The 64,005-nt window shown below is 44.2% G+C and overlaps 3 protein-coding genes across 3 annotated transcripts in view; 2 read left to right on the top strand and 1 right to left on the bottom strand.

Moving 5' to 3' along the window:
• Positions 1-18,580: 18,580 nt before the first annotated feature.
• LOC306937315 (glycerophosphodiester phosphodiesterase 1-like) lies at positions 18,581-23,935 on the top strand (the record flags this gene model as incomplete). The annotated part of the gene is made up of 6 exons (XM_079520991.1): positions 18,581-18,841; positions 19,622-19,797; positions 21,113-21,218; positions 21,585-21,677; positions 22,163-22,374; positions 23,788-23,935. The coding sequence occupies 6 exons, from the start codon at positions 18,581-18,583 to the stop codon at positions 23,933-23,935; spliced, it is 996 nt and encodes a 331-aa protein (XP_079377117.1).
• Positions 23,936-26,255: 2,320 nt separating this feature from the next.
• LOC306937316 (MAPK regulated corepressor interacting protein 2-like) lies at positions 26,256-39,479 on the top strand. The gene is made up of 5 exons (XM_079520992.1): positions 26,256-26,787; positions 26,981-27,050; positions 28,894-29,036; positions 36,346-36,453; positions 39,025-39,479. Exons 1-5 carry the CDS (start codon positions 26,733-26,735, stop codon positions 39,093-39,095), a joined length of 447 nt encoding a protein of 148 aa, XP_079377118.1. The 5' UTR covers positions 26,256-26,732; the 3' UTR covers positions 39,096-39,479.
• A 21,191-nt stretch (positions 39,480-60,670) lies between these two features.
• Positions 60,671-64,005, bottom strand: part of trap1 (TNF receptor-associated protein 1) — a 14,016-nt gene continuing 10,681 nt past the window's right edge. The window contains exons 14-18 of the mRNA XM_079520989.1: positions 63,959-64,005; positions 63,741-63,826; positions 62,759-62,904; positions 62,218-62,290; positions 60,671-61,432 (exon numbers count right to left, since the gene is read on the bottom strand). The exon at positions 63,959-64,005 is cut by the window's right edge and continues 92 nt beyond it. Of these exons, the coding sequence (XP_079377115.1) occupies positions 61,331-61,432; positions 62,218-62,290; positions 62,759-62,904; positions 63,741-63,826; positions 63,959-64,005 (454 nt within the window). The 3' untranslated portion in view covers positions 60,671-61,330. The remainder of the gene's footprint in view (positions 61,433-62,217; positions 62,291-62,758; positions 62,905-63,740; positions 63,827-63,958) is intronic.

The raw sequence follows: 64,005 nt of genomic DNA, 5'->3' as shown, positions 1-64,005 counted from the left end.
GGGATCAAGGCCTTGTCCTGCCACCCCGTGGCTAACAGTGCTGAGTGGGAGTGTTTGAATCTACACTTTCTGTGATTTCAGGCCTTCGACCGAGAGGATTGTAAACAGCACTGTGCTTTATTTGGCTCACAGCTTCCTTTCTCATCTGGCCCCGCACCTACTCCATCTGTGGCTGGAATCAGCAGGGAAACCCTTATGTTCATTTAATATAAAGCCGATATCAATGATTTAAATGTTATTTTGGCCAATCTGTACACCAGAGTATCTTAAAGCAATATAACTAGTACATCTGTAGTTGTCCCTATAACACTTACATCGAGAAATTGAAACTGTGATGTCAAATAGGACACTTACTGGTCTAGAATGACTGCCTATGAAGCCAATCAAGCCATTACTGCCTGAAGTTGCAATATGTGGATGGATCTTGGAAGAATTCTACAAATGTGGGCTCCCACACATGGGAGACCCATGGTTAAAATCCCAAGAAGGACATGTCAAAAATGTCACTTAAGGATTATACTATTCAGCCCGAGAGGAGTGAACACAACAACACAGAGATGAAAGAAAGCCTTCTTCTTATTCTGCTCCCACGCACTGTTGTTTCTCACCATGTTGTAGGACTGAGACACACACTGACATGCACTGGCCATCCATCCATCCATCTTCAACCGCTTATCCGTAGTCGGGTCGCGGGGGCAACAGCTCCACCAGAGTGCTCCAGACTTCCCTCTCCACAGCAACATTAGTGACTTCCTCCTGGGGGATTCCGAGACGTTCCAAGGCCAGTGAGTCGATGTATTTCCTCCAACTGCGCCTTGGTCTCCTCCCAGTGGGACGTGCGTCGAGGACCTCCCTAGGGAGGCGCCCGCGAGGCATCCTAACCAGATGCCCGAACCACCTCAGCTGACTCCTTTCCAGGCGAAGGAGCAGTGGTTCTACTCCGAGTCTCTCTCGTGTGACTGAACTTCTCACCCTATCTCTAAGGGAGATGCCAGCCACCCGTCGAAGAAAACTCATTTCGGCCGCTTGTATTCGCGACCTTATTCTTTCGGTCATGACCCACACTTCATGACCATAGGTGAGAGTAGGAACGAAGATTGCTCGGTAGACAGAGAGCTTTGCCTTCTGGCTCAACTCTCTTTTCGTCACAACAGTGCGATACAGCGACTGCAATACCGCCCCTGCCGCTCCGATTCTCCGGCTGATCTCCTTCTCCGTCCTCCCCTCACTCGTGAACAAGACCCCGAGATACTTGAACTCCTTCACCTGGGGTAATGCCTCATTCCCTACCCGGACTGCACAATCCACCGGTTTCCTGCTGAGAACCATGGCCTCAGATTTGGAGACGCTGATCCTCATCCCAGCCGCCGTACACTCGGCTGCGAACCGGTCCAGTGAGAGCTGAAGGTCTTGGACCGATGGTGCCATCAGGACCAAATCATCTGCAAAAAGCAGTGATTCAACCCTTAGGTCACCGAGCCGAATACCCTCTCCGCCACGACTTCGTCTCGAGATCCTGTCCATGAAAATCACAAACAGGATAGGTGACAATGCGCAGCCCTGGCGGAGGCCAACCCCCACCGGAAACGAATCCGACTTACTCCCGAGCACACGGACACAGCTCTCGCTTTGGGTGTACAGAGATTGGATGGACCTCAATAAGGTCCCCCTCACCCCATACTCCCGCAGCACCTCCCACAGGACCTCCCGGGGGACCCGGTCATATGCCTTCTCCAAATCCACAAAACACATGTAGACCGGACATGCATACTCCCAGGCCTTCTCCAGGATTCCTGCAAGAGTATAGATCTGGTCAGTTGTTCCACGGCCAGGACGGAATCCACATTGCTCCTCCTGAATCTGAGGTTCGACTATCGGCCGGACCCTCCTTTCGAGCACCTTGGCGTAGACTTTCCCAGGGAGGCTGAGTAATGTGATACCTCTGTAATTGGCACACACCCTCTGATCCCCCTTTTTAAATAGTGGGACCACCACCCCGGTCTGCCATTCCCTCGGCGCTGACCCAGACTTCCACGCAATGTTGATAAGGCGTATCAACCAAGACAGCCCCTCAACACCCAGGGCCTTCAGCATTTCTGGACGAATCTCATCAACCCCCGGAGCTTTGCCACTGTGGAGCTGCTTAACTACCTCAGTGACTTCCTTCCGGGAGATTGACGACGATCCCCCATCATCCTCAGGCTCTGCTCCTGTCAGGGAGGGTGGGTCTGATGTTATTGGGTTTAGGAGTTCCTCAAAGTGTTCCTTCCAGCGCCCTACGACCTCCTCATTTGAAGTCAGCAGAGTCCCATCCTTACCGTACACGGCTTGGATGGTTCCCCGCTTTCCCCTCCTGAGGTGTCGTACGGTCCTCCAGAACAACTTTGGTGCCGCCCGAAAGTCCTTCTCCATGGATTCCCCAAACTCCTCCCACACCCGCTGCTTTGCCTCAGTCACAGCCGCGGCTGCTGCCCTTCGAGCCTGTCGGTACCCTGCAACTGCGTCCGGAGTCCCCCGGGATAACATATCCCGGTAGGCCTCCTTCTTCAGTCGAACGGCTTCCCTGACCTCCGCTGTCCACCAGGGAGTTCGAGGGTTACCGCCCCTTGAGGCACCTATGACCTTCTGGCCACAGCTCACAGCTGCAGCTTCAGCAATAGAGGCTTTGAACCTTGCCCATTCCTGTTCAATGTCCCCAACCTCCACAGGGATGCCAGAGAAGTCCCGCCGGAGGTGGGAGTTGAAGTCCTTCCGGACAGAGGTCTCCTCCAGACGTTCCCAGTTCACCCGCACTACCCGCTTGGGTTTGCCAGGTCTGTCCAGAGGTTTCCCCTGCCATCTGAACCAACTCACCACCAGATGGTGATCAGTTGACAGTTCAGCCCCTCTCTTCACCCGAGTGTCCAAAACATACGGCCTCAGATCAGCTGACACGATTACAAAATCGATCATTGATCTTTGGCCTAAGGTGCTCTGGTACCAAGTACACTTATGAGCATCCTTATGCTTGAACATGGTGTTCGTTATGGTCAGTCCATGACTAGCACAGAAGTCCAATAACAACTCACCACTCGGGTTTAGATCCGGGAGACCGTTCCTCCCAATCACGCCAGCCCAAGTATCTCCGTCATTGCCCACGTGTGCGTTGAAATCCCCCAGTAAGACAATGGAATCCCCCACAGGTGCCACATCCAGGACCCTCTGTAGGGTATCCATGAAGGCCGGGTACTCTGAACTCTTGTTCGGTGCGTACGCACAAACAACAGTCAGAGTATTCCCCCCTCCCACCCTAAGGCGGAGGGAAGCGACCCTCTTGTCCACCGGGGTAAACTCCAACGTACTGGCACTCAACCGGGGGCTTGTGAGTATCCCCACACCCGCCTGAGCCCTCACACCCTGGGCAACTCCAGAAAAGAACAAGGTGTACCCCTTGTCCAAGAGTTTGGTTCCAGAATCCTTACTGTGTGTGGAGGTGAGCCCCACCAGGTCTAACCTGTAGCGCTCAGCCTCCCGCACCAGGTCCGGTTCTTTCCCCACCAGTGTAGTGACGTTCCACGTCCCCAAAGTCAGCCTCTGCTGCCCGGGTCTGGATGCACTGGCCACTGGGAAATAAATAAAATAGAAGGAAAAGGACGAAAGAATAAAGCAAATTAGACTATTAGGCCATCCATAACCTCGCCCCCCCATACCTGTCTGACCTTGTCCACGTCAACATCCCCACCCGGTCTCTTAGGTCTGCCTCCTCCATCACCCTGAAAGTCCTCACAGCCCGTCTCTCCACCATGGGGTCAAGAGCCTTCAGCCGCTCTGCCCCCCACCTCTGGAACTCCCTCCCCCCCATGACATCAGAAACATGGACTCTATCACCATATTCCAATCTCACCTCAAAACCCACCTGTTTAGGCAGGCATATGGCTGACCTCTGCTGCAAGCTGTGCCCTAGTTTTGTTTTGCTTTTAACTTTGTGTTTGTATCAACTGTTTTAACCTGTACGGCGACCTTGAGTGCCCTGAAAGGCGCCTTATAAATAAAATGTATTATTATTATTATTATTATTTAAAATGGGGGTAGCTTTCCTGTATAGTACTCCAGTGTGTCTAGATGAGTTGTTGCTGCATTTGGTGTGTCTGTAGCATAATGATACGGTCATACATCTGCATCACAAGCGCTGTAGAGTGTAGACAACGCATTCCAAGACATCGAATGTGTCAATTTTCCGGCAGCATCAATTTTCTGTTGTGTCGTTTGTTTGACTTGCTAGAACAGTGGAACGAGTGGTTCTCGAGTTAGGTAGATGACAGACATACAGAGACGTGGAGCATTTAGATACACTAGAACGGTGCCCGTTGGGCACTGGCCTAATTGGAATGATGCAAGTTGGAAATGCAGGGGCGAACGTTCTCGAGTTAGGTAGATGTAGATGTTGGAGTTAGTTGGCTTATTAATAGAAGACTACAAGCAAAATGCAACAGCGCTTCTTTCCTATCGGCTGATGCCTGCCGCTTGGTCAAAGTTCACCACGCTTCAGACACGTCCAAACGCCATGTCAAAACGCTGCAAACGGACGCTCCAAATATAGCAGCTACGACATGTTGTGAGTTGTATCTCTATCTACTGTAGCTATACCTTCTGCATTGAGAGAGTGAACTGTCTTCACCAAACAGAAATGACCTCAGTCCATTCTGATACTTATAGCCTACTATTCAACTGCACTTTGTCTTCAGTCTATTGGTCACTGTCAGTCATTTCCACCTAGATCATCTATATGGAATGGAAATTGACTGTCAAATTTCACAGTCTCCACGAGTCTATGACGTTTTCCCTGACATGTCTCAATACCGCGTCCCCTTCTCTAGTTCTCCAGTTGTTGGGAAGGAATGCCTCTCCTGTAGATGTATAGAGGCTGTCCGGATGATTGATCAGGTGACAAAGACACTAGAGCCATGTCTACCCTGTGTGTGCGTGCGTGTGCGTGCGTGCGTGCGTCCATGCGTGCGTGCGTGCGTACAGTATGTGCATGTGTGTGAGAAAGTGTTGTTTTTCTATGTGTAGTGTATGTGCAGGCCATGTATATGCGTGTGTGCACGCCTTACCCGTGTGTGAGTGTGCGTGCGTGTGTGTGTCTGCGTGCACATGCCTGGTGCATGCATACTGTACATGTGTGTGTCAGTGTGACATACAGCTATGGAGACACTTGGCACCACACTGACATGACCCAACAGGGCAGCCAGTGACATATGAACACAACAATCTACCTCAAGCACTACTGCTGCAAAGGTTCATCCAACTAATCACTTCATATATCAGTTCAATAAAAAAGTAATTTCTAATAATAGATTTTTGATAGCTTTTTGATAGATTGATAGATTTTGGGAGTGAAAACTGAACTTTCAGTAGAAATCAACAATAGTTAAGCATCTGTAGCATCTACAAGCTCACATACATTGTGAGTGGTTGTACTATATACCGGTATGTTGTCATGAAATATAAAATAGGACTAATGTACGGTAGTCAAACTAATTGATTGACATTTTTAAAATGTGCTTCTCGATTATTTGATTGATCAAGAGGAATAAATAATTGCTAAGAAAAGAAACCAAAACAAATCCAAATCAATGTCTCAATGATAATAAATGATTGAATCTTGAAGCTAGCTAACAAACACAGCCCACTCCTCAAGTTCCACTCAGTGGACCTGCTGTGTCTAAGCTGCGTCTGCTTCATCTTTTCTGTGCGATAATGATACGGTAGACCGACCGACATGTCAGGTAACACCCCTGCGTCTGACATTTTCATTTCTCCACCGTTTCTGAGGCGTACAGGTGTGTTGACGATTCACCACAGCGACCTCTTTGAACCTCCACAGCTTTCCTACCATAGGGAGGGCGGTAGGGAGGGAGGGAGTGAGGAAAAGGGTGGTGAAAATAAGAGCTAAAACACAATTTCAGGCGCTTGTGTAACAAACTGCAAGAAGAAACATGATATCTGTGTGCATTTTCCTCTTGGGAGACGTCCAATGTTGAGGCGTTTTGATGCTCGTGTCCTTATTGGTTGTGATATGCTTCTGTGTATACATAGCTCGTCTCCATTGGCAGACCTCCCCTCTCCGTCTGCACTTTTTTCTTTCTCTCAAAGAAATATTTGTTCGAGGGGTTGAATTAGAGCTCGAATAAGCATCAATAGGCCTGGGGTTTTGGCACTATGCCACTGAACTCATCTAGTCCTGGCATTTAACCCCCTCTGTAGAAGCGCGGACCACAGTGGCCTGTGTCACAAGACCTCCCTTCGGATGTAATTACGTTTTAACAGGAAAATAATCACGTTCGAGCAGCAGGGGTGAAATTGTCACAGGGAAAATAGATTCCCTTTTAACGCTCCGTCTCGTAACACCCTGATGAAGACTGAAACCAGTTGGTGGCACCATATAGTGCAATGAATATTTCTTGGGCGAGAGGGAAGTCTGTGGTCTTCACATCTTTTATTCCATGCTGCGACTTGTGAAAAGAACCCAGAATTAGAAATAAGTGCTTCCTTTTCCTCTCTTGCTGATGATCAGTGTCCAGACTTCAGGGACTACAGTATGGGTTTAAACCACTTAAAGCCCATATGGTTGAACGGAGTCCCTCAGGGCTCTAGACTTGCATAAAACACATTGTTTCTGTCACAACAGAAACACAAAGATATGCTACAAATGAACGTGTAAACAAAACAAAACAAAACAAAGAATAACATTACTTCAAAGCCGTGCAGAGAAAGTGTACACAGTCAACATACCAACCAACAGCATTTATAAAAACATGCAAGCGCTGCTTGAAGCAGTCGGCTGCTTCAGCAGATCTGACTGATTGCGGGAGAAGGCTCCAGAGTGAGGGGGCTGAAATAGTGAAAGCATGGATAGAACATTTAGGACGGATAAAATTAAATGCAGAAAGGTACACAGGTGTGTAGCCTATGTGTGTGTGTGTGTGTGTGTGTGTGTGTGTGTGTGTGTGTGTGTGTGTGTGTGTGTGTGTGTGTGTGTGTGTGTTTGGGGGGGGGGGGGGGGGCAGTGCTATGATCAATGTCCTGCCTCGCTCCATCTCTTTCTCATTCTTCTGTCCCTCAGTCTATGCCGGCATGCAGCCCTGCTATTTCCCTGACGGGCTCAGGTCCACTCCATCCCACCCACAAACACACCATGTCCTGGACACGTTGGTGGGCCTGTCGGAATGAAAACTATCCTGGGACTTCAGGCTAATCTATACATGGTCGAATGACAACATGTCATATGATACATAAGTGTCGATGCAATGCAATGCTTCTTTACTGGCAAGACGGAGCCGCCGAAGTCAAGGGGAAAGGGAGCGTGGACACTATGGAGGTAACATTATTAAAGTTTGAGGCTGGTTGAGTATAACATGAAGTGACTTCTATCATAATATAGTGCACATATACCCGGAACACTCCCTATATCCTCTGGGGTTTCCTGTCAGAGTGTTCTTGAAGAGCTTCAAACCAGTAAAACTGAGAATGGAAAAATAATTCCTGCCGTCCTGAATGGCTCCCATTCAGCCTGTCGGGAGATACCGCTGGTTAAGCGCCGCTTTGTGTATTGCTGCTGGAAATGGTGGTGGAAATCACATTGCTGATTAGGTGATTTCCAGCACAATGTCCAGCATGGCCAGGCAGGTATAGAAAGATAAGTCTCAGAGGTAAATAAAATCATGTAAAAGGACATACAATGAGTGCTGGCATTCTTCATCTCTACTTATATCTTCGAGCCTTGCACCTATAAGGATTTTGCTTGAACCTGGAGTGCTGCGGGTTGTCTGCTACGGCAGTGCTATTCTCATAGGAAGATAAACCAGCAACACAATACCAAGGAGCGTACAACAAATCGTCACTGTCGGGTGAAAACCTTGAATGTCCAAAAACCTTTTGTAGGAAATGGAAAAAAAGAATCTGTGTTCCAATGGATCCAATGTAGGCCTATATTATTTAGTCAGAAGAACCCAGAAGCTCTTGTTACTACGAGGGTATGTGCGTGACATCATCATCAAACCCGGAAGTTATGCAGGAATGCCTACTGAGTGGCAAAAAACTACTTTCTGGCCTTGACAGCCCATGCATCCAAACAGAAAAGTCCTATCTGATTGCATTAAACAACGTTAAACAATGTTAAACTCACTTTGCCTGTTGCTTTGCCACTCGATTTGCCATTAACTTTATGCATGCGCATACCCTCTATTGATGTCAATGTCAAACAATGAATTATTGTTTATGTTGCAGAGAATGAGATTTGTTGGACTATATCTTGTGTATATGTATATTGTGTGGTGCTTGATTGATTGATTGTTGACTCCATTGTAGGGAGCAACTACCAGCTGTGGGTTTGTGTAGGGGACATGCCAACATTGGTTTTGGTAGAGTACTCTGGTTATTATTAATTATATTATATGTGGATAATTTATAGTACTATGTGACACTACTATGTGACACTTTAAATGTGTGTATTGAGAAATGTAATGTCTTTGGACATAGTGAATTTAACTGGTGTAATTGTGGATTCAATTCAGGTTTGGTATGGTCCAGTGGGAGGGGCTTAGCCTATATAAGTAGGGAGACCCTCCATTGCAAATCCGTCAAATAGAGGTGGAGATTAATATAAGTAAAGCAGAGGCTAAATCAGTGATATGGAAGAAGGTGATGGAAGAATGTCAGCAAAGATGGGATGGAGAAGTAAAAGGAAGGCATTATTGCAATAGTCAAAGTAAAGTGGGTGGAAGTAGAAAGAACAGTAATGGATGTAGAAGAGAGGAAGTAATAATAACATGGCTAAAGTTGGGACACTAAATTAAATAAAACATTGAAGGTGATGGGCAAACATCCTACAGGCCTATGTGAACACTGCCAGGAGGAGTCGGTGGAGCATGCCATTATGGACTGTAGACAGTATCAGTGGGTGGAAGAGCTGAGGGGGGTGGGAGTTGAAGAAATCACTTTTAATAAGTTAATTGGTGCAGCAGAGGATAACACGGGGAGAGGCACGGTGATCAGATTTATTAAAGAAACGGGTTTATGGGATAGACTGTAAGTAAGAAAAGTGAGAGTAACAGAAGGGGGCGGTAATGCAACTATTTATATGCCAACCGCCGTAAAACCCCACGAAGAAGAAGAAGATTGCAAATCAGTCAATGTAGGACTGTGGAGGTGAAGTGTGACACTGTCACAAGTGTGACACTGTCACATTTCATCTTCCCGTTGTCTCTCTCTCTCTCTCCTTGACTCTCTGAAGTAAAGGGCAGCATAGAAGCTTAAGCTGTGGCCAAGGCGCAGCTAGAAGGGGAAAGAGGCACACCGTCTACATATAGAGACACTGCGGTGTGACAGGAGAGCTACTGTTGCAGAGCTCAAGAAAGCCCCTGACGCTATAGACACGAGGGAGTGGAGGGCAGCGACCAGGGAGTCCTTAGGTTGGTGTTGGCTTTTTCAGCACGATTACTGCATCGTAGAAGCTGAATCAGTCATGGAACCAGGAGGAGAGTGAGAGTCCCACTGAAGCCAGCTACCCAGCCACTCAGAAAGACAGACTTCACCTCTGCCAACTCCTGATTTATAGTTGCGTGTGGGTGTCGCACAACGGAAATAGCCAATCAAAAAGCTCACAATGTGTCAGGTGACATGTTGTGAGCTTGTAACTAACTAGCTTATAAATCAGGCTTTACACTGCTTTCACGTATTTGGCCATGCTAACGCTCTCTCTGTATCAACTCCATCTTTATCTGCCGCTTCAGCCATAGACAAACACTGCCACATGTAGAGCTTTCATTTGTTTATGTGAGGTGGCAGTTTCTGTTAGGCCAAACACTACAGCATCTGACATCAATGTGTGTGTGTGTGTGTGTGTGTGTGTGTGTGTGTGGCTATTACTGGACGGGAAAAGGGTCAGTGTTTATCCTCATCGTGAGTCAACTTCCCCCACAGACTGTAATGGGTGCAACACACTTCCTGACTTCCACACTTGCACTGCAATGAACTGACACACAGGGGTCCAAGGAATGGCACATTCTCTGTTCAAAGATTATGTCATCACCAGCCCAATGACAACTCCAGTCCAGTGGCCAGGATTCGACGCCCACCCAGACACAGATGTGTGCACTGATGTGCGCGCAAATAAATACAATGACAGACAGCAGTAAGTAGCAACAGTAGCAGCAGCACACACCACTGTTTTTTTGTTGCAGGAACAATACTTTAACCTTGAGTATCTGGCGCCATCTGTAGGCCATAAAAAGATAAGTCAGGCACTATTACTGAGTTTTAATAACAGTGGACTTACAGTACATTAAACCTACTCTAAACCAGTCTAAATCTGTCTGAATACGGAACTCTTCATCACAGTAGTACTCTTGAGTGAAATAAATGGACACAGACACACTGTGGCCGCACCAGCACGTACTTAAAGAAGTGTGTGTGTGTGTGTGTGTGTGTGTGTGTGTGTGTGTGTGTGTGTGTGTGTGTGTGTGTGTGTGTGTGTGTGTGTGTGTGTGTGTGTGTTTGTGTGTCTACTTGCTTGCTTGCTTGGCTGCCTGTCTGAGAGTGTGTGTGTCTGTGTCACAGTGTGTGCGCATGTGAGTCACCCCATTCACCATGGGTCTCCCTGTCCTTTGCACCAGTCCCCTCCCTGTGTAACGTGTATAGTGAACAGCCTTGCAGCAAGCTTACATTTTCCTAAAACATTTAAACTGGCGATTGGAAAGTTTTAAATGAACCCAAACACAGGTTTGCATTTAGAACAGGGTTGTCTCTCACAGGGTTGTCTTTTGTGTATTATATCCAAATGGCAAGGTTCCATGTGCCTGCATTTATGTTTTCTTACCATGAATAGGTTTGGATTCATTTTCAGTGGGGATGGAGTGACATGAGAGCGGGAGGAGAAAAGGTCAGAGGATTAATGGAGTTAAATATTTTTGCTTTGAAAGTACATTTCGGCCTCAATTTATGTTACTTCTTTTAACTACTTATAGTACTTACGTCTTATTTTATTGCGACCAAATGTCGCAGTTAACTATGGAATTGTTGGGGAAAGCCCCCATATATTGTTCCACTATGACATCATCAGGCCGCTGTTTTTCCCCTTTTGACTGATACCTGTCCATTTAAACTCTAGAACGGACCTGCCCCAAAGTTATTTGTGCAGCCGCGCATGGCAGCCGGCGAGAACTAGAGTTCTCAACAGGCCCGAAAATGAAGGCCCGGCCCTACCTGGGCCCTCATCAAACCCTGTACACTGAAGACACTGCCCCCGCTACCACCCTTAGATCTCCATATATGGAGCTGACCTGTTCTGACATTCCATATGTTGATCTGACCTCATCACACCCTGTACACTCAAGTCACGCTCCATATATGGCCAGTGCACGCAACCTCGCCCTCAGGCAGATTACTGGTACTAAATACTTTAATAGCGAATATAGCTACAAGCTCACAAGGCGCCAGATTGCGACAGAGGAGGACAACTTTATAAAGACATTACTTACTCCATTACATTGGAGTCTCCAATTGTCATTAACCATCATTAGTCCACATAAAATAAGAGTCACAACTCACAAGAACAAGAGTCACATTGGTCATTTGACCACGGAGTGGGCGAGACACCATGATGGAGCTGGAGCGAGCATTGTACAGCTTCTTGGCTACCGGTGGCCGTGGAAGGGTGAAACTGAATGATACGCTTCAGGTACTCAGCTGCCCTATTTCCATCTGTAGGAGGTGGGTGGGGTGGTGCTGTTGTTCCCTGCATTGTACAATCACATTCACTCATTTACCCCCAATCCCCAAGAGCTCTCAAGTTCAACTTGATTCCCAACCCAGCACCAAAGCACCTTGACCACCCTCCTGTGTCATTACTCAATCAATTTCACCCTTTTGACAGATGTTGGACAGACTGACCTGTTCCAGAACCCCTGTAACCAGAGGTCAAGCAGGAATCAATCAAGTGACCTCTTCACTCAGTAACAGGGCTGGACTGGCCACAGGTCGTACCGGGCATATTCCCGGTGGGCCGCGACCGTAGGGGGCCGCATGATTAAAAAACAGGCAGGCAGGCCAATAGGCGGCAGGCCACCAGGAAAGGTCCGGGCGTGCTGCCATTCTGCCAGTGCCATCATGATAATTTCACTGTACCTGTATCAGTGAGTGGCAAATAAACCCTCTACAAAGGGTTGTGTAGTTGTCTGTTGGTTTGTATCATTTATGTTGTTCTGTAAAAGTGGTGGTATTAGGGCTTGTTTGTTTGTGTGTGCCTCGACGGAGTGGGCGGTAGAGTTTCTGCTATCTGCGCGCTGGTTGTGGTGGGCCGGTCTGGGCCAAATTCACGCGAAAATGACCGGGCCGAAATTTTGTCCAAGTCCAGCCCTGCTCAGTAATCATGTGTGTATTGAGTTTTATTTCTTCCTATATCGCTACTTAAAAAGAAATTACAAGCATGTTGCATGACCCTGACGAAGGCTTGACAGTCGAAACACGTTGGTCGTTTTTTTAATGCTCTTTTCTTGATGTAATTTAAATAAAGACCTTTTTTACCTGAATGCAACAGTGTGCCCTGGACCTCCTTTTATGTTGCATGATGCTTCTGCTTGCTACTTTCAGCTGGTGCTGCCCGCTAGCCCTCTTTTTAAAGATGATCTTTTCTGCCTGGAGATTGACATCAGTGCCCCCAACTAGCCCTCTTTAAAGGGGGTGAAAAGAGGAGCAGCAGGCTTACTCATTGTGCTGGTATAGCCCGGTACACAGCCTCTCCACCACAAGACTCCTGCAGTTTGCAGTCCCAAGCTAAACTGTTGCGCATCTCGATAGTAGTGGGCCTCAGAGTCAAGGTGTGTAAGCCCACCGGTATGTGGGAAAATAGTGCAGATGATCATGGGCACAGCCTTGAATGGCAACCCAAGGACAACTTCACGCTGAACAACTCCCTCCAGGAGAGTTGCTGCATTCACCCAGAGGACTCATATTCTGTCTTGCGCACTACCCAGGTGCACAGCCTCGACATGAGGAAGAAGGAACCCTTACAAAGTAAATGGATATCTATTGATATCTATGGATATATATTGGACTCGGTTCTGACTTCTGACCCATGCACTGACTTATTAGCCTGGCCCAGCCTGTATGATTTCTGTTCTAGAGGGGCAGGTGCCGGTCGAAAACAGGCGGTGGATGCTATTGGTTCATAGATCTTAGCACGAGGGACGGACACCACAAAAAGACCACCCCCAAAACTCGGTGCGCTATGCACATGCACACACATGTGCTCTTTTCTTGGGTTTTGCACCTGCCCCCTCAGTGCTCTCCTGCTTATTAGCTAAAGATAAAGAGCTGGGGTGACACGAGGAGATGGAGATTTCTGAAAGGAGATGATGACTTTCAAGACTGTACTGGTTGAATCCGCCAGCAGCACTCACAACATAGAATGGAATCCATCACATAAATCTATAGTCTCTCTCACACACACACGCACGCACGCACGCACGCACGCACGCACGCACGCACGCACGCACGCACGCACGCACGCACGCACGCACGCACTCACACACACACACACACACGCAGACCTCTTTCTCTCACCCACACTCAGACAGGCAGCCAAGCAAGCAAGCAGACACGCACACACACACACACACACACACACACACACACACACACACACACACACACACACACACACACACACACACACACACACACACACACACACACACACACACACACACACACACACACACACACAAATGTGTTACGTTTGCATGTCATGTGTTCTAAATAAAAAAAGCGCAATCAATTGTGTTCTTTTCCATGTCTGGTGTTGGTAGGGAACCCTATCCTCCCCAACTGCACCTGTTCCTCCCACCCTGCTTCCCGTCACACTCTCATGAGCACAGCTACAAATTTAAATTCCTCCTAGACAGATTTAGGGAAATCAAACACCAAGCATCGGCACAAGAAAAGGGAAAACGGGGGAAAAAGGATGAGGAATTGGAGGCATGGAAGATGAAGATGGGATTAAACCCTTTGCTTATTGGATGGTTGTAGATCACTGGTGTCAGCGTGCGTTTAGGAACAACTGAAGCACAGGAAGGGGAGGGTGTGAGGCTTGGCTTCCTGCTGCTATGAAAACAACCTTTTCTCCTGCAAGCCTCCACTGGCAATCGTGTCGGAAGTGTGAGAAAGAATAAAGGCAGATAAATCACAGGCGTTTAATGCAATGTAGGATTAGAACTCACACGCCCCGTCAAATACAGCATCTATCGTCGTAAACCTTGCTATAAATGTAATCCAGCAAATTCATATTTAGTTTGTGTGCGCCTGTGTGTGTCGAGATTTTGTGCTTTTGAGAGCCGGTGAGAAAATCTCACTGTGTGGCAGCAGGCGTACAGAGGTGCGTTAACAAGTTGTTCCAGAAGGCTTCCACGTGAATGACATGGTGGTGCAGAGCCACACACGTATAGCCATGCTGGTATGTGTGGAGATCACAGGTGTTAAAAGAGGAGATGGTAGTCATCTCAGCCGTGCTGGGTGGCATATAAATACTTTATTGTATGACCATACAATAGCTATAATTAAACAAAACTGTTATTTTAGCCAACAACAGGGTTGAATGATGACCGGAGGCGCCTGAATTATCAGTGTCACAGAGGATGCATATCAGAAATCTACTACTGGAAATATTGAAAAGTTATGAGATTCCTCCCATGTGTTCCATTTGTGTGGCTCCTTTTCTGAGAAAGGATATTCTAGGCACATAAATACTGTAGGCTATATCAGAAGGGATGACTGTGTCATCCTATACGGAAAGGCAGGTAATGTATTCATGGTGAGGTGTTTACAGTATGGAAGTACTGTTTGTGTTTATGGTGAGGCTGGGGGCAGCCAGTGGTACCAGGATGTGGAATGTGGGCTGAGGGAGGGAAAGAGAGATTGATGTGGACCCAGGGATGGAGAAGAGGGATGGAATGAATGAAGGCGTATAGAGAGAGGGAAAGGGGACTTTGTTCATTTCTTAGAATCCTGCAGAGTACGGGAGAGCTGCTGTTTGTGTGTGTGCTAAAGTGTGTGCATTTTACTTGCCTTCACACGCTTTTCCAACAAGAGGAATATGGGTTGTCAGCAGCTGCATGGCACTCAACTCCTGTAACCATGCCCAGGCAGTCATATATTCAACTGTATAATTAAATAGACAAAAGGGGAGGTTCAGTTGAGGTCAGGCAGGGTGGCAGTCTTTTGACATAAAGGTTGTTCTCAATATTTCAACTTTTCATGTTTTTTTCGTCTTTTCTTTTCTTTTTTGAAAATTACTGCACTACTTAATTTGTCAAACAATGTGTCGCACAAGTAGTGAAAATAGCATATCAGATATACGATACGATACATCCTCACATGCACCCCTTAAAAGTGAGGATGAAATACTTCACAGCCGTGGATCCTGTCCGGTATCTCTCTTCTTTTTTGTATAGTGGCCTACTAGTGGCCTATACTCGTCGACTTTTCTCGACTGATTCTTGTAGCTTGTGGTCACCTCTTAAGAATTCAAGAGGGTGCCCAGTGATGTCCCTTGAGCATTTTTGAGTGGTGCAGCTATGTGTGTGGCTGTGTCCAGTGTTGTAGTGGTACTTTTAGTACTGCATGTGCGTGCGTGCACAACCCGCGCAGACACACTATTTAGAAACAGGGTTTACCATGCTTAATCGTATCCATAAAAGTAAATGACACGTCAAAAAACATATTTTTCATGCCCCCCCCACACCCTGGGGGGGGGGGCATGTGTCCGAGCATGAAAATAGCGTTATAGCGTTTGTTGACCACCAAGTGTCACTGTTACACAGCCTAACACACAGACACACACAGGCCAGGGAGGAGGGCTTGTACAGTACAGTACAGTACAGTACAGTACAGTACAGTACAGTACAGTACAGTACAGTACAGTACAGTACAGTACAGTACAGTACAGTACAGTACAGTACAGTACAGTACAGTACCACTCACTTCAGACGGGTCTGATTTTAGTTATTAACCCCTTAATGCCCGGAACACTAACACATCCCTGAAAATAAAGCTTTATGGTATTTAATGCATTCTACGGTGTTCATGTAGAATGTGGATATGCACAATGTACTTGATTCATGATTAATGCAGTAGGCTATTAATGCATATTAACCCCTTCATGCCCGAAAACCCCAAAATCCCATAAAATATATCTTTTGAGATGCTCCAGCAATGCGGGTGGTGTCACATAAAATTACCTTTGAACATGTGGAGGTATATAGCTTTTCAGGTATAGAGGCCATAACTCCATCAGATGGAGAAGGCCGTCATCTCATGTTCAGACTAGATGACGTATGGCATCAGCAATTGCAATCTGACCCAATGCTCTCATCAGGTCCTCTGCCTCTGGTCCATCTGCTTATATCCTCAAAGTAGGCTACTATGATTATTACTTATTAGTAGTGTTGGATTTGGACTCTTTCATCCTGACAGTAGTCTCGTAAGCCACAATTTTCAAATGTTCTTTCCGTCCTATATTCGGAGATTCATTTTGGAATAGATGTCTGGCTACGTATGCGAGACTATCCTGACAGTGAAGCTGTGGCTTAATTTATTTGTCAGGTTTTGCCCTCCGCTGGCCAGAACTCATGCATGGCAGGCAGTGACTGCAAAACAGCAGGCAGATAGGCGAGTTCTGTAAGCAGCGCAGAAGTGCATTAATGACAGTGTAATGTTGTATCATTTTCTGACTCCAGTTAGGCCCAATCCCAATTGCCTCCCTCAAGCCCTGAGCCCTGAGCTTTCACTGACTTTACCGATTTCAAATGGGACATCCCTCAAGCCCTCACAGACTTCGCATGAACGTGCACCAAAAGTCAGTGAGGGCTCATTGAGTCAGCAAGGGAGCAGATTGGAATTGGGCCTAGAATCCAACTACCTTTCACGTGAACGTGCATGCATGTTTTTTTCAGTTCCGCCAGCAGTTGGCGCCAGATAATTTGATATTACCTCTGTACTGTAGGCTGTAGGCTAGTAAAGATAGATAGATAGAAATAGCATAATATCATTACAAGAACCAAAATGTAAAATAATATAAGAATAAATAATAATATAATAATATAACCCATATAAAAATGTGAAAAGGCCGATCTACAAGCTGTTTTTACAATATCTACCAGAGCGAACTATACTGTAAGTCAAACAAAATGCAATGCCTCAACTCCTATACAATTCCATGTGCTTAGAGTACTATATAGACGAATAACAGTTTATGTCCACATTTTATTCTGACGCCTCCACGAAAAGGCCTGGTTGTCCTGACCCCTTATCCAGAGAGAACGAAAAAAACATTGCATGGGATAATATTTTTTGGGGTGGGTAGATCTTGTTGAGCTGGTCATTTTGAAAGTAGCTCTCAAGTAAAAACAAATGTGGGCACCCCATGCATTAGGGCAAGACCAGGGCCACACAATCCATTGCTCCGGAACTCTACCGGGACGGGAGGTAGATCAATCTGGCGCTTGGAAGTAGCCTGGCTAATAAGCCAGACTAATATCACACAACGTGGAAGGACTGTGGGTTGACTCCTGTCCGGGCACCTCCTATATGTCTCACCATGCAGGTCCACTCCTGCTCTCAACAGGTCCAGGACCTGTGCGTTGCACCAGACTCCCAGCACCAGGCACTTCATTCAGGATACATTCAAAAATACATGATATGAATGTATAGTAAATCATTATCAGACTTTTGTATTCATCTATAGGGCCCCAAATCACACCTTAGAAAGTGTCTATTTCAACACAGTGTGTTTTACCTGGGAGTCATATTTTGACTGCAGAAACTGCGCCTGTCATACTTTTACCCCTCCCTATCTAATTACTGGAGTGGACAGTATGTTTATATTCATAGGGCCCCAAACCACACCTATAGAAAGCACAAGTGTCTATTTCAAAGTTCAAACACAACGTGCAGGGGCTGCCTATTTTGACAGCAGAAACAGCATACCCCCCCCCCCCCCCCTTTATTCATCTTTAGGGCCACAAATCATACCCTAGAAAGCACTTGTGTCTATTTCTATTTCAAACAGAAACGGACTGTCATCACCCCCTCCCTATCTCTAATCGGTTTGAACAACGACCACATGCGTGTGTCCTCAGACTCCTCACTGTGTCTGCGCTGCGGTGATGATGCTGTCGCGGTGATGATGCTGTCGCGGTGATGATGCTGCGTCGAGTAGAGGCTACTATAGGCTTGCTACTGTGTAGGCTATAGGCTACATTGCTTGCTGTATAGTGCAATTGAACCGGTTGTCAACTCAACAGACCGGCCAGGAGGATGGTCATCTTTGCTGCTCCTTTCGGATCATGTAGATTTATAATTATAGGCCTATGCGGCACACTGAGCATTCTGACGAGTTTCATTCATCTCGTGTAAGCAGAGCGGCTCACAACCTCAGCCTGACGACCCAAAAGTAGAGGTTTTTATTTGACGAAATTACGAATGACGATCAACTAATATTGAATTGGTCTTGACATTGTTGTCTCCGCTATACACCGTGTTCATCATGTTACAGCTGGGAGATGAGCTGCTGTATTTTTCGGTGCTGTTTCTGCTGGTGCTGTTGGGGACACGGAGCGCCCTGGGCGCGTCCGCCAGCACTGCGTCCCTGTACGTGTTTGTCGTGATGTTTCGGTTCCCTCAGGTTCCATCGGATCAAGCCAGCCGGGTACTGCGGCCCAATGGCGCATTGAGCGCCGTGCCCGTGTTGGCGCGATGCGCCGGCAGTCACGATGCTCCAGAAAACACAATTGCAGCAATCAGAGAGGTGAGGTAGGCAGAGACCGAGAGTGATGCGGACATTCTGTTATTCTTATAATTATGATGAGCCACTGTGGAAATTATTATTTTATTATTACAACAATATACCACTATCCATAGGCTACTTGTAGCTCTGGTCCATAGTAGCCTGATTATCAGACTGTAGCTGCAGTCTTAATTAGAGTATGGCTGCAGTCCACTAAGAGAGTGGGCGGGGTCTTTGGGCTGGATCCAGGCTAGGTCCATAGCTCTAATGCCGTTGCATTAGAGCTATGGCACAGCGCTATAGGCTATATAGGCCTATACTTGACGCATAGATATTTAGCCAATATAAAAAAATAATGATGCCACTATAGCTATAAGCTATAGTGTTTTTCTGGATTTATTCTCTTAGCTTTTGTATTGACCTGTAGGCTATACCTTCCTTGGACTGTACCATTCTGCAATCTGTTAATAGCATTTTCAATCAATCAATCTATATAAGTCCCCCACCGTCCTCCCTCCCTCTCTCCCTCTCTCTCCCTCTCTCTCTCTCTCTCTCTCTCTCTCTCAGAAATCAATACAATTCAAATGGTTACATTGCCAAAGCAAAAGTGGAACAAAACATTCAAAAAAAATTATATTATATACAATTAAAAGAGAATAAAGAAACATTCTCTAACATTTCAACTTAGAGAATAATACGGTATGTAGGAATGTTTGAAACAAATGGCAGCAATATTTCAATGTTTTGCATTCACTTGGTATAAAATCTCTCTCTCTCTCCCCTCCCCTTTCTCTCTCTCAGGCCAGTAGGAACGGGGCCACTGGGGTAGAGTTGGACCTGGGCTTCACGGCCGATGGCGTGCCGGTGCTGATGCAAGATGAGACGGTGGACCGCACCACCAATGGCTCTGGAGCGGTCAGCAAGCTGCAGCTGGCCCAGCTCAGGAGGCTGGACGCTGCAGCCCGCCACAGGCTGAGGTATAACCTGCTTCTGAAGCAGTCAGACAACGCCGGTGGTGGAAATTAACTAAGTACATTTACTTAAGTTCTGTACTTAAGTACAATTTTGAGGTACCCGGTATTTGTACTTTAATTATTTCCAATTTCCAGTTTCCAGTTCCACTTTTACTTCTACTCCACTACATCTCTTGAAATATTATACTTCTACTCCACTACATTTATTTGAAAACTTTAGTTACTAGATTTTCATTATTCATTATTATTTAAAAAAAAATAAACATGCATTACCCGCTTCAGCCCTATATACATTTTGGCCATTTGAAAATAGCCAATCTACAAGCTCACTATAGTTTAAGTTTAGGCATGGTGCTAAATCTAAATGTTTGTTCCTTTGCCTTTGTAAATGTATTTAAAGGTTTTTGTTTTCTTCTTCTTCAGTCAGCCGGTCCAGTATAGCACATTTATTTTGTACTTTTATTCAGGCAGGAATAAGCGACATACAAAACACAGGTCTTCTTCTGTCGTATGTCCTTAGACCTTCAGCTCCGTTGCAGCAAGCCAGTCCAGTGTGGCATTGTCTAGGAGGTCAATTAACCCACGATCACCATTCGGTGGCCGGTATATGGGGCAGCTGGTCAGCACGTGTTCCACAGTCTGTAATGGGTCCCCACATTCGCAGTGGGCACTTTCTGTGAGACCCCATTTCTGCATTGCTGCACCAAAACGTCCGACACACCTGTCCTCAGGCGAAAAAACACAGGTGTAATCAATAGTATGCGATTGAAACACAGAGGATATGGCAGGCTCAATAAGCAGACAAGAGTCAAATGACACAAAGCAATGACAACTCCTCTTTAAGGTTTGCTGACATTAATGTATACAAATAATGATCTGTCTGCAGACATTTCCCAGCAGAATGGGACATTTTGGGGGAAATGAAGGAAGGAAGGAAGGACAAGCAAAACTCTGTTGTGAGAATGAACAGGAGTTAACTTTAGTAGAGAGACATTACGTCCAATACAGCAGACCCATAGAAATTTGGGGTGCATGTGTTTGGTCCGAAGTATTAACAGTCCTACAGTCATGAGTCCGACACCCTATCCAAAACCCAACCCTAAAACTAACCTCACAGGAAGTCACGGGTGAGTTTTAACCCGCCACGGGTTAGTTGTAACCTGCCATGCATGTCGGGAGCCACAAGTGAGTTTTAACCCGCAGCACGGGTTAGTTGTAACCGGCAGCGCATGTTAGGAGAAATGGTGTTAGTATGTTTAACAAGCATGTATGTCTAACAAAATGTAGCATGCTTATTATGTACTTCCCTTGCCTGCAGGGATAAATTCAGTGGAGAAAAGGTTCCCACTCTGCAGGAGGCCATCAAGGAATGCATCAAACATCAGCTGACCATCTTTTTTGATGTGAAAGATGACCCTGATAAGGTACTACATTAATGTACAATGATGACCGGGCATGCAGCACTTTTCAGAATACAGTGGGGCTGGTGATTTATTTACTAGATGACTACTTGTGATGTAAGAGAAATTATGGTACTTAAAAGCCAGCTGTTAGACACTAAACCAACAGACATTCTCCCTGCGGAACGGATCACAAAGTCTCAGCTGTCTACAACAGTTGTTCTACTTCTAAGTGGAATTTCACTAGCCTCCTCCTAGCCATGTGCCTCACTCACGGTTCCTCTCGTGTTACCAAACACATTTTCATAATCAGCCTATTTGTGCTTGGACAAAAACGGAAGCCTTGTCTGTGAAGTGATAACGTTTTTCCATTATCTTGTGTTTGGCCAGGCTGCCTCAGCACTCAGCGAGATGTATAAGAAGTACCCTGTCCTTTATAACTCAAGCATCGTTTGCTCCTTTGAACCCAAAGTCATCTACAAGGTGGGTTTGCTATAGTTAAAGCCCTTGGCCTTCATCCACAGGAAATTAAAACGATTAACAGTTCACAAACACACAGCCAGTGGAGGGGGGGGGGGGGGGGGGGGGGGTATCACTGTTAACTCTTACAGGTTGGTCGGGGCGCCCTGTTCAGCATGGAGCATAACTGGGAGGGTCACACCCGTACAAGCCATTTGGAACCCACTCAAGGACACTTTGAAGCCCACTGGTGTAGCAGAGTGTTTCCAGTGTAGTGAGCCGACATGCACAATTGCAGCACCCTGACTCATGGAACATGGCATGTGTGTGCATATATTTTGTGGCCATATATTATGCCCATTGGCATAATTACAAATTGTGAGAAAATGGCAAAACAAAAAAGAAACACACAAAAACATCCAATTGTTGCATGTAATAGCACAATGGTTTCATCCACCTAATCTGGTGACACCATGACCTTCTGAACTTTGCTGTGTCGTGTCTCTCAGATGCGTCAGGCTGACCCCAAGGTCGTCACCGCCCTGGCCCACCGGCCCTGGAGTCTGAGTCGCCACATCGACGGCACGCCGCGCTCACTGTCGTCGTGGAGTCAGTTCTGCACGGCGGTTCTGGACGTGCTGCTGGACTGGGCCCACCACCACCTGCTGTGGCGCCTGTGCGGCATCTCTGCCTTCCTCGTGCAGAAGGACTTCATCTCACTGTAGGTGCAGGGCTGGGTGTGGGATGATGATCAGTGGTGGGAGAAAAAACCCAATACTCCAATGTTTTACTCAAGTAAACGTATTAATACTGCAATGTAGAACTATGCTCCATTACAAGTAGAAGAAGTGCCGGAATTCAAAATGTACTTGAGTAAAAGTGCAAAAGTGTTGGCATCAAAATGTACTGAAAGTACCAAAGGTATAAAGTACTCACTATGCAGAATGTCCAATTTCAGGTTTTAAAATGTATAAAGATAGCAGATCTACAAGCTCACAATGCGTATTGTGAGCTTGTAGATCGGCTATTTTCAAAATATTTTGGAGTAGAAGAATGAGATACTGAACAATGGAAATACTATTTAGTTCCTTTCCACCATTGCGAGCATAGCCTGAGCTAATGTGTTAGGTTTCTGGTCTAGAGGGGCGGGTCACGGCTGAGATTTTCACACGCCCTGATTGGATCTCACCGATCTGTCCGTCAACCCCGGCCCCTCTCCCCCCCCAGTGCAGCGCTACGACACATCATTTGGAGCGACGCCCACCCGGAAGGGTTGACTCCCACTTCTAGCCCAGAGCGGCCAATGCGTTTCCTCAGGCTTTCATTTTTTGCGCCGACGAAAATGAAAGCCTGGGTACCGAGGCTATTGCAATTATTGCGACCACTATGGGTGACGACCTTGGGGTCTCATATTCTGTGTTTATTTCAGTTATTAGTCACCTAAACATTTGACTGCCACTTGTACTTAACCGTTAACTTGTACGTTAACGTAATGCGTCCATATTTAGTCAATTTGACCTGATCTGTGCATGGTCCGCTCTTTTTCCAAATCACTTCACCGAAGAAGATAGATTGCAAGATATCTGCAAGCTCACAATCGCGTGGCATTGCGACACTGCGATATTTTCCCCAGAATAGGGATGATAGGTTTCAAACGTGTTTTGAAATGCATCTGTGTCACCTTAGCTTTTAACCACTTTAACCATTATTTTAAACTTTAGCTATTGAAAAATAGCAGATATACATTCTAGATCTGCTATTTTTGAAAAATCGTGAAAATGTGTGCAAATCTTTGAATATACAGTATATTCTTTCACAGCGAACGTTTTTAACTCATATCTTTGCTTCAGGGGGGATCCCAGGAAACATATTTGGAGATGGGGTCGGCGGCCAAATACATTCTTAATTATTTTGAGAACCACTGGTTTTCAAAAAGCTGATTTAAGAAGACATTTGTAGAATCGACCTCAGTCATTCTTCATGGGTTAGTCATTCTTCTGTTCTCCTCTCCCTCTCTCCTGCTTCTGTATTCCCATCTCCTCTTCCACTGGTCTGGGCTGTCCTCCATCCATGAATGAATGAATGAATGAATGAATGAATGAATGAATGAATTCATCCTCTCCTCGTCATCCAGGGACTACGTCCATTACTGGGCAGAGCGAGGGGTGGAGGTGGTGGGCTGGACCGTCAACACAGCTGTGGAAAAGCAGTTCTACCAAGACATGCTCAAGATCTCCTACATCACTGACAGCCTGCTGGAGGACTGTGACCCCCGCTACTGAACACACACACACACACACACACACACACACACACACACACACACACACACACACACACACACACACACACACACACACACACACACACACACACACACACACACACACACACACAAACATAGCTGGTAAGGCACTACTTAGATGATACATTTATAATCAAAAGGACCCGGCTTTAGATCATTGCATAATATGAATTAGTCTAAGAGGTAAAACGCACAGCTGGCAGGAACACAGATCAAAGAGTGTGTTTCCCCTTTAACTACTTAAGCCCTATTTTTATACTTTCCCAATTTTTTTGAAAACCTCCGCCAGACATGCCAAGAATAGGGACACTAACCTACATTAACAGGCATGGGCCTTTGAAGGAGAAATCCACACCAAAACACATATACCCTGAATCAGCCTATAATCCTGTCCCAACATCCATGTTGGCCGTGTACTCACACATGCACTGTTTGTCACCCTCGAGCTGCCGTTCATACAGAACCCAGCGATAGAGTTTAGAATTAAGGCCCTGGGTTCTGAGTGAGTACCTGAACACTATTAATAGATAATTCGTGGGAAGAGTGAAAAAAAGGTTTGGAGCTACTAAAATTCCCGCATTAGAATGAAGACAACTAGCTTTCCACCATTCTAGCTGCATTTTACTGTGGGAGGGGTGGGGGAAATGGAGAGCATCTATGAAACAATTCAAGGCCAACATGTATGTTGGGACAGGGTTATAGGCTGACTCAGGCTGTTTTGGTGTGGATTTCTCCTTTATAAGGTTCAATGTTCTCCTATCACTGCCACCATGCAGCGATAACTCAGGCTCCCCTGGACCAAGGCTTCGGATTACACTAGTACTACCTTAAAGAAACATCTTCTACCTACTGCACTGCTCTTTGACAAGCCTTTATTGGTGCATCTTTTAAAGTGACAACAGAACTCATTCCACTGCTATAATGAAGCTATTAAACTCATTTATTTGTAGAACACATTTGAACAAGAAGACATATATCAATCAAAATTCTACGCTTTGTTATTTTTAAGTATGTGGTTAAGATCATGTAGTTGAGAAAATAAACATTTCCCATCCTTACTTGCGTGTGTGTACGGTTTGTTTCAGAAGCCATTGTGCCCCTGAACTAATACTTGTCTCGCTGTAGTATCCCCACCCCCCCCCCCCCCCACACACACACGCACGCACGCACGCACGCACGCACGCACGCACGCACGCACGCACACACACACACACACACACACACACACACACACACACACACACACACACACACACACACACACAAACTGTTTTATAATAATGCCACTCAATGTAAAAATCAGTAGGCTATCAGATTCACACATTGGCAAACAGGCACAGAGAAATTAGAACATCATCTGGACTGAAAAGGAAATGCAGTGTCCTGAAGACAATGTTAGGGTTAGGGTGGGGGGGGGGGTATAACAAGTAGCAGCTGCTATTTTAAAATTGCTATCATACAAATTCATTAACTACTATAGTACTCCCATCGCGACGCACCATGAGCTTGTAGATTAGCTATTTTCAAATGGCCGAAATATATGGCTGAAGTGGTTAATGTATGTTTATATTAATAATCAAAGTAACTAGTAACTAAAGAAAGTACAATATTTGCCTCTGAGATGTAGTGGAGTAAAAGTAAAAGTACTGGAAATTGGAAATGCTCACATAAAGTAGAAAAAAACCCCTCAAACCTTTACCTACGTACAGTACTTAAGTAAATGTACTTGTCGTCTTAGGCTATACTTTCCACCACTGGTTATGAATATGGCTTTAAATGGGGTGTTTACTTTCAGCATAGACAGTAAACTGATAAAAGGACACCTGCTAGTTTTTTTTCTGGAGGCCCCTATAGCTGGGAAAGCCAGTTCATGAATCCACCCCAGTTCATGGAGGTGTTTGCGGTTGAAATATTAACAGTGTAGTAGCCTATTGTGTTTATGACTGTAATGTATACATTGTCCACACCATGTTTGTTGCATAAACACATTATTAACAGTAGCCTAACGTTCGGGCAGGTGGCTGCTGAAAGTAATAATGCTCCACTGCACTTTTGTCACTAGAGGTCGCTCTTTAACTCCGAGAGTGTAGGCTACTACTAATGGGATCAAAAAATGGTTCCATTTTAGTACTCTCTCGGGGTTTAAATGAACACTGAGGATTTGACTGCGTGTGTGTGTACTGGACCTTAGTGGACGCTGTCTCTTTAACACGCAGAGGGAGGCGTGTTGGGACGTCGAGACAAGTGTGTGGTTCGTTTTTTTTGACCCGTTCAATGTCTTGTGAATGACAGACAGACACGGTGTCGGACGCTTCGGGACCAAAAGTTTATACCACCACCGCGTTGTGACGATCAGGGGCAAAGCAACACTAAACAACAACAACAACAACAACAACAACAACAAACAGACAGACACAAACAAACCTCCCGGGACTGCGGACCTCTATATGGAGTGGCTGATTTTACGCCGAGCAGAGGACAGCAGCACACCATCGCTCCATTTGTATTATTATGGGTTGTGTATATAAGCTGCATGTTAACGCACTGGACTTATTAGGTTGAATTTGAAATGAAAGTGTTTGACTTCTGAAGCTGTTGACTTTGGACATATGAGTTATTTACATACATTTTTAATTTAAAGTGGACTTTAATTTACATTTGTTGGCCTACCTCAAACTATATTGGCTGTAATTTACATTTAACTGTAGGGTGCACTGAAGCTTTTTTGGGACACTTTTTGGAGTATATTCAGTTTACGTGGATTTTGGACACGCATGATGTACACAATTACAAAAGGACCCAGCAAACTTGTCACCCAGCGACGAACAGGTGAGACTGCGTTTGTTACACAGTTAATAACTAAGATCTGAACACGCACAAGTTGACAGAGGCAACTTTCATGACTGTCATTATTATACAGATAGATACACGTGCATGAAACAACATACAACATAGGCGGTCGTAGTAGAATGCATAACTATACATTTATACATGTTTTTATTTCTATTTTCCCTTTCTCAAGGTCCCACTCAACCGATTGACAACAAAATAAACGACTTCAAGCTCAAACAAATACCCTTGTGTATGTCCGAGTAAGTATAGGAGATACTGAACTTTCGGGGCAACTTAAAAACCTGTTCTACAGTAGGCTAGGCCCATATGTCTCCAACTCTCCATTATCCTAGAGATCACAGAGTGTAATGGCAAACTTATTCACATGCGCCCTGCTAGGCAGCAGTGCACGTCATCAGCCTGCTTCACACACAGACATGCATGGCCGATCATGGCAGAGTAGTAAATAGAAAAGGTCTACCAATTCTATCTAGCCTATCTATCTATATATACTGCACCTCCACGCTAGCCAAGTCTAGTCACAGTGCATGTCATTGAACATAGACTAAGGATGACCTTGTGGAGAGGCGAGGGAAGCACATGGCCCTTCATTCAGCTGTTAACAAATTGCAGCCTCATCCAACCAACCCTGCTCCAGTGCACTCCACTCCACTCACACCTAAAGGCAGCCTTGGGTGGGCGCTAAAGATCAGAGAGTCTTTTAAATGTATTTGAAAACTGATTTTTCAATATGTTTAAAAACTGTTATTACTAATTAACTGATCATTAGTAATATCAAGGGGCGGCAGGGGCTCAGGGGTAGAGTGGCCGGTAGAGAGGCTCAGGGGCTCAGGGGTAGAGTGGGCAGTATGGAGGCTCAGGGGCTCAGGGGTAGAGTGGGCAGTATGGAGGCTCAGGGGCTCAGGGGTAGAGTGGCCGGTAGAGAGGCTCAGGGGCTCAGGGGTAGAGTGGGCAGTATGGAGGCTCAGGGGCTCAGGGGTAGAGTGGGCAGTATGGAGGCTCAGGGGCTCAGGGGTAGAGTGGCCGGTAGAGAGGCTCAGGGGCTCAGGGGTAGAGTGGGCAGTATGGAGGCTCAGGGGCTCAGGGGTAGAGTGGGCAGTATGGAGGCTCAGGGGCTCAGGGGTAGAGTGGCCGGTAGAGAGGCTCAGGGGCTCAGGGGTAGAGTGGGCAGTATGGAGGCTCAGGGGCTCAGGGGTAGAGTGGGCAGTATGGAGGCTCAGGGGCTCAGGGGTAGAGTGGCCGGTAGAGAGGCTCAGGGGCTCAGGGGTAGAGTGGCTGGTATGGAGGCTCAGGGGTAGAGTGGCCGGTAGAGAGGCTCAGGGGCTCAGGGGTAGAGTGGCCGGTAGAGAGGCTCAGGGGCTATGGGGTAGAGTGGCCGGTAGAGAGGCTCAGTGGCTATGGGGTAGAGTGGCCGGTAGGGAGGCTCAGGGGTAGAGTGGCCGGTAGAGAGGCTCAGGGGCTATGGGGTAGAGTGGCCGGTAGAGAGGCTCAGTGGCTATGGGGTAGAGTGGCCGGTAGGGAGGCTCAGGGGTAGAGTGGCCGGTAGAGAGGCTCAGGGGCTATGGGGTAGAGTGGCCAGTAGAGAGGCTCAGGGGCTCAGGGGTAGAGTGGCCAGTAGAGAGGCTCAGGGGCTCAGGGGTAGAGTGGCCGGTAGAGATGCTCAGGGGCTCAGGGGTAGAGTGGCCGGTAGAGAGGCTCAGGGGCTCAGGGGTAGAGTGGCCGGTAGAGATGCTCAGGGGCTCAGGGGTAGAGTGGCCGGTAGAGAGGCTCAGGGGCTCAGGGGTAGAGTGGCCGGTAGAGAGACTCAGGGGTAGAGTGGCCGGTAGAGAGACTCAGGGGCTATGGGGTAGAGTGGCCGGTAGAGAGGCTCAGGGGTAGAGTGGCCGGTAGGGAGGCCAGATGGGAAACGTGAAATGTTAAGCACTTTGGATTAAAGCACTATAGAAATGCACAACAGCAGGAGCCAACAGAAGTCACACTGCAGTATTTACGGTGTGTTATTTGTTGTATTATCATCAAAACATAGACATAATGAGCCCTGTTTTGTCTTATTGTCTTATTGTCTTGTGCTCCGTCCGTCAGCCTCCCCGCACCGAAGATCGTGTTCAACCGGCTGAATGGTAGGAAGTACCACCAGCCATCAGCTCCAGCCCTGCAGAGAGACAGCCAGCCAGAGGAGAGCGGCACGCCGGCACACGAGGAGAACGTCAAGTTCGTCTACGAAGGTAAATGAACAGTCTGACTGGAAATACGAGTAGGCTTAATGCTGCTGCGATGTGAGAGCTTATTCTGAGCACAGTCAACACACACAGTGCATGTGTTTGGTCCGACGCAGTCCTATAGTCATGAGTCCGACACCCTACCCAAAATCCAACCCTAAACCTAACCTCACAGGAAGCCACGGGTTAGTTTTAACCTGCCACGGGTTAGTTGTAACCTGGTTAGTTTTAGTTGTAACCTGCCACGCATGTCGGGAGCCACGGGTTCGTTATAACCTACCACGGGTTAGTTGTAACCTGCCACGCATGTCGGGAGCCACGGGTTAGTTTTAACCTGTTACGGGTTAGTTTTAACCTGCCACGGGTTAGTGGTAACTGGCAGCACATGTCGACAGTGTTGTCAAACTAATGCCTGTCGGACTGTTAGTATGTCTAACAAACGTATGCACCCCGTCAATCCACACACCTTTAACCATTTAAAGCTTAGAGTTGGCTCTGTATACTTAGACTGCTTTTTTTCTCTGCAAAAAAATAACGACGCATTGTGATAATATATAAATTAAAATCACACCCGTGTGAAGTGAGGGGCGCTCTAATCATCGTACATCATCAAGAATGATGGTCCCTCATTGGCCAAGGGGTGGCCATCGACCTACCCAGCCTATTTGCTCAGACACATATGACGTAAATTATCCATTCATTGTCAATGGCATTTAATGTTTGTGTTCAGACATAATCTACACTATAGCTGTTTATAGGAGGGGCTAGCACCCCTCAAAAAAAGAAAATATGGATGCTGGGGTTTTCAAGTGGTTAAGAGTCTATTTTAGCTACCTCATTGGCTGAGTTACAGTAACTACTAGCGGTTTTAATCACTATCTGGGTTCTAGAATAAACAATGGCACCTCTCCCCTGCCCCCACCACCCCTCATGTTGTCTCTGTCCCAATGGCTGTGACGTGACCCCTCCCAGCCCTGGCGTGCTGCACAGCTGCTCTGCATGTCACTGATAGCATGATCACCGCTAGCAGCCCCATGCGCTCAACACACGCCCAGTGGTGTAAAGTAACCAAGTACTTAAGTACTGCCCTTAAGGACCATTTTGAGGTATTTGTACTTTACTTGAGTATTTCTGATTTCCAATACTTTTACTTCTACCCCACTACACCTCAGAGGCAAATGTTGTACTTTTACTCCACTGCATTTATTTGAAAACTTTAGTTACTTTGTAGATTTTGTTTATTGTTACAAAACATACATTACCCACTTCAGCCCTATTTGAAAATAGCCGATCTTCAAGCTCACAATGTGTCGCGATGTGACGCATTGTGAGCTTGTAGATCTGGTATTTTCAAAAGATGTGAAAATTTTAAACGGGACATTCTGCATAATGAGTACTTTCTACTTTTGGTACTTTAAGTACATGTTGATGCCAATACTTCCACAATACTTCCACCATTGCACACGCCACCACATACTGTACGCTCTACTGTACAACTTTGTGGCCTACGGGAGGCCCACGTGGCAGTGAGGCAAACCAACCTTTTGACCCTAATGTGCACCAACCGATCACCTCTGGGAAAGAGGCACGGTCATTGGCTGTCCACGGAGTGCAAACACAACAAAGGAAAAAGCGGAGAGAATAGAGGTTTTGCTGTGTCTGCATGAAACAAACTCCACTCCCTGACCCAGTTTTTGCTTTCCGCTCGTCCTTTTTAGCATTCAGAGAGTCACTCTGCAGGCAACTATATGCGACTTCTTTTCGTCTCTGGTATTCCTGGTGACCCTGCCTGCTGTGTCACGAGTTGTCGTTGTTGAAGGTCTGCCATGGCCGCCCATAAACAGCTTAAACAACCTTGTTGAGGGAGGACAAGGACAAAAAGCAAGGCCCAACTCCTGCTATGCAGGCTGTTTAATGCTGCAGCTCAGAGAATTGAATGATTGTTGTTTTTCCACACTATGCACTGGATGCAGGCTCTCTTCTCTTTCTCAGTCCTCCTCTCTGTGTGTCTAAGAACTATACGCCCCTTAGTTTGCTGTTTTATCTACGAAACCTTGTCCTGTGAAAACAGCCCATTCCGTGACCTAAAATAACCGTGTTACCTCTTGACTTTTATAAAAGTCTCGCGCTAGTGCCAGGTGCCTGCAGATAAGAAGTCAGTCCCATTCGGTTTATGGCCTCTGGATATACACACACACGCCCGCCCCCACACACGTGACAGTTGACGTGTTTGCAGGGTGCATGATTTGAAATACAAACATTCGACAGGGGTGGGTGACCTTAGTATCAGTTTACGTAGTGGACTTTTAACAGGTTAACACTATAGGTCAGACCTGGTATAGGACGCTATGGGGTAGATTAAGTGCCCCTCGGGGCACAGGTCTCCGCCAGGGCAGGTCAGGTTGTGGCCTCCTGGTGGCGCTATAATAGGCCAATGTGAAAAGGGTGCCATTTCTTCTTACACCTTGGATGGCAATTGGCAAATCCACTGGTTGGTGGAACTATAACAGGCCAATGTGAAAAGGGTGGGATATATTCCTCAGCCTAGTAGGAAAGTCTGTGAAAGATTACACGCAAATTGCACGCTTGTGTTTTGCGTTCATGATTTGAGGCTTTTTGTTCAAAACGGGCCAATCCTGCAAACTTTGAAAGCCAATGTTAGCCAATTAGGATGGAATATGAAATATCGGACAGATCCGTCTTGGACACATGACTATAGAGATAGTGTGTAACGATTTGCGATCTCCAGGCCGTTCTGGGAAATTTGGGGCAGAGGTTCATCGTTGACATCCAGGGTGTGTGCAAAATCTGGCATCGACTGGGTTAACGATGCTGGAGATTAGCTGGCAACAGACGGACGGACACACACACTCACACACACACACGGACGGAGTGCAAAACATTCAACCCCCCCCTTCCTTTTTTCCCCTCCTTGTACATACAGTGTTTTATTTTGTCCTGTGATGATATAGATTTTTTTCTTTTTTACCTTGATGATTTTGAATTTTGTTGTTATTGTTCATGTCATGTCTATGAATTGATTGCCTAGGGCCTAAATGGAAACAAGACCGCAATGACTTTTTTTTGTGCTGCTATCCCTTTTGGACGGATAGATGGATAGATAGATAGATGGATGGATGGATGGATGGATAGATAGATAGATAGATAGATAGATAGATAGATAGATAGAATTTGTCCTCTGCATTCTACCCTTCCTAAGTATTTGGAGCAGTGGCCGCCATTCATATGGCATCCATGGAGCAGTAGGGGTTAAGTGTCTTGCTCAGGGACACTTGGGCGAGCCAGGGGTCGACCTTCCATTTCCCAGCCTCTCTACCAATGGTGGAAAAAGTACTCGAATGTTTTACTTAAATAAAAGTATCAATACTGTAGGTAGTATTCTGACTTTTTAGTCAGAATTCAAAATGTACAAAAGTATTGCCATCAAAATGTACATACAGTACCAAAAGTAGAAAGTACTCAATGCAGAATGTCCCGTTTCAAGTCTTCCAATGTATACAAATATTTTGAAAATAGCCGAACTACAAGTGCTCACATCGCGACGCATTGTGAGCTTGTAGATCGGCTATTTTCAAATGGCCAAAATGTACAGTATATAGTGCTGAAGTGGTTAATGTATGTTTTGTAATAAGAATCAAAGTAACTAGTAACTAAAGTTTTCAAATAAATGTAGTGGAGTAAAAGTACAATATTTGCCTCTGAGATGTAGAGGAGTAGAAGAAAAGGTATTGGGAATTGGAATTGGAATGTACTTTCCACCACTGCTCTCTACCCACTCATCTATGACCGCCCTAGCATAATAGCCCTCCCATATAGCCTTCACCGTGGGTTAATATACATATTGATCATTGATTCTGATTCATCATTTACATCCCTATTGGTCATACAATACTATACACTATTAACAATCAGGACATGGGCATCATTTCTTTGAAAAGTCCAACACAAACTCATTTGATCAAAAACAAAAAACATGGTAAACTTGAATGCTCTCTGGGCTCTATATAGACACCATGGCAGAATATTTGACGACGGTGACTAACAAACTGAGAACATTTTTAACAATGTACAGCCACTACAGAAAGACCAGCAAACCTGGCTGCCCAGTGTCAAGAGGCGAGCTTCACTCTTAAATGTTTTTTTTTTTGTGGCTTTCGCCTTTATTTTATATTTTCTTATGGAGGGACAGACAGTAGGCTGACAGGAAATGGGGAGAGAGATGGGGGGATGACATGCAGTAAAGGCCGTCGGGATCGGGAGTCGAACGCGGCACACTACCAGACTGGATTACCAGCCAAGGTGCCTGGACCGCTGAGCCACGGCCCAGGCGGGAGCTTCACTCTTGACCACCTGTATTAAGACACAAGAAATGAAAAGGGTGAAACCCAGGCAATCATTGTTGGGTGAGAAAGCTGACTGTTCAACAGTCAATAACAATGATCAACTCTAGTCAAAAAGTTCTCAAATACTAACCAGAAATGGTTAAGTAATGTATGCAGGCCCAACCAAGGGAGTCCTCATTTCGCTTTGAGGCTGTTTACAAATGAGCTGCGTTCTGACAGACTAAACCCCAGCACATACCAGAGCCATACACGCCGTGGCTGCGTTCTGACAGACTAAACCCCAGCACATACCAGAGCCATACACGCCGTGTGCTGCGTTCTGACAGACTAAACCCCAGCACATACCAGAGCCATACACGCTGTGGCTGCGTTCTGACAGACTAAACCCCAGCACATACCAGAGCCATACACTTAATGAGCTGCGTTCTGACAGACTAAACCCCAGAATGAGCTGCGTTCTGACAGACTAAACCCCAGCACATACCAGAGCCATACACGCCATGGCTGCGTTCTGACAGACTAAACCCCAGCACATACCAGAGCCATACACGCCGTGGCTGCGTTCTGACAGACTAAACCCCAGCACATACCAGAGCCATAAACGCCGTGGCTGCGTTCTGACAGACTAAACCCCAGCACATACCAGAGCCATACACGCTGTGGCTGCGTTCTGACAGACTAAACCCCAGCACATACCAGAGCCATACACTTAATGAGCTGCGTTCTGACAGACTAAACCCCAGAATGAGCTGCGTTCTGACAGACTAAACCCCAGCACATACCAGAGCCATACACGCCGTGGCTGCGTTCTGACAAGACTAAACCCCAGAATGAGCTGCGTTCTGACAGACTAAACCCCAGCACATACCAGAGCCATACACGCCGTGGCAGCGTTCTGACAGACTAAACCCCAGCACATACCAGAGCCATACACGCCGTGGCTGCGTTCTGACAGACTGAACCCCAGCACATGTAATGCTTGTAGATTGTCAAGTGGTTAACATGTTATAACGTAGAAAGTGTTCAAACAAGGCTATGTTCAACAACAAAGTTTTGTCCAACTTTGATTGTTAGAATGCCACTTCTCCAGTAAAGCTCTGAATAAACCACTAGTGTATGGTGCATAAAAGTCCAACTTTGGATATAACTACTCTAGCAATAAAACACATGTCCCTGCGCACAATCGTAGCACTAAAGGTTTTCAAAGATATACCTGCCAGACGAGTAGGATACAAAGGCTGAAAGGCATGCATTTACATTCCAATGGGTGATTGAGGGTCGCGCTCTACCGCAACGGCCAATCTCTAATAGTTCTCAGGTCTTGTTTTTGTCCTCTCTTTTTTCTCATTGTATGGATTTTGGCCAGGCAGAACATGGATTTGTGCAGGCGGACGCCTGTCCTCGCCTTATTGTAGATACGCCTCTGGTCCAATGTAGTCTCTAGGAGACGTTTTGTGTCTTCGGGAGTCTTCTGGATGGTCCCGAACCTCGGGACCAAGCAGGTGACGAACCAAACATGATTGGGTACCGGGCCGGCCAGGTACCAGGTACCCATTAAATTAATACAATTTTGGTTCTCCCTATCGGTTCCTAAAGACGCGCAGAGTCACACGCTATTTATTTATTATTTTCCTTGCCTTTTTATCCTATCCTTGACATTGTTTACAGTCGATATATAGTATTGTAGTAGGAGTAGTAAGAGGTAAATACAGAATAGATAATAATAAAAAAAAGAAAACATGCAGCTCAGTATCCACAAATGGCTCAATTGTTAAATAAATGAATTAAGGAAAGGATGTTAGTCTATTCATATGTCTTAAATTAAAAGCTTAAAAGAATGAAAGCTTTTTGTTAAACATTTGACCATATTTAAGTTATTTTATACCATTTTTGAACCGAAATGGGGAAACGTTAGGAACCGGAATCGATGAGCAGAACCGGAATCGGTAACAGACTCATAAAAATCCTAACGATACCCATTCCTAATTCCTATACACCGTCGGAGACTCTGCCAGTCGTCAAATTATTGGCTCAGAAATGCAAGAAAAACAAAAACATCTCCATGAATTGAAGGCTTAATTCAAGGCTTCAGTCAATCCACCTTCATACACACCTTATTTGAAAGTTTTCCCCCAATCAATTGGAGGAAAATGGGCTGTATTATATTGCATATTGTATTGTAATTATGAAGTGGCAGAAATGAATTGAATTGTTGTGTTATGGCTTTTATAATTACTACATTATTCCCCAAATTAATTATTATATTCAGATCTTTGGTGATACATTTCTTTCAATGGTTCATCATGCCCAGTTCATACAGTATGTTTTATTGATAATTTCACCTTGTCAAGCCACTACAATATCGTTGAACCCTATACTATAACATCTGATCATGTCAGATGTGAACTATATGCAGTGGTTATCTGTGGGATCAGGTGAGTCCTTGAGGGAGATTAACCACTTTAACCCATACCTATACTTCATAGTGAATTAAGGGTTAAGATTAAATTGGGAAATCCAAATACTTGTGGACTGTGGTAGCATCATGTGTGATAGGCTTTTGAAAAAAAGATTATCAAAGATCATTTGCCAAGATAAATAGACATGTCATTATTTACACTGACACAATTCTATCCTGGGAGTGAGCCAAAACAGAATCCATAAAGACAGGTAATTTGGCACAAAACATCGTGGTTGCAGTGGAGACAAGAATATTATGTCTCAATCATTGGTTCCAAAACGTTCAAAGACCCCAATTACTCTGAGTGTACAAATGGAACCAAATGCTACTCTGAAATCTGGAAATCATCTTTTCAAATGGGTGGCCTACTGTGTATCCATTTGGGCAACGCTGTGCCAGCAGGCACTATTACTTGACAACCCTTGATGGCACCTGTCCTGTTGACCCCTGACAACCACGTGTGACAATGTCATTCTGTTTGCTTTGTCAGCCTGGCAGGAGGTCATGCAACAGGTGGAAGAGGAGCCCAGCCAGGGCCCAGAGGGGGCCCAAAGACCTGTCTACTACACGGAGACCACCCCCAGCCCTCACATGGACAGTAAGTCATGTTCTTCGTTGTTATGTTTGTATGTGCTGTAACCACATGAAACCTAGGGCCTTTATTCCGGGGCAACTGTTTGGCGAAAATTGCTGATCTACAAGCTTACAATGCTTCGTGTTGCGACGCGCTGTGAGCATGTAGATCGGCTATTATTGCCAAATTTGGTGTAGAGGGAAAAAGGAAGGGGCCTAGTACAGCATATAGACCCATGGGGCACCCCGGTAAACAAAGTATGTAGGGTTTAAGTGATTAAGCCCCTTGTACACAGTCCATTTTATTTGCATGACAAATATACTAAACAAACTGTACGTGTACGCTTCTCTATGACTTGCCACACCCACTCCGAAATGGCTGGCTGATGTGTGGCTGTCCGATCTTGTTTCTTTTGGATGCGTAAGATGCAATAAAAATGAACCTGGCCCGGACTAGGCTGCTGAGCCAGCCTGACAGCGTGCCGCGAGTTCGACTCCCATTCCCGACGGCCTTTGCCGTGTGTCTTCCCCCCATCTCTTTCCCCATTTCCTGTCAGATTACTTATCTATCAATAAAGGCAGAAAAAGCCAAAAAATATCACACCTGTGTGAAGTGAGGGGCGCTAATATATTAAAGTCTAACTCATGTTGATTCGGTGATGTAATGGTGATGTAAAACAAACGGTGCAAACACAAACATTAAACACCATTAACAATAAAGAGACAATATGACATAAATGACACATTATGACGTACATTTTCCCTTAATTGTCAATGCGTTTACAAAACAAACATTGAACTAAAGACACACCTGTAGCGCCCCTCAAATATATCTTAAATTTTTTTTTACCTGGGATCCACATGGGAAAGGCATCTCAGACTTCATGTGACCATCCTGTGACGTCTAGTCATCATCTTTTGGTGTCAGTGGTCTATGACGTATCTAGGACGTATGACTCCAGATTTGGGCAATGTTACAGCTGGATAAGGGCCCCACTGACTTCCATCCATTATAAAATGAAAGCGAAATATTTCTCCGGACACAAAGAAAGACACACAGAACCTTTCATAGACCTAGAACCTCTTGAAGAGGCATGCATCAGGCTCAATGTGCAAGGTCCTTCAGTTTGCTTCACTGTAACCTTCAATCTGCTCGTAGCTATTTCAATATCAACACTTTTAATTAGCCATTAGTCTGCTTTGTCTCATTATATTTAGATAAATGATTCTGTATCATGGTCACCATTGAGAAATGTAGTTGGATATTGCTGTCATTCTGTCTCCACAACAACCTGGATGTTGTGTGCCAAATTTACCCATCTCTATTGATTCTGTTTTGGATCATTCCCAGGATAGACTTACATGTACACAGTACAGGACATGTCTATTTATCTTGGCAAATAACATTTGGCAATCTTTTTTTTTAATCTATATAAATTTAGCATGCTACCACATGATTCTATCACAGTCAGTCTAAGTATTTGGAATCGCCAACTTAATCCAGTATCCAAGTGATACTGATATGATACTGACATCAAGTGTACATTTGTAATTAAAAAGTTTCCAAAATTAGATAACGTTTGGCAAAAGTGACGCTTTACTCTTGTTTGTGGAACAATTAACCTATTTAGAACTGAGGCCGACTATAAAAACGCCTTCCTAAAAACGTTTCCTAACCTCAGTTTTCTGAAAAACATCCCCAGCTTGAAAGGTATAACACGTATAGGTGTTCCAGGTCTAAAATCATTCATTAGAATGACAACGCTATTAATTACAAAAAGTAATTTGTAAAAGTAACATTACTTCCCCAATAATGCAACCCCACTTGGTCGGGGGAGTTATTGGCCACAGATTGGACAAAAAAAAGTGTATTTGTTAATATAAGTTCCAGGTTGCAACTTTAATATACTGTATGTATTATAGACGGGGAGCCAGCCATCCAAAATTTGAGAAGACCTGTGATGTCATGACATACTTTTTATTTGTATTTTTTCTATTCACTTGGTCATTAAGGTATACAAAAATGGCCATAACTTTTTTTCGCAATGTTTCCGGCAGAGCAGACCTCTCATTCTGTAGACCTTAATGACCAAGTGAATAGAAAAAACACAAATAAAAAGTATGTCATGACATCACAGGTTATTCCTTAACCGTTGAGCTTTTGGGCCTGTGGCTCCCTGGCTATTAAGGTCATTTCAGATGGGAATCATGTGATGCAGACGTTGTCGCCCTGATCAACGACAGGTCTGCTCCAGGTCTCCTCATGAGGGGCATGACTCGCGCTGCGTAAAAAAAAAAGAAGCTCAACACAATCCGGGTGTAGTCACAAAATGAGCACGTGCGTAACAATTTCACGGGACCGCGCCCACGTAAATACACTTGCGTTGTTGCCCCTCAACTTCTATGCACGTCCAAAATAAACTCGCGCCCCTCATTGAAGATGAATTACTAGGCGTGTCAGTCACTCCATGTCTGAAAAGACCTTTAGTGATGAATATTCATTTTCGTTATTGGTAAAAAGGTAAAACTATATGAAAAACGTATGGATGTTTCCTTGTCTCTGTATCTGTTGATCATTTCTGTTTCCTCTTTATAGGCTTTGTGCCGATAGACCTGGACGAGTGGTGGGCTCAGCGCTTCTTGGCCAACATAGACAAGCTATCCTGAGTGGATTCTCCGGGGAGGGGGGGGGGGGGGGGGCTGTTGGCCTGATGGGGGGCCAGAAGTCTAGGGCTGAGACGAGGGGGGAGTGGAAGCCTGGTAGCAACAGGGGTGGTGATGTGGTACAAATGGAACGGGCAGCGCTGGGCCGCTGGCATCGTAGCACCGCAGAGACTGGCTTCCCTTGAACTCTAACCTTTTTTTAGCCTTTTTAAACTATTGCACATGTGACACTACTACAAACACCTTGTCATGTGACACTATACAGCACCCTGTCTGGGACAGACGGCAGCACACTGGAACGTTATACGTTTCTCTGATGAGATCCTGGCCTGTGAGAGGATGTCGGCTATACTGCTTTAAAATACAGTAAAATTGTGTTTTCAAGAAGTCCTGTGTGTGTGTCTGTGTCTCTTTTACTCAAGGTTGCAGTCTAGAGCTGTCATTTAGATTAGTTTTTTCACTAGTTTGCCTGGGACGCGAACTAGTGAAAATATTCGATGTACAAGCTCACAACGCGGCGCGAAACAGCTATTTTTCTTCTTAAACATCTGCTTTCAAATTTATGGAATTTCTTTGATTCTTCTTTGATTTCTTCATGCAATGAAATCATTGCATTTGTTTTGAATTCACGAAAAATGTAGATGTTTTGGGGGAATGTGTTTGGAAAATGTTTTTGAAATAATAATTAAAAACAAAAAGTAAGATACCAAAAATATAGGGACAGAATACAGAATACATGAATGAACGATGCCTGTAATAACGACTATTCGTCATCTCATCTGGCTACCCGGTCTCACCCAAACGTGGTGAAATAGCACAGAATTGCAATTCCGTACATAGATGCCTAGAAACCCTAAAATCCCTAAAAAGGATAAGAGGTAAGGGGTGGTGCAAGATGGAGCCTGCTGTCTCTACCCAACTTGAACCACCAGAGACATTTTCTCTCTGTTGAAGCCAATTGACTTGTCACAGTCTGAAGGGACACAGTCAGAGCTGAGACTTGAACCCACTGAGCCCCACACTGTGCTTGCTCGAACGTCTAGATAAACACCAGCACAACAAACAATAGACAAATCTCCTGTTATTTTATTTTACTTTTTTTATTTTTTGTATCAATGTTGTTACTCAAAGGAAAAGGGAGAAAGGACATGTTGTGGCGAGTAGCAAGTAGCTCAGTGAGTTAGCACACTGGCTACATGGTCTGGAGGTTTTGGAATAAAACCACACTCAAGTCTTTACTTTCCACACCGATTTCCAGAATAACTACTTAAAAACAAAAAAAGCACAGGGCTATAGTAAAAACATAGATGGCCAGCTCAAGTCTGAGAAGAAAGGGGGGGGGGGGGGGGGGAATAGACAATCCATTACAAGATATATATTACAATATTTGATCTAGATTACAATGATATAGTAGTACTATAGTAGCATGCAAGGTTGTGCTATTGCCATTGAGTATGCATTGGGCATTTAAGTTAAATAACTCAAATTTCCATTAAGAAAAAATTATGAAAATCATGATAAAATAGCATACTAGAGTTCATGGTTTTTGACGATGAAGAAAAAAACCAATGGAAATCATGAAAAATCACACCCATGTGAAGTGACTCCGTGTGGGGGTCCCCGGAAGTTCCAGACCCACAGGAACGCAGTTCCGGTGAGCAGCCCGCGTCCGAAATGGTTGAGAAATGACAGAGTTACCGTGTGGGGGACCCCATGGGGTCCCTCTACTGTACTGTACTGTCACTGTACTGTACTGTCACACCTGAAATCATATATACAGTTAATGTGTGTGCGCACGCGTGTGTGTGTGTGTTAGGCTGCGCAACAGTGACACTTGGTTGTAAAAACCAACCAAACGCAATTTCCGTGCTCGGACAGACCCAGCCAGGGACAGACACAGCCAGCCAGCCAACCAGCCAGCAACCCACGGATACAAATAGCTCCGTAAGGGAATGGTTGCACCACTCAAAGTTTGTTTTTTGACGACATACTATAGTATGTTGTTTTTCATGATATAATAAATATGAAAATATATAAAGCTACATGACAACATACTATATATTACTAATGATTATCTTTGTAGATCAAATTAGGTTGATTGTACTAGGATAATTTTTTTCAGCAATTCTCTGTTGAAGCCATTTGACTTGTCACAATCAAAAGGGACACAATGTCAGAGCCAGGACTTGAACCTGTGGCCTCCTGATTCACAGGTAGGCTCTTTGCCAGTGAGCCACTGGGCTTGCTGTGTACAAAAAGCCACATAATGACAAAAGAGCCAGAGGTGTGTTTCCTTTGTGGTTCATAAACATTCGAATGTCTAAACAACAGCACAACAAACGATAGACAAATCTCCTGTTATTTTATTTTTTGTATCAATGTTGTTACTCAAAGGTAAAGGAAGACTGTGTTATGGCATGTAGCAAGTGGCTGGGTGTGTTAGGAAGCTGCCTACATTATCTGAAGGTTGTGGCTTCAAACCCCACTCAATTCTTTACTTTCAAGAGCGATCTCCAACAACTTCAATGGCAGGCTTAGGCTGTGAGGCACTGCTAGAATAGCCTTCAGTTAATAAAGCTGAATAACTCTAGCATTAGACTTTAGGGAGACTGGGATTTGAACATGAACTCTCTGTGCTGAGAGTCTGTCTGATCATCAGCCCCTACTACACCATCACTCAGTAACAACTGTCTCTTCGTACTGTTCTGAAGCGACCTTTTGTATGTTAGACTTCAGTTAGTAAAGTTGAAAGAATCGAGTCTTGAAAACAGAATCACATTCATCAAATGCTTTGAGAGCTGTTCAAGAGTTGTTTTGTACGTTAGTGTAACACCCAGGAATCGAACCCAAGGCCCCCGCACGGAAGGCCAACATCTTAAGCACTAAGCCAAAGCAGTTTCCTATGGCTGAGGGGAGATATGAGACTTTTGAGATCATCAGGCTGAGGCTGTGAGGCACTGCTACAACAGCCTTCAGTAAATACAGCTCTACATGTTCAAATCCCTGTTCTCCTATAGTATAATGCTGGAGTGTTTCAACTTTACTCACTGAAAGCCAACACACACAATTACCAGGAGACTTTGGATGAGAGTGTCTGACTCAGGGGTGCCCACAAGGTAGATTGTGATCTACCAGTAGATCACACAGGCTGTGCAGGTAGAACACATGACATGGCCCCTAAAAATATACAATTAAAAATAAATAATAAACTATTTTTGGCATCTGCCACACATTAAGGTGACTGCACTTGATTGATCGACATCAAAAAGGGCAGCGCAAACCCACAATGCAACAGGCCTACCGTGTTTTCAAAAGTGTTGCACAAACATCAATATTAAAAAAAGGAAAAGAAGTGCATTTGTATTTTCAGCAATGGGATAATATATGTATATATTTTTGGTGGGTAGGTTGAGCTGGTCATTTTGAAAGTAGCTCTCAAGTCTAGAAAGTGCATGTGCCCATGGTCAAAAATGATGAAAAACGAGGATTTGAAAGAAAGACGAAAATCACTCCGAGACCATGGGCTATAGCCCATCGTCTCGGAGTCATTTTCATCTTTTTTGTCAAATCCTCAAAAATGATGGAAAACGGCATGCTATAGTATGCCGTACGAGACCATGGGCTATAGCCCATCGTCTCGGAGTGATTTTCGTCTTTTTTTCAAATCCTCAAAAATGATGGAAAACGGCATGCTATAGTAGTCCTACAGGGGTGCCCACAAGGTAGATTGTGATCTACCAGTAGATCACACAGGCTGTGCAGGTAGAACACATGACATTTGGATTTGAAAAACAAATCCTCAAAAATGATGGAAAACGGCATGCTATAGTATGCCGTCCGAGACCATGGGCTATAGCCCATCGTCTCGGAGTGATTTTCGTCTTTTTTTCAAATCCTCAAAAATGATGGAAAACGGCATGCTACAGTACAGGGGTGCCCACAAGGTAGATTGTGATCAACCAGTAGAACACACAGGCTGTGCAGGTAGAACACATGACATTTGGATTTGAAAAAAAGACGAAAATCACTCCGAGCTATAGCCCATCGTCTCGGAGAGATTTTCGTCTTTTTTTCAAATACGTTTTCGTCTGTTTTTCAAATCCTCAAAAATGATGAAAAACGGCATGCTATAGTATGCCGTCCGATATGGGCTATAGCTCATGGTCAAAAATGATGAAAAACAAGGATTTGAAAAAAAGACGAAAATCACTCCGAGACCATGGGCTATAGCCCATCGTCTCGGAGTGATTTTCGTCTTTTTTTCAAATCCTCAAAAATGTAGATAAACGGCGTGCTATAGTATGCCGTCCGATATGGGCTATAGCCCATGGTCAAAAATGATGAAAAACGAGGATTTGAAAGAAAGACGAAAATCACTCCGAGACCATGGGCTATAGCCCATCATCTCGGAGTGATTTTCGTCTTTTTTTCAAATCCTAAAAATGTAGATAAACGGCGTGCTATAGTATGCCGTCCGATATGGGCTATAGCCCATGGTCAAAAATGATGAAAAACGAGGATTTGAAAGAAAGACGAAAATCACTCCGAGACCATGGGCTATAGCCCATCGCCTCGGAGTCATTTTCGTCTTTTTTTCAAATCCTCAAAAATGATGGAAAACGGCATGCTATAGTTACTCTGACTGATGGTGCAGTGGTCTAATGATTGGTCTTTCAGTACAGACATTCCATGTTCAAGTCCCATTCCTCCTATAGCTCAATGCTGCAGTAATTTGAACTTTACAAGGCTTGAATAAAAAATAAAAACTCAAAAGCACCAGGAGACATGTGCTGATTGCCCAAAGGTGCCTTGGCTCAATGGTGTGGTGCGCTTGATCGGTTGCCTCTGCTTCAGACAGTTGGCAGGTTCAAGTCCTGTGTCATCAAGGTGCTGGAGGACCATCGGGAGACGGTGCTCTCTCCCCCTGTTTCCTGAGAAGTAACAGTTGGGGCTTATGTCTGAAAGAACCCTGTCCACCTGACATTTTACAGATGTTAGAATTAGGTCAAACGTTTAAAAAAAATAGCAATGCATTTTGGCCCATCATCTGACAGAATAGTCTGTGTATTTGCATACTGAGCCCTGATTATAATCGTCGACAAGGACATAAATTTCTCTTGATTTTTGACGACAAAAAAATTACTATAGCGTGTAGTTTTTTCATCATTTTCATCATTTGTTTTGGTTCATGGTTTTTGCGACAATTAAAAAAACAAATGTGAAAATGATGAAAAAACGACATACTATAGTTCATGATTTTGGCCCATCATCTGACAAAATAGTCTGTGTATTTGCATACTGTGCCCTGATTGGTGCCCCAAAACTTGGTGGGAAAGTCCCTCTTTTATGTCTGGCTTCCAGGCCAGTTGGAAAAAAGCAGACTGAGAGGTGGTGAGAATAGGTTAAATTGGACATTTTCATGGTAAAAGTATAGCTGAACAGGTTTCTTTCAGACATAAGCCCCAACAGTTAATTCTCAGGAAACAGGGGGAGAGAGTGCCCTCCCGATGGTCCACCGTGCACCTTGATGACATGGGACTTGAACCTGCCAACTGTCTGTAGCAGAGGCAACCGATCAAGCACACCACACCATTGAGCCAAGGCACCTTTGGGCATTCAGCACATGTCTCCTGGTGCTTTTGAGTTTTTATTTTTTCATTCGAGCCTTGAAAAGTTCAAATTACTGAAGCATTGAGCTGTAGGAGGAATGGGACTTGAACATAGAATGTCTGTACTGAAAGACTGATCAATAGTCCACTGCGCCACCAGTCAGACACTGACAACGAACGTCTCCTGGTAATCTTGAAGTGATCTTTTGTTTGTTAGCCTTCAGTTAGTAAAGCTAAAATAACACAGAATCAAATTTATCAGATATTTCTTAGCGCTGTTGAGGTCTTCTTTTGCATGTTAGTGTAACAGCTGGGAATCCAACCCTGGTCTCCCACGTGGAAAGCCAACATCCTAACCACTAAGACAGGTCAAAGGCAATTGCCTAGGACTCAGGGGAGATATTAGAGCTATAGCCCATCGTCTCGGAGTGATTTTCGTCTTTTTTTCAAATCCGTTTTCGTCTGTTTTTCAAATCCTCAAAAATGATGAAAAACGGCATGCTATAGTATGCCGTCCGATATGGGCTATAGCTCATGGTCAAAATGATGAAAAACAAGGATTTGAAAAAAAGACGAAAATCACTCCGAGACCATGGGCTATAGCCCATCGTCTCGGAGTCATTTTCGTCTTTTTTTCAAATCCTCAAAAATGATGGAAAACGGCATGCTATAGTATGCCGTCCGAGACCATGGGCTATAGCCCATCGTCTCGGAGTGATTTTCGTCTTTTTTTCAAATCCTCAAAAATTATGGAAAACGGCATGCTATAGTAGTCCTACAGGGGTGCCCACAAGGTAGATTGTGATCAACCAGTAGATCACACAGGCTGTGCAGGTAGAACACATGACATTTGCAGTTGAAAAAAAGACGAAAATCACTCCGAGACCATGGGCTATAGCCCATCGTCTCGGAGTGATTTTCGTCTTTTTTTCAAATCCTCAAAAATGTAGATAAACGGCGTGCTATAGTATGCCGTCCGATATGGGCTATAGCCCATGGTCAAAAATGATGAAAAACGAGGATTAGAAAGAAAGACGAAAATCACTCCGAGACCATGGGCAATAGCCCATCGTCTCAGAGTGATTTTCGTCTTTTTTTCAAATCCTAAAAATGTAGATAAACGGCGTGCTATAGTATGCCGTCCGATATGGGCTATAGCCCATGGTCAAAAAGGATGAAAACGAGGATTTGAAAGAAAGACAAAAATCACTCCGAGACCATGGGCTATAGCCCATCGTCTCGGAGTCATTTTCGTATTTTTTTCAAATCCTGAAAAAAGTAGATAAACGGCGTGCTATAGTATGCCGTCCGATATGGGCTATAGCCCATGGTCAAAAATGATGAAAAACGAGGATTTGAAAGAAAGACGAAAATCACTCCGAGACCATGGGCTATAGCCCATCATCTCGGAGTGATTTTCGTCTTTTTTTCAAATCCTAAAAATGTAGATAAACGGCGTGCTATAGTATGCCGTCCGATATGGGCTATAGCCCATGGTCAAAAATGATGAAAAACGAGGATTTGAAAGAAAGACGAAAATCACTCCGAGACCATGGGCTATAGCCCATCGCCTCGGAGTCATTTTCGTCTTTTTTTCAAATCCTCAAAAATGATGGAAAACGGCATGCTATAGTTACTCTGACTGATGGCGCAGTGGTCTAATGATTGGTCTTTCAGTACAGACATTCCATGTTCAAGTCCCATTCCTCCTATAGCTCAATGCTGCAGTAATTTGAACTTTACAAGGCTTGAATAAAAAATAAAAACTCAAAAGCACCAGGAGACATGTGTTGATTGCCCAAAGGTGCCTTGGCTCAATGGTGTGGTGCGCTTGATCGGTTGCCTCTGCTTCAGACAGTTGGCAGGTTCAAGTCCTGTGTCATCAAGGTGCTGGAGGACCATCGGGAGACGGTGCTCTCTCCCCCTGTTTCCTGAGAAGTAACAGTTGGGGCTTATGTCTGAAAGAACCCTGTCCACCTGACATTTTACAGATGTTAGAATTAGGTCAAACGTTTAAAAAAAATAGCAATGCATTTTGGCCCATCATCTGACAGAATAGTCTGTGTATTTGCATACTGAGCCCTGATTATAATCGTCGACAAGGACATAAATTTCTCTTGATTTTTGACGACAAAAAAATTACTATAGCGTGTAGTTTTTTCATCATTTTCATCATTTGTTTTGGTTCATGGTTTTTGCGACAATTAAAAAAACAAATGTGAAAATGATGAAAAAACGACATACTATAGTTCATGATTTTGGCCCATCATCTGACAAAATAGTCTGTGTATTTGCATACTGTGCCCTGATTGGTGCCCCAAAACTTGGTGGGAAAGTCCCTCTTTTATGTCTGGCTTCCAGGCCAGTTGGAAAAAAGCAGACTGAGAGGTGGTGAGAATAGGTTAAATTGGACATTTTCATGGTAAAAGTATAGCTGAACAGGTTTCTTTCAGACATAAGCCCCAACAGTTAATTCTCAGGAAACAGGGGGAGAGAGTGCCCTCCCGATGGTCCACCGTGCACCTTGATGACATGGGACTTGAACCTGCCAACTGTCTGTAGCAGAGGCAACCGATCAAGCACACCACACCATTGAGCCAAGGCACCTTTGGGCATTCAGCACATGTCTCCTGGTGCTTTTGAGTTTTTATTTTTTCATTCGAGCCTTGAAAAGTTCAAATTACTGAAGCATTGAGCTGTAGGAGGAATGGGACTTGAACATAGAATGTCTGTACTGAAAGACTGATCAATAGTCCACTGCGCCACCAGTCAGACACTGACAACGAACGTCTCCTGGTAATTTTGAAGTGATCTTTTGTTTGTTAGCCTTCAGTTAGTAAAGCTAAAATAACACAGAATCAAATGTATCAGATATTTCTTAGCGCTGTTGAGGTCTTCTTTTGCATGTTAGTGTAACAGCTGGGAATCCAACCCTGGTCTCCCACGTGGAAAGCCAACATCCTAACCACTAAGACAGGTCAAAGGCAATTGCCTAGGACTCAGGGGAGATATTAGAGCTATAGCCCATCGTCTCGGAGTGATTTTCGTCTTTTTTTCAAATCCGTTTTCGTCTGTTTTTCAAATCCTCAAAAATGATGAAAAACGGCATGCTATAGTATGCCGTCCGATATGGGCTATAGCTCATGGTCAAAATGATGAAAAACAAGGATTTGAAAAAAAGACGAAAATTTGCATTTGAAAAAAAGACCATGGGCTATAGCCCATCGTCTCGGAGTGATTTTCGTCTTTTTTTCAAATCCTCAAAAATGTAGATAAACGGCGTGCTATAGTATGCCGTCCGATATGGGCTATAGCCCATGGTCAAAAATGATGAAAAACGAGGATTAGAAAGAAAGACGAAAATCACTCCGAGACCATGGGCAATAGCCCATCGTCTCGGAGTGATTTTCATCTTTTTTTCAAATCTTAAAAATGTAGATAAACGGCGTGCTATAGTATGCCGTCCGATATGGGCTATAGCCCATGGTCAAAAATGATGAAAACGAGGATTTGAAAGAAAGACGAAAATCACTCCGAGACCATGGGCTATAGCCCATGGTCTCGGAGTGATTTTTCGTCTTTTTTTCAAATCCTCAAAAATTATGGAAAACGGCATGCTATAGTATGCCGTACGAGACCATGGGCTATAGCCCATCGTCTCGGAGTGATTTTCGTCTTTTTTTCAAATCCTCAAAAATGATGGAAAACGGCATGCTATAGTAGTCCTACAGGGGTGCCCACAAGGTAGATAAGCCTATCTCACAGAATTTCCCCGCCCCCCTAAATACGCCCCCTTTCGGGGTTAGTGGTGATAGCGTGACGTCACTCCATAGACGCTACATGTTAACAAAGGTAATTTAAGAAGTTACAACTTTTGTTTTCTCAAGGTAAGGTTTGTTCTATCTGTTCGACCTGATTTACCATCTTGTTTGCTTCATAATAATATTGGTCTGTCACATTTTTACATTAGAAAATGTACTTAGATTCTCCAGAGAAATAAACGTGTAAATGCTCATGTTAAAGTCACCACTATTTACCGGAAGTGGGCGTGAAAAGCGGGCTGTGAGATAGGCCTATTGTGATCTACCAGTAGATCACACAGGCTGTGCAGGTAGAACACATGACATTTGGATTTTAAAAAAAATACGAAAATCACTCCGAGGCCATGGGCTATAGCCCATCGTCTCGGAGTGAGTTTCGTCTTTTTTTCAAATCCTCAAAAATGTAGATAAACGGCGTGCTATAGTATGCCGTCCGATATGAGCTATAGCCCATGGTCAAAAATGATGAAAAACGAGGATTAGTAAGAAAGACGAAAATCACTCCGAGACCATGGGCCGAGACCATGGGCTATAGCCCATCGTCTCGGAGTAATTTTCGTCTTTTTTTCAAATCCTCAAAAATGATGGAAAACGGCATGCTATAGTATGCCGTCCGAGACCATGGGCTATATATAGCCCATCGTCTCGGAGTGATTTTCGTATTTTTTTCAAATCCTCAAAAATGATGGAAAACGGCATGCTATAGTACAGGGGTGCCCACAAGGTAGATTGTGATCAACCAGTAGATCACACAGGCTGTGCAGGTAGAACACGTGACATTTGCATTTGAAAAAAATACAACTTTTGTTTTCTCAAGGTAAGGTTTGTTCTATCTGTTCGACCTGATTTACCATCTTGTTTGCTTCATAATAATATTGGTCTGTCACATTTTTACATTAGAAAATGTACTTAGATTCTCCAGAGAAATAAACGTGTAAATGCTCATGTTAAAGTCACCACTATTTACCGGAAGTGGGCGTGAAAAGCGGGCTGTGAGATAGGCCTATTGTGATCTACCAGTAGATCACACAGGCTGTGCAGGTAGAACACATGACATTTGGATTTAAAAAAAAATACGAAAATCACTCCGAGACCATGGGCTATAGCCCATCGTCTCGGAGTGAGTTTCGTCTTTTTTTCAAATCCTCAAAAATGTAGATAAACGGCGTGCTATAGTATGCCGTCCGATATGAGCTATAGCCCATGGTCAAAAATGATGAAAAACGAGGATTAGTAAGAAAGACGAAAATCACTCCGAGACCATGGGCCGAGACCATGGGCTATAGCCCATCGTCTCGGAGTAATTTTCGTCTTTTTTTCAAATCCTCAAAAATGATGGAAAACGGCATGCTATAGTATGCCGTCCGAGACCATGGGCTATATATAGCCCATCGTCTCGGAGTGATTTTCGTATTTTTTTCAAATCCTCAAAAATGATGGAAAACGGCATGCTATAGTACAGGGGTGCCCACAAGGTAGATTGTGATCAACCAGTAGATCACACAGGCTGTGCAGGTAGAACACATGACATTTGCATTTGAAAAAAATACGAAAATCACTCCGAGACCATGGGCTATAGCCCATCGTCTCGGAGTGATTTTCGTCTTTTTTTCAAATCCTCAAAAATTTAGATAAACGGCGTGCTATAGTATGCCGTCCGATATGGGCTATAGCCCATGGTCAAAAATGATGAAAAACGAGGATTAGAAAGAAAGACGAAAATCACTCCGAGACCATGGGCAATAGCCCATCATCTCGGAGTGATTTTCGTCTTTTTTTCAAATCCTAAAAATGTAGATAAACGGCGTGCTATAGTATGCCGTCCGATATGGGCTATAGCCCATGGTCAAAAATGATGAAAACGAGGATTTGAAAGAAAGACGAAAATCACTCCGAGACCATGGGCTATAGCCCATGGTCTCGGAGTGATTTTCGTCTTTTTTTCAAATCCTCAAAAATGATGGAAAACGGCATGCTATAGTACAGGGGTGCCCACAAGGTAGATTGTGATCAACCAGTAGATCACACAGGCTGTGCAGGTAGAAAACATGACATTTGGATTTGAAAAAAATACGTCTTTTTTTTAAATCCTCAAAAATGTAGATAAACGGCGTGCTACAGTATGCCGTCCGATATGGGCTATAGCCCATGGTCAAAAATGATGAAAAACGAGGATTTGAAAGAAAGACGAAAATCACTCCGAGACCATGGGCTATAGCCCATCGTCTCGGAGTGATTTTCGTCTTTTTTTCAAATCCTAAAAATGTAGATAAACGGCGTGCTATAGTATGCCGTCCGATATGGGCCATAGCCCATGGTAAAAAATGATGAAAAACGAGGATTTGAAAGAAAGACGAAAATCACTCCGAGACCATGGGCTATAGCCCATGGTCTCGGAGTCATTTTCATCTTTTTTTCAAATCCTCAAAAATTATGGAAAACGGCATGCTATAGTTACTCTGACTGATGGCGCAGTGGTCTAATGATTGGTCTTTCAGTACAGACATTCCATGTTCAAGTCCCATTCCTCCTATAGCTCAATGCTGCAGTAATTTGAACTTTACAAGGCTTGAATAAAAAATAAAAACTCAAAAGCACCAGGAGACATGTGCTGATTGCCCAAAGGTGCCTTGGCTCAATGGTGTGGTGCGCTTGATCGGTTGCCTCTGCTTCAGACAGTTGGCAGGTTCAAGTCCTGTGTCATCAAGGTGCTGGAGGACCATCGGGAGACGGTGCTCTCTCCCCCTGTTTCCTGAGAAGTAACAGTTGGGTCTTATGTCTGAAAGAACCCTGTCCACCTGACATTTTACAGATGTTAGAATTAGGTCAAACGTTTAAAAAAAATAGCAATGCATTTTGGCCCATCATCTGACAGAATAGTCTGTGTATTTGCATACTGAGCCCTGATTATAATCGTCGACAAGGACATACATTTCTCTTGATTTTTGACGACAAAAGAATTACTATAGCGTGTAGTTTTTTCATCATTTTCATCATTTGTTTTGGTTCATGGTTTTTGCGACAATTTAAAAAACAAATGTGAAAATGATGAAAAAACGACATACTATAGTTCATGATTTTGGCCCATCATCTGACAAAATAGTCTGTGTATTTGCATACTGTGCCCTGATTGGTGCCCCAAAACTTGGTGGGAAAGTCCCTCTTTTATGTCTGGCTTCCAGGCCAGTTGGAAAAAAGCAGACTGAGAGGTGGTGAGAATAGGTTAAATTGGACATTTTCATGGTAAAGGTTTAGCTGAACAGGTTTCTTTCAGACATAAGCCCCAACAGTTAATTCTCAGGAAACAGGGGGAGAGAGAGCCCTCCCGATGGTCCACCGTGCACCTTGATGACATGGGACTTGAACCTGCCAACTGTCTGTAGCAGAGGCAACCGATCAAGCACACCACACCATTGAGCCAAGGCACCTTTGGGCATTCAGCACATGTCTCCTGGTGCTTTTGAGTTTTTATTTTTTCATTTCGAGCCTTGAAAAGTTCAAATTACTGAAGCATTGAGCTGTAGGAGGAATGGGACTTGAACATGGAATGTCTGTACTGAAAGACTGATCATTAGTCCACTGCGCCACCAGTCAGACACTCTCAGCCAACGTCTCCTGGTAATTTTGAAGTGATCTTTTGTTTGTTAGCCTTCAGTTAGTAAAGCTAATATAACACAGAATCAAATTAATCAGATGTTTCTTAGCGCTGTTGAGGTCTTCTTTTGCATGTTAGTGTAACAGCTGGGAATCCAACCCTGGTCTCCCACGTGGAAAGCCAACACCCTAACCACTAAGACAGGTCAAAGGCAATTGCCTAGGACTCAGGGGAGATATTAGAGCTATAGCCCATCGTCTCGGAGTGATTTTCGTCTTTTTTTCAAATCCGTTTTCGTCTGTTTTTCAAATCCTCAAAAATGATGAAAAACGGCATGCTATAGTATGCCGTCCGATATGGGCTATAGCTCATGGTCAAAAATGATGAAAAACAAGGATTTGAAAAAAAGACGAAAATCACTCCGAGACCATGGGCTATAGCCCATCGTCTCGGAGTGAGTTTCGTCTTTTTTTCAAATCCTCAAAAATGTAGATAAACGGCGTGCTATAGTATGCCGTCCGATATAGGCTATAGCCCATGGTCAAAAATGATGAAAAACGAGGATTTGAAAGAAAGACGAAAATCACTCCGAGACGATGGGCTATAGCCCATCGTCTCGGAGTCATTTTCGTCTTTTTTTCAAATCCTCAAAAATGATGGAAAACGGCATGCTATAGTAGTCCTACAGGGGTGCCCACAAGGTAGATTGTGATCTACCAGTAGATCACACAGGCTGGGCAGGTAGAACACATGACATTTGGATTTGAAAAAAAAGACGAAAATCACTCCGAGACCATGGGCTATAGCCCATCGTCTCGGAGTGAGTTTCGTCTTTTTTTCAAATCCTCAAAAATGTAGATAAACGGCGTGCTATAGTATGCCGTCCGATATGGGGGTAGATTGTGATCTACCAGTAGATCACACAGGCTGGGCAGGTAGAACACATGACATTTGGATTTGAAAAAAAAGACGAAAATCACTCCGAGACCATGGGCTATAGCCCATCGTCTCGGAGTGAGTTTCGTCTTTTTTTCAAATCCTCAAAAATGTAGATAAACGGCGTGCTATAGTATGCCGTCCGATATGGGCTATAGCCCATGGTCAAAAATGATGAAAAACGAGGATTTGAAAGAAAGACGAAAATCACTCCGAGACCATGGGCTATAGCCCATCGTCTCGGAGTCCTTTTCGTCTTTTTTTCAAATCCTCAAAAATGATGGAAAACGGCATGCTATAGTTACTCTGACTGATGGCGCAGTGGTCTAATGATTGGTCTTTCAGTACAGACATTCCATGTTCAAGTCCCATTCCTCCTATAGCTCAATGCTGCAGTAATTTGAACTTTACAAGGCTTGAATAAAAAATAAAAACTCAAAAGCACCAGGAGACATGTGCTGATTGCCCAAAGGTGCCTTGGCTCAATGGTGTGGTGCGCTTGATCGGTTGCCTCTGCTTCAGACAGTTGGCAGGTTCAAGTCCTGTGTCATCAAGGTGCTGGAGGACCATCGGGAGACGGTGCTCTCTCCCCCTGTTTCCTGAGAAGTAACAGTTGGGTCTTATGTCTGAAAGAACCCTGTCCACCTGACATTTTACAGATGTTAGAATTAGGTCAAACGTTTAAAAAAAATAGCAATGCATTTTGGCCCATCATCTGACAGAATAGTCTGTGTATTTGCATACTGAGCCCTGATTATAATCGTCGACAAGGACATACATTTCTCTTGATTTTTGACGACAAAAGAATTACTATAGCGTGTAGTTTTTTCATCATTTTCATCATTTGTTTTGGTTCATGGTTTTTGCGACAATTTAAAAAACAAATGTGAAAATGATGAAAAAACGACATACTATAGTTCATGATTTTGGCCCATCATCTGACAAAATAGTCTGTGTATTTGCATACTGTGCCCTGATTGGTGCCCCAAAACTTGGTGGGAAAGTCCCTCTTTTATGTCTGGCTTCCAGGCCAGTTGGAAAAAAGCAGACTGAGAGGTGGTGAGAATAGGTTAAATTGGACATTTTCATGGTAAAGGTTTAGCTGAACAGGTTTCTTTCAGACATAAGCCCCAACAGTTAATTCTCAGGAAACAGGGGGAGAGAGAGCCCTCCCGATGGTCCACCGTGCACCTTGATGACATGGGACTTGAACCTGCCAACTGTCTGTAGCAGAGGCAACCGATCAAGCACACCACACCATTGAGCCAAGGCACCTTTGGGCATTCAGCACATGTCTCCTGGTGCTTTTGAGTTTTTATTTTTTCATTTCGAGCCTTGAAAAGTTCAAATTACTGAAGCATTGAGCTGTAGGAGGAATGGGACTTGAACATGGAATGTCTGTACTGAAAGACTGATCATTAGTCCACTGCGCCACCAGTCAGACACTCTCAGCCAACGTCTCCTGGTAATTTTGAAGTGATCTTTTGTTTGTTAGCCTTCAGTTAGTAAAGCTAATATAACACAGAATCAAATTAATCAGATGTTTCTTAGCGCTGTTGAGGTCTTCTTTTGCATGTTAGTGTAACAGCTGGGAATCCAACCCTGGTCTCCCACGTGGAAAGCCAACACCCTAACCACTAAGACAGGTCAAAGGCAATTGCCTAGGACTCAGGGGAGATATTAGAGCTATAGCCCATCGTCTCGGAGTGATTTTCGTCTTTTTTTCAAATCCGTTTTCGTCTGTTTTTCAAATCCTCAAAAATGATGAAAAACGGCATGCTATAGTATGCCGTCCGATATGGGCTATAGCTCATGGTCAAAAATGATGAAAAACAAGGATTTGAAAAAAAGACGAAAATCACTCCGAGACCATGGGCTATAGCCCATCGTCTCGGAGTGAGTTTCGTCTTTTTTTCAAATCCTCAAAAATGTAGATAAACGGCGTGCTATAGTATGCCGTCCGATATAGGCTATAGCCCATGGTCAAAAATGATGAAAAACGAGGATTTGAAAGAAAGACGAAAATCACTCCGAGACGATGGGCTATAGCCCATCGTCTCGGAGTCATTTTCGTCTTTTTTTCAAATCCTCAAAAATGATGGAAAACGGCATGCTATAGTAGTCCTACAGGGGTGCCCACAAGGTAGATTGTGATCTACCAGTAGATCACACAGGCTGGGCAGGTAGAACACATGACATTTGGATTTGAAAAAAAAGACGAAAATCACTCCGAGACCATGGGCTATAGCCCATCGTCTCGGAGTGAGTTTCGTCTTTTTTTCAAATCCTCAAAAATGTAGATAAACGGCGTGCTATAGTATGCCGTCCGATATGGGGGTAGATTGTGATCTACCAGTAGATCACACAGGCTGGGCAGGTAGAACACATGACATTTGGATTTGAAAAAAAAGACGAAAATCACTCCGAGACCATGGGCTATAGCCCATCGTCTCGGAGTGAGTTTCGTCTTTTTTTCAAATCCTCAAAAATGTAGATAAACGGCGTGCTATAGTATGCCGTCCGATATGGGCTATAGCCCATGGTCAAAAATGATGAAAAACGAGGATTTGAAAGAAAGACGAAAATCACTCCGAGACCATGGGCTATAGCCCATCGTCTCGGAGTCCTTTTCGTCTTTTTTTCAAATCCTCAAAAATGATGGAAAACGGCATGCTATAGTTACTCTGACTGATGGCGCAGTGGTCTAATGATTGGTCTTTCAGTACAGACATTCCATGTTCAAGTCCCATTCCTCCTATAGCTCAATGCTGCAGTAATTTGAACTTTACAAGGCTTGAATAAAAAATAAAAACTCAAAAGCACCAGGAGACATGTGCTGATTGCCCAAAGGTGCCTTGGCTCAATGGTGTGGTGCGCTTGATCGGTTGCCTCTGCTTCAGACAGTTGGCAGGTTCAAGTCCTGTGTCATCAAGGTGCTGGAGGACCATCGGGAGACGGTGCTCTCTCCCCCTGTTTCCTGAGAAGTAACAGTTGGGTCTTATGTCTGAAAGAACCCTGTCCACCTGACATTTTACAGATGTTAGAATTAGGTCAAACGTTTAAAAAAAATAGCAATGCATTTTGGCCCATCATCTGACAGAATAGTCTGTGTATTTGCATACTGAGCCCTGATTATAATCGTCGACAAGGACATACATTTCTCTTGATTTTTGACGACAAAAGAATTACTATAGCGTGTAGTTTTTTCATCATTTTCATCATTTGTTTTGGTTCATGGTTTTTGCGACAATTTAAAAAACAAATGTGAAAATGATGAAAAAACGACATACTATAGTTCATGATTTTGGCCCATCATCTGACAAAATAGTCTGTGTATTTGCATACTGTGCCCTGATTGGTGCCCCAAAACTTGGTGGGAAAGTCCCTCTTTTATGTCTGGCTTCCAGGCCAGTTGGAAAAAAGCAGACTGAGAGGTGGTGAGAATAGGTTAAATTGGACATTTTCATGGTAAAGGTTTAGCTGAACAGGTTTCTTTCAGACATAAGCCCCAACAGTTAATTCTCAGGAAACAGGGGGAGAGAGAGCCCTCCCGATGGTCCACCGTGCACCTTGATGACATGGGACTTGAACCTGCCAACTGTCTGTAGCAGAGGCAACCGATCAAGCACACCACACCATTGAGCCAAGGCACCTTTGGGCATTCAGCACATGTCTCCTGGTGCTTTTGAGTTTTTATTTTTTCATTTCGAGCCTTGAAAAGTTCAAATTACTGAAGCATTGAGCTGTAGGAGGAATGGGACTTGAACATGGAATGTCTGTACTGAAAGACTGATCATTAGTCCACTGCGCCACCAGTCAGACACTCTCAGCCAACGTCTCCTGGTAATTTTGAAGTGATCTTTTGTTTGTTAGCCTTCAGTTAGTAAAGCTAATATAACACAGAATCAAATTAATCAGATGTTTCTTAGCGCTGTTGAGGTCTTCTTTTGCATGTTAGTGTAACAGCTGGGAATCCAACCCTGGTCTCCCACGTGGAAAGCCAACACCCTAACCACTAAGACAGGTCAAAGGCAATTGCCTAGGACTCAGGGGAGATATTAGAGCTATAGCCCATCGTCTCGGAGTGATTTTCGTCTTTTTTTCAAATCCGTTTTCGTCTGTTTTTCAAATCCTCAAAAATGATGAAAAACGGCATGCTATAGTATGCCGTCCGATATGGGCTATAGCTCATGGTCAAAAATGATGAAAAACAAGGATTTGAAAAAAAGACGAAAATCACTCCGAGACCATGGGCTATAGCCCATCGTCTCGGAGTGAGTTTCGTCTTTTTTTCAAATCCTCAAAAATGTAGATAAACGGCGTGCTATAGTATGCCGTCCGATATAGGCTATAGCCCATGGTCAAAAATGATGAAAAAACGAGGATTTGAAAGAAAGACGAAAATCACTCCGAGACGATGGGTCATTTTCGTCTTTTTTTCAAATCCTCAAAAATGATGGAAAACGGCATGCTATAGTAGTCCTACAGGGGTGCCCACAAGGTAGATTGTGATCTACCAGTAGATCACACAGGCTGGGCAGGTAGAACACATGACATTTGGATTTGAAAAAAAAGACGAAAATCACTCCGAGACCATGGGCTATAGCCCATCGTCTCGGAGTGAGTTTCGTCTTTTTTTCAAATCCTCAAAAATGTAGATAAACGGCGTGCTATAGTATGCCGTCCGATATGGGGGTAGATTGTGATCTACCAGTAGATCACACAGGCTGGGCAGGTAGAACACATGACATTTGGATTTGAAAAAAAAGACGAAAATCACTCCGAGACCATGGGCTATAGCCCATCGTCTCGGAGTGAGTTTCGTCTTTTTTTCAAATCCTCAAAAATGTAGATAAACGGCGTGCTATAGTATGCCGTCCGATATGGGCTATAGCCCATGGTCAAAAATGATGAAAAACGAGGATTTGAAAGAAAGACGAAAATCACTCCGAGACCATGGGCTATAGCCCATCGTCTCGGAGTCCTTTTCGTCTTTTTTTCAAATCCTCAAAAATGATGGAAAACGGCATGCTATAGTTACTCTGACTGATGGCGCAGTGGTCTAATGATTGGTCTTTCAGTACAGACATTCCATGTTCAAGTCCCATTCCTCCTATAGCTCAATGCTGCAGTAATTTGAACTTTACAAGGCTTGAATAAAAAATAAAAACTCAAAAGCACCAGGAGACATGTGCTGATTGCCCAAAGGTGCCTTGGCTCAATGGTGTGGTGCGCTTGATCGGTTGCCTCTGCTTCAGACAGTTGGCAGGTTCAAGTCCCGTGTCATCAAGGTGCTGGAGGACCATCGGGAGACGGTGCTCTCTCCCCCTGTTTCCTGAGAAGTAACAGTTGGGGCTTATGTCTGAAAGAACCCTGTCCACCTGACATCTTACAGATGTTAGAATTAGGTCAAACGTTTAAAATAAATAGCAATGCATTTTGGCCCATCATCTGACAGAATAGTCTGTGTATTTGCATACTGAGCCCTGATTATAATCGTCGACAAGGACATACATTTTTCTTGATTTTTGATGACAAAAACATTACTATAGCGTGTAGTTTTTTCATCATTTTTTCGGTTCAAGGTTTTTGCGAAAATTTAAAAAACAAATGTGAAAACGATGAAAAAACGACATACTATAGTTCATGATTTTGGCCCATCATCTGACAGAATAGTCTGTATTTGCATACTGGGCCCTGATTGGTGCCCCAAAACTTGGTGGGAAAGTCTCTCTTTTATGTCTGGCTTCCAGGCCAGTTGGAAAAGGGCACACTGAGAGGTGGTAAGAGTATGTAAAATTGGACAATTTCATGGTAAAAGTTTAGCTGGACAGGGTTCTTTCTGTAGGAGGAATGGGACTTACTGTACTGTACTGTACACGCCCTCCTCTCTGGCCTGTGTGTGCCTGTGTGTTAGGCTGTGTTAGTGACACTTGGTGGTGAACAAACGCTATAACGCTATTTTCATGCTCGGACACAGCCAGGGACACAGGGACAGATCCAGGGACACAACAGAAATTTCTGCTTGCTGGATTCAAACATAATTATACTAAGGTGACTACCATTTTTGTGATTTTTCTCATGCGTTTTCACACATTTTCAATTCTGAACAAAAAAGGAAACATTTGCAAATTTCCGTTAGCTGGATAAAAATGTAACCAACATAATTATACTTGGCCATTTTTGGTGATTTTTCTATTAGCGTTTTCACAATTTTTCAATAACAATTAAAGGAAATATTATGCCTTATATGCAGCAGGGGGCGCCAAAAGACGTTGAACAAACTAGGACTTAAGTGGTCAAATAACTGTAGTGGAGTAAAAAGTACAATATATTTGCTTCTGAGATGTAGAGGAGTAGAAGTATAAAGTATACTTTAAAAACACTACATATGGTGTGGCTAAAGATAGCCTACCCATTTAGGTGGTTAATATGTTTATAATGAATTCATAAATTGAACATAAAACAAAACATAAATTGACTGATGAATGTTGAATTCAGATTAATTGAAAATGGAGGACTTAGTGCTTTTCCTGGTTATATCCTCAGTAGCAGTTTTTGTACTTCTTTTTAACTGTAGCCAGTCTACAAAGTCAAACTGTGAATATTTTCAATCAATGACTAAACACAGAAGGCACAGCTGGTTGGTTGTTTGTTTTAATGAAGGTATGAATAATAATTACAATTTGGATATTAACACATGTATGAATGCATCTTGGAGAAAGTCAATTTGATGGCTTAAGTAACTTTGCGTGAAATCTCGTTGGATATTATTTAGTGCAAGATCCTTGGCAGTGGCTCAGAGGGTAGAGTGGCCGGATGGTAACCGCAAGGTCGCCAGTTCGAACCCAGGCTCCCAGAGTTAGTGTTGAAGTGTCCTTGAGCAAGACACTGAATCCCTAATTGCTCCTGATGAGCTGGTTGGTGCCTTGCATGGTTTCTTCCGCCATCGGTGTATGAATGTAATGCACAATCTCTATAAATCGCCTTGGATAAAGGCGCTATAATTATATAAATGCACCATTTACCATTTATCCTGAAAGGGTTAATATGCAGCCACCTGAAAAGAAATATTCTGCAGTATCACTAATACAGATTTGATACATTTGACTTGATTATTTGTGCATAAAATCGGTTAAAGATGATATTCTGTTTCAACAGTTAGTTTCAATTAAGATACATCCAAAGGTGAAGTGTATTACATGTGTCCTAAATATTTATAGCTCCACTTTTGGTAATGAATTGGTGTATCATTAAGAATCGAGTAATATTGCGGAGAATAGTTATTGTCTTCCCTTATGTTACCAATTGCTAATAGACAGCGACCATCTCAAGTCTTTCTCAGATGCTTTATTCATCATACATCAGTGTAACCTATATTTGTATTAAGTTAACGTCACCAAGAACTTATTATGAATCCTTTTGGTTGAACCTATTCATTTGAACACTGACTGACCTTTCATGTCTATGAATTGATTGCATAGGGCCTAAATGGAAACAAGACCGCAAGACTTTTTGGTGCTATCCCTTTTGGACTGAGGGACTGTACTCTGTTGCCGTTTATACATTCTGTCTAATAAACTATTCAATCAATACAAATAAACAGTTTCATAAGGTATGAAATGATTCACACCGTTTATTACACTTACTCTCAGATAGAAATTGTCTAGATTTCAGTCCCCCCTTTTCTGATTATCCACAAACAGTGGACATCAAATATAAAAATAAGTGACACACTGTAAAAGAAAAAAAAGGAGAGACAATGGGTAATAACATGGAAAATAAAGTCAGAGGGACAAAGAGTAACAGTTTTTCTCAACTGTTGGTACAGAAGGCTTGTATTTGTAATAGAATGGAGTCCAACTTTATCAGCAGTCTGTTACGACTGCTTTCAAACCATAAGTCACACGACGGAAGAAATATCTTCGAATACCATCACCACCAGCGGTGCGAACAACATCGTTATGAAATAGCTCTGAACAGAAAATATAAATAACAACGATACAGAAATATTACCACAAGTGCTCTATAAGAAATGTCTTCCAATAGTCATCCTTCATTCCACCACGCACTGGCCGGTAATTGGTAGCTATGTCCTCTGTCTTCAACCGTTTCAAATGGGAGGGCTAGATGAAGTGATTGCATGGCCGAAGAAGAGCCTTTAGTGCCGTTTGGAAGCAGCTCATGCTTTGCAGGGCTGCAGATGGTGGTTTAGTCTATAGGCCATAGTCATTCAAGCCAAGGCAGGCTGTACTGTGCACTGTATCCGTGTCGGCCTCAGTGCTTCTCCAGAGCTTTGGTCAGCAACTCGTTGAGACGGGCGATCATGGGTCTGGGATCGTCATTCAGCCCTGCTGCGATCATGGCATTGTCATAGATCTGCAATGGGGAGAAGATTCAATACCAAAAAAAAGAATGTCAATTGTCAAAGGCAATTGTAGCAAGTGGGGCCATGGTTGATGATTATCTTCACTTTTGCCATGTTTTAGAACCAGAGACTGAAGCTTAAATTCTTATGTTTGTGACTAGATGTTTCATTTGAGTGGCAATTGACCATATTCAGACCACATCCATCTTGCCAGCAAGGTGCTAACTAGGTGCAACTTCCCATTGACAGCCCATTCATCCAAACAGAAAAGTCCTATCTGATTGTATTAAACAACGTCAAACTCTCCAACATTGCAGCTGTACGAAAATCTTGAATTATCCTCTATCTGCAAAGTGTTTCATAAAAATCCACCGTAGACATGTTATGAGCTGCCTCCTGTCAAGACATCCCTTGCAGATGATTTACTTTGAGTTTGGAAGCGCTCTTTGGATATCACTCAATGGCCCTGCGTACCACCCGTTTTGAATTTGCACATAATGCAGGAGGCAAAAGGAGATTGCTTTACTGATAATGAGCGCTTCCAAACTCTGAAAGAAAATGACCTGCATGGAACCTTGCTGGCAAGATGGATGCGGTCTGCATATGGTCAATGCTGCACGTTTCACTTGTTTGAGCAGACTGCCATTCCCAAAAGAAATCCAATAAAAAATGTAATCTTGAAACGGTTTTGAACTTTCTGGTAAAGAAAGTATTACGAGTAGTAGCAATCCCCTTGTAACACATTTAAACCGAGCTGGTTAACAGACTGTGTTTGCAGAGTGGAACTGTACTTCACCTGTTCCAGTAGCAGTCCAGCCAGGTCAGAGTCGGTCTCTTTCAGCGCATACATCTTTTTGATGAGGTCATGTCTGGGAAATCAACGTCAATTAGAGAGGGTGAATGTTCGACAACACACAAGAATGAAAATATTCCTTCTTTTAGCAAAAAATAAACAAAAGAAATATAATATAATTAGAACAAACGACCAAAAATATGTGGTGTTCTTGCTCCGATTACCCTGATGTAGAGCATGCGCTAAAACCCAGTTTTTAACATATAAACAGACAATAATCGGAGATATCGGTCATAATTTCATAATGGTGCACCCCTAGTTACAAGTGTTGCTGTAATCCTTTGCCTGTACACTGTAACCACACTGGCATCCCTGTGACCATGGGGCAGCAGTGGTTTAGAGCAGTGGTTTCTAAACGTTTTAGCCCGTGACCCAAAACAGAAATTAGACATTGTCCCCGGGACCTAAACTAGTGAAAATAGCACTCTGTCTGCCAAAAACACTCCACACATGCCCCCATGTATCTCTTCCCTCTCTCTCTTACCCAGCATTGATCTCCAGTGTGGGCTGCAGTAGCTGGGCTCTCTCCTCTGTGCTGCGGGCTACCTGCTGGGTGCGGAGGAAGTGGCGAGCGGCCCCCATCTCCAGCACCGTGATCATGGCTGGGTGGGTGTCCAGGCGAGGGGTCACCTGGCAGAGGTGAGGAAGGCGCAAAAAAAACAAAAAGGGTTCAAATGGGTTCCATACCAACAATTACGAACCACATAGGTGGCAATGGGCTCTATGCACACACGCCATTTTGGAAAGAACTTGGGCCCCTTCCATACTTCCTTCACAGGTATTACCGCTGATACTAACGAAGGCTCTGTTCCATTCTGCTCAAACAGAGTCAGGGTGCTGCTATTGTGCATGTTGGCTCACTGGAAACAGTCTGCTACACTCAAAGTGTCCTTGAGTGGGTTCCAAATGGCCCTGTATGGGTGTGTAACTGAGAGTGCACAAATGGAACCAAATGGACCCGTGGGTCCATTTGTTATGGGGTGCTTGAAATTAAAACATTTGAGAACCACTGCATACTAAATTGAACAGGGCCTTAATTAGTATCATCGGTAACACCTGTGAAGGAAGTATGGAAGTGACCCGGAAGTAGGAAGAGTTATTCTGTGAGCATATAGCCCATTGAGAAGACCAAGCAATCGTCCTTCCAAGGGTTCAAAGATATCGTCTCTCTGCCGGGTGGAAACCTCATGTCCAAAACGGTTACTTTTTAGGATTCAAATAAAAAAGTAGCCGATATAGACGACTCCACAGAGGGTGTCAAGATTAAGCGCGTGACTCTGGGGCCCAGAGTGGTGCCCTTACCTTGACATTGGTGACTCTGTGGCCCAGAGTGGTGCCCTTACCTTGACATTGGTGACTCTGGGGCCCAGAGTGGTGCCCTTACCTTGACATTGGTGACTCTGGGGCCCAGAGTGGTGCCCTTACCTTGACATTGGTGACTCTGGGGCCCAGAGTGGTGGCCTTACCTTGACATTGGTGACTCTGGGGCCCAGAACGTTTCTCATCCAAGCCATCAAATCCTCAGCTTGTTCCGTTGTCAGCCGCTCGGCCTCTGCAGACAAACAGAGAGGAGAGGAGGAGTCAGTGCCACCAGCAGTGGTAAGGACAACACAGGTTTCGAGAACCCTGTGCTGAAGCAGAAATGATGCGAGGGGGGACGGGGGACGGGTGTCGGGTGTCTAACCGGGCTTGCTGTCCTGGTACTTCTCCTCCTTGTAGTGGTCCACCACG

The sequence above is a fragment of the Electrona antarctica genome (assembly GCF_951216825.1).
Source record: "Electrona antarctica genome assembly, chromosome: 14".
In the NCBI taxonomy this organism is placed as follows: domain Eukaryota; kingdom Metazoa; phylum Chordata; class Actinopteri; order Myctophiformes; family Myctophidae; genus Electrona; species Electrona antarctica.
This window is presented reverse-complemented; position numbering and strand designations above follow the sequence as displayed.

Bases quoted from the DNA above. Each gene is read 5' to 3' on its own strand.
- LOC306937316 (XM_079520992.1), top strand. From the start codon at position 26,733: ATGATGTACACAATTACAAAAGGACCCAGCAAACTTGTCACCCAGCGA. The intron at 26,788-26,980 runs GTGAGACTGCGT...CCCTTTCTCAAG, and splicing joins TGTCACCCAGCGACGAACAG to GTCCCACTCAACCGATTGAC. The intron at 36,454-39,024 runs GTAAGTCATGTT...TCCTCTTTATAG, and splicing joins CCCCAGCCCTCACATGGACA to GCTTTGTGCCGATAGACCTG.